The sequence below is a fragment of the Vicia villosa genome, linkage group LG5 (genome assembly GCF_029867415.1).
Source record: "Vicia villosa cultivar HV-30 ecotype Madison, WI linkage group LG5, Vvil1.0, whole genome shotgun sequence".
NCBI classification, from domain to species: Eukaryota; Viridiplantae; Streptophyta; class Magnoliopsida; order Fabales; family Fabaceae; genus Vicia; species Vicia villosa.
Window position 1 is genome coordinate 41231044 of NC_081184.1, and position 72089 is coordinate 41303132.

At 35.9% G+C, this 72089-nt stretch overlaps 4 protein-coding genes across 6 annotated transcripts; 3 read left to right on the plus strand and 1 right to left on the minus strand.

The window, feature by feature from the left end:
• Nucleotides 1-10033: 10033 nt before the first annotated feature.
• On the plus strand, nt 10034-10687 carry LOC131604562 (uncharacterized). Its single transcript, XM_058876996.1, has one exon. It carries the CDS (start codon nt 10034-10036, stop codon nt 10685-10687), a length of 654 nt encoding a protein of 217 aa, XP_058732979.1.
• Nucleotides 10688-15628: 4941 nt separating this feature from the next.
• On the plus strand, nt 15629-16144 carry LOC131604563 (agamous-like MADS-box protein AGL61). Its single transcript, XM_058876997.1, has one exon. It carries the CDS (start codon nt 15629-15631, stop codon nt 16142-16144), a length of 516 nt encoding a protein of 171 aa, XP_058732980.1.
• Nucleotides 16145-48237: 32093 nt separating this feature from the next.
• Nucleotides 48238-51796, plus strand: LOC131601609 (uncharacterized). Of its 3 annotated transcripts, none has more exons than XM_058873476.1 (4): nt 48238-48557; nt 50336-50450; nt 51203-51311; nt 51608-51796. In XM_058873476.1, exons 1-3 carry the CDS (start codon nt 48339-48341, stop codon nt 51274-51276), a joined length of 408 nt encoding a protein of 135 aa, XP_058729459.1. In that variant the 5' UTR covers nt 48238-48338; the 3' UTR covers nt 51277-51311; nt 51608-51796. The 3 variants fall into 3 exon arrangements, with proteins under 3 accessions (XP_058729459.1, XP_058729457.1, XP_058729458.1); XM_058873474.1 differs by having other exon boundaries at nt 48239-48557; nt 51203-51318; XM_058873475.1 differs by lacking the exon at nt 51608-51796 and having other exon boundaries at nt 48239-48557; nt 51203-51384.
• A 4858-nt stretch (nt 51797-56654) lies between these two features.
• Nucleotides 56655-57077, minus strand: LOC131604564 (uncharacterized). Its single transcript, XM_058876998.1, has one exon. The coding sequence runs from the start codon at nt 57075-57077 to the stop codon at nt 56655-56657; it is 423 nt and encodes a 140-aa protein (XP_058732981.1).
• Between the last annotated feature and the right edge of the window lie 15012 nt (nt 57078-72089).

A 72089-nucleotide genomic window follows, 5' to 3' on the forward strand; every position in this document is an offset into this window, starting at 1 on the left:
ACTCGAAGACGAAATTTTTCACAGGACATTAGTAGGGAAACATTGGACTGATAACCCTTTCAATGTTAGGGCTTTCAAGTCTACAATGATACAGGCATGGAGGCTTAGGAACAACGTTGACGTTCAAGATCTGGGAAAAAATATATTCCTTTTTCGTTTCTTTTCAAAACGAGACGCAGAGGCGGTTCTTGCTGGGGGACCCTGGTCTTTCGATAGGAACCTTTTGATTCTTGAAAGGGTATCGGGAGAGGAACAACCTTCGGGCTTGGAAATGAACTTTGGCACTTTCTGGGTTCGCATTTATGACCTTCCGTTAAAACTCAGATCCACTGTGGTAGAAAAACAACTGGGTAACATCATTGGCAAATTTGAAGAAATGGATTCAAAAGACGCAAACACAATGGGGAAGTTTCTTCGTCTGAAGGTTATGATAGATCTGCGTAAACCCTTGAAGAAAGGAACTATAATCAACTACCAAGATAGAAAGCCAAAGGTGTTCGTGAAATATGAGAGACTTTCAACGTTTTGCTTTGCTTGCGGGAAAATCGGCCATCAGTTAAAGGACTACGAAGACCTGATGAAAACGGCACAAAGGGGTATGACAAAATAGAGGAACAAGATCTGTATTTTGGACCGTGGTTGAGAGCTTCCCTGCTTCCAAGGAGACTAGTGCTGGAATTTGTAGTAGGAACCTCTTTGAATCGCCAAACAACAGTAGAGGGAATGCTTCCGGAATGAAGGATGACATGGGGGTGGGGAGAATCAAAGGTAAAGAGAGTCAAAAGGAAATACATAAAACTCAAAACAAAGAGGTTCTGAAGGAAAACATGGAGTTAAAGGAGGTGGAGAGTGTGGCAGAATCGTTAAGTGCGGTTATGATTTTTAATGAAGGGAGGGTGGAAGGACCAAAAGCAAAGTAGAAAGGCAGAAAAGGATCTCCAAAATGGAGAAGGCAAAAGGAAACGGCTACCAAAACTGTCACTCCTCCAGGTAAAATGGATGCATAGTTGGGGAAGAGGCAACTAGTGGATGTCATGATCACAACAGGTTCAATGAAAGATATTTGTGGCAGTGGGAAGAAGAGGAAACAAGATGGAGGTAATGGAACAAGCAACAACTATAATGAACCAGAGATGGTGTTGGTGGACCAACACCGCCTAATCTAATGAAAATTATAAGCTGGAACTGTAGGGGGTTGGGGAATCCCCGAACAGTTCGAGCCTTGTCAAGGCTTATCAAAATAGAAAATCCCAGGGTTCTTTTTCTTTCGGAGACAAAACTTAAAGATTTCGAGCTGGAGGATGTTCATTTGAGATGTGGTTTCGATTCGTGCTTGGGAGTCATTTGTGAGGGTGAGGGAAGGTGTAGGGAAGGAGGAATATCTTTAATGTGGAAGGAGGGTTTGAAGCTTAATATAATATCCTATTCGCAGAATCATATTGGGGTTTTTTTGAGGATGATATTAGTGGTTTGAGGGTGTACCTTAGTGTAATGTATGGTTTTCCGAATGAACAAAGGAAGAGGGAAACATGGAATCTCCTGAAGAACCTAAAGCCTTTGGATGGCATGTGGCTTTGTTTTGGATATTTTAATGATATGGTCAGTGTTACAGATAAGAAAGGTGGTGTTCCCAGATCTGAGGCCCAACTCAATTGGGGGAGGAATACAGTGGAAGAATGTGAGCTCGTTGACATGGGTTTCGAAGGATACCCTTTTACATGGTCGAATTGAAGAGTGGGAGAAGATAATATTCAATGGAGAATCGATAGAGCCTGGGATAATTCAGATTTTATGGACAAATTTACACCCATGAGGGCTAGACATCTTCACCGTAGACCTTCATATCATGCGGTGCTGACTTTGGAGCTTGAGGCACAAGGGCAAAGAAGTAAAAAGAAAAAGACCTTTGTGTTCAGATTTGAAGAGGTGTGGACGAAGGATAATAGGTGTGAGGAAGCCATCCGTAGAGCTTGGAATACCACTGGAGGCGTGGAACAGAAAATTAGAGGGTTGGTCAATGATTTGGACTTAGGGGCCTCATCGGCGAAGGACTTGAAGCTAATACGGTACAAACTTGACAACCTTCTGGCTTCAGAGGAAGTTGTTTGGAGGCAGCGTAGCAGGGAAATTTGGCAGAAGTGTGGAGATAGGAACACCATGTTTTTCCACGGAAAGGCTTCCTAAAGAAATTCTATCTCTAAAATTCTTGATGGGCAGGGGGTTTGGTGGAGGCAAGAGGAGGACATTGAGAGAGTCCATATGTCTTACTTTGGTGAATTCTTTACCTCGTCAGGTTCGTAAGGTTCTGAGGAAGTCTGTGAGGTGGTGAAGGATAGAATTTCTGAGGACAGTTACGTGTGGTGCAGTAGGCAGTTTGTGGTGGAGGAGGTTAGAGAGGCGCTGAAGCAGATGCATCCCACCAAGGCACCGGGACCTAACGTAAATCCAGCTCTGTTCTACCAAAGATTCTGGCACATTGTGGGGAATAAGGTTGAAACCATTGTCCTTGATATCCTGAATGAGGGTAAGAATCCGGAGTCCCTGATCAAGACTTTCTATGGCCTAATTCCAAAGTGTAAGAATCCCTAAAACCCTAAGGACTTCAGGCACATCAGCCTTTGTAATGTGGCCATGAAGTTAGTGACCAAATGTATAGCAAACAGGATGAAACCTCTCCTTCCCGGGCTCATTGATGAACAACAAAGTGCTTTCGTTCAGGGTCGCCAAATCACGGATAATGGGCTCATTGCAATGGAATGCTTCCATTGGCTTAAGAAAAAGACGAAGGGTAAACGGGGGTGTATGGCCATCAAGCTAGATATGTCGAAAGCGTACGATAGAATCGAGTGGGATTTTGTTAAGGTAATGCTTCTTTCGATGGGGTTCCCCAAAGGTTTTATCTATGTGATAATGAAGTGTGTAAGTACCGTCTCCTACCAAATTCTCATTAATGGCCAGCCGTCAAGAAGCTTCTCTCCCGGTATGGGCGTTCACCAAGGTGACCCCCTGTCACCTTATCTTTTCATCCTGTGTGCTAATGTCCTTTCAGGGTTAATCTCCAAGTAAGTCTCTCTTCACAATATCAATGGCCTGAAGGTTGCTATAAATGGCCCTATAATTTCCCTTTTTTTTGCGGATGATAGTATCTTGTTTGCAAGGGAAAATTCTAGGGAGGCAGAAGCGGTGATGAATGTCCTCAAGAGGTACCAGGAGAGTTCGAGTCAAATGGTGAAATTGGAGAAAACTGAGGTGTCCTTCAGCAAAAATATTGAGGAGAGTTGCAGGATCGGGATCTGTGACAAGCTATGGGTCCGAGAAGTTGCAAACCATTCTAAATACTTGGTTTTTCCGGTGGTTTTTGGGAGGTCTAAGAAAGAGATATTCTCTTTTTTCATAGAGCGGGTTTGGAAGAAATTGCAAGGCTGGAAGGAAAAGGTTATGTCGGGGGCAGGGAGGGAGATTCTTATTAAATCGGTGGTCTAAGAAATTCCCAGCTTCATAATAAGCTGCAACAAGTTACCGGTTGGGGTTTGTGATCAAATTGAGAAAATGATTGCTAGATTCTGGTGGGGTGCGAAGGAGGGGCAGCGGAAACTCCATTGGATAAGGTGAGACAGAATTACGGATGCTAAGTGCAGAGGAGGCATAGGATTTAGAGAGTTGTCAAATTTCAATCTTGCTCTCTTAGGGAAACAATGCTGGAGGTTACTGACGGGGGAGGAGACTTTACTTGGCAGAATTTTCAAAGCCCGTTATTTTCCAAGGAGTAGTTTCATGGATGCAAAACTTGGATTCTCACCTATCTACGCTTGGAGAAGCATAATGAGTTTTGAATATGGGTTGTAGGTGGCAGATCGGGAATGACCAAAGAGTCAAAAAATGGAAGGATACATGGTTGCTGTCAAAATCAAGTTTTTGTGCAGCTCGTGAGGGTGGCATTTTGGGGGAAGATGCTCTGGTGGATGAGATTCTAGATACTGACTTGAGGGGATGGAATGAAAGCATTATTCAAAATTGTTTCTCTGAGTTTAATGCAAAACAGATCCGTGGAGTTCTAATAGCTTCCAATCCGTTGAAGGACAGAATTGTGTGGAGTTTTGAAAAGGACGGTGAGTTCTCAATGAAATCGGCGTATCACGGTTTGAGGGAGGAGAAATCAAGACATTTGGCAGGGGCCTCCAATAACTTCGATACGAATTTTTGGAAGGGTTTATGGAAAATTAATCTTCCTAATGCAGCCAAGAATTTTCCTCTTTAAACTCGGTTGATGTTAAGTATATTAGTCGCAGCCTGAATTCTGAGGCTCACAACCTTATTGGAGCTGTTAGAATGCTTGGGTCTAGAACCTGGCATGGTGATTCTGCTGTTCCCTTGTTGTTTTCCAGTTGAATGAAAATTCTTTCCAATAAAAAGAAAAAAGTTCATAACCCTCACTATTTCGCTTTACTTTGATTCCTAAAATTGTGTCAACAAGTTCAAGATCTTTCATCTTGAAAGTGGAAGTTAAAAATCTCTCTGTCTTTAAAATTCCATTTGAATCATTGCTAATATATCAAACTTTAATAAAAATTGAATCTCTCTAAAAAAATAACTTATTTATATTTTTACCTATGGGTGCACTGGAAAATCGAACAAATGGTCACATGAATATCCGTTTATAAGCTAATAACAATAATAACAATAATAATAATAATAATAATAATAATAATAATAATAATAATAATAATAATAATAATAATAATAATAATAATCTATAACAATATATAAAGAGGATACAACCTTTTGGACTGGCTCTTTTTCTATACCTATTATACCCTCTATCACTAAGTTATCTATAACAATATATAAAGAGGATACAACCTTTTGGACTGACTCTTTTTCTATACCTATTATACCCTCTATCACTAAGTTAATTACAATAAGTAAACTTTTTTTTAATTTATTTTTTATTGAAAAATTAAAATAAATAAAAACAAGTTGTATACTCACAAAACATTTGATAACCGCAAAAAAAAAAAAAAACCGCTGCAAGTTATTGGGTTGTTTTTTTTTCATCACACTTATAACTAATTGTTAAATTCATCCACAATTCCGTAATCAAAATCACACCATCTATTGATATAATTACATTCACAAATTATAATTGCAATTTATAATTTACTGCTGTGCGCATTAAAAAATAAATATCTGGCCCAAAAAACGACTTCATAATGGGTAGTTTTTTTTCCATCACATTTATAGTTTAAATTATAATATGTAAAATTGCAACTATAATAGATTTATTAACACCATCAATTCTACTTTTTTTTTCATTTCACTTTGAATTTTGTATAAAACAGAAGAGTGCAGTTTGTGGCGGTTAATTTTATGTCGTTTGTGTTTTATTGTCCAAAGTGCAGAAGAAAAAAAAACATGCAGGTTGTGCTATTAGATAAGATTAGTATTTTCTTTTAAACAATCAATGTTTACAAAAAAATTATTCTCTCCGTTTGAAAATGAGTATCGTTTAAGATTTTTGCACAGAGATTAAGGAATATAATTATAGTATCATAAGACTTTGAACTTTTCATTATGCTAACCTTATAAATGTGTTGGAAGTAGTGTATAAAGTAATAATTAAAGTACACGATTGAAAAAATTGCAATAATGCCTTCATGCTTTTGGTCTGACTTTGACCTTGGCATGAGGAATTCGTCCGATCAGGAGGAAGGATGGATCAAGGTGGGTCTCAGCACTGGGAGGAGGAGGGTTTCGGCGGTTAGATGGGATGTCGCAGGAGGTGGTGATAGGAAGGATGTTGATGCAAAGGTAACCACGTTCTTCTTCACTGAATTTGGAATGAAGTGGAAGGCTAGAGACCTATTGATTGAATTTAAAGATCTGGGGGATATTGATGAGGTTGTTATACCTCCTAAAAGGGATAAACGTGGAAGAAGATACGGCTTTGTTCGGTTTGTTAACGTCGCAGATGAGAAACTGCTAGCCATTAAGCTGGATAGCTTAGTCTTAGATGGTCGGAAGTTGTTTGCAAACCTGCCTAGATTCCAGAGATCGAGGAGGGAATTGGATGCTCAGGGACGGAAGATGGATAAGGAGAATACTGTGCATGGGGCTGGTGCAAGAGATGGAGGGAGATATGGGCATAGTCATATGACTTGGGTAGATAAGAGATCCTTTGTGGATGTCTTACAGAACCGTAAGGGTAGTGCACTCAAGGAGGATGCTTGTGTGGGTGTTAAAGAGGTGTTTTTCTCGTCAGATAAGGAAGAGCTAGATCGTTATAACAAGGCTTTTGTTTGCGTCATCAAAGAGGCTGGGAGTTTGGTGAACTTGAAAAAGGTATTCTTTGAAGAAGGACTCTTCTCTATTAGGTTGACTGTCTTAGGACCTAACGTATGCCTCTTGGAGGATCTGGTGAGTGGAGGTGTGGAGGAGTTCTTAGAGGAACGAAGGGATTGGTGGGAATTCTGGTTTAGTTCCATTAAAACTTGGAATCCAAGAGATGTGGACTCCGAGAGATTCGTTTGGCTGCGTATTTCCGGTATCCCATGTCATGCATGGGGTGAAAACCTGTTCAAAGTTTTAGTTAAAGATTATGGAGGTTTTATTAGGAGTGATGAGATTACTCAGTCTCGTCTTTGCATGGAAGAGGCTAGAATTCTCATTAGGACAGAATACATGGAGCTGATAAATGCCAAAGTCAAAGTGGTCATTGATGGAGTACCATTCTTTTTATGTATGAGAGAAGACCCTTCTCTAAAGTCAGATGCAATGGTGAGCAAAAGTGGTGATGAAGATGGATCGGTGTCTAGTGTTTCCTCATCGGAAGACTTTTCCGATAGGGAGATCATGGAGGATGTTTCTTTAAGTCCGAAGGAAGTTGAAGAGGTGGAGGTTTCCGATCATACGTTGAAAACCGTGAAAGTAGGGCAAAGGCTAAGTGTTGCTTTTCAGGCTGATGCTGCGGCTAGCACTGCTCCTTCTCTTTTTAAGGAAGTTTGGTACGATAAGGATGGTAAGGTGCCTGCGGTTGAGCCTTGTGAAAACGTTTTGCATGAAAAAGTTAATCCAGAATCCGCTTCATTAAATGCTCCTATTATCGAGGAAAGTTTTGAAGAAGCAAGGTCTCCAATTTCTTTAGGATCGGGTACAGGTGCAGACTGCAGCATTTATGAGGGTGGGACCAAGGTGAGAGAGTCTTTTGCCGAAGGGTGGAATGAGGACGTTATGGGCCAAAGTGGGACCAATGCAACTTTTAATGATTCTGTCAACGTAATGGGGCCAGATTTTTTAATTGGAAGCCCAATTAATTCAAGTGGGCCAGAGGTGAATAAGGAGGAGCATGTTGGACCAATTTCTTTTGATACAGCCTGCAGAAACATTAAAATTAAGAAAGCAAAAACTCTGCAAAAACTGAGAAAACGTAAACCGATTTTGGATTTGGGGAAAAAGGTGGAGATAGCGCCCTCATACTATGCCTGCATTGCGCCGAGGACGGGAGGCTCGTCGGAGTTCTTTAAAGCGCCGGCAGCCATTGCGAAGGAAAAATGTGATTCCATCTCTACTGGTGAGTCGCTCTCTTCTTCTTCTATTTCGGACTCGGATATTATTCGATGCAATCATAGGTTGTTTAATAATCCGTATTCTGATGTGGGCAAGAAATTATGGAGTTCTATTTCTAGATTAGGTGTTTCTGGTGTGGTGGAGGACAGTATGAGTATTAAATTGATAAACGTTTTAGAAAACAAAGATAGGTTGTGCACTGAGGGTGTAACACCCCATATTTTCTAATTTTAATTTAATCGGAAATTAAATTATTATTTGGAATTTATTTGGTATTTTCGTTGAACTAATTGGAAGAATTATGGAGTATGGGTCTTTGGGCCAAGTGAGGTATTTAGTAATGAGGGGGTGTTAAATGTTGAGCCCATTACTAAATTATGCCATGTTTTAATAAAACAAGTAAATAAGAGAAAATTGAAAAATAGAGAAGGAAAACCTAAGAGGGAGAGAAGGAGAATTCATGGAGAAAAGGGATTTTCGTATTCATGGTGCAGCCCTCACAAAATGGGTCATAACTCTCTGCTCGTAGCTCCAAATCAGGTAATTCTTGAAGATTCGGATTCTACACGAAATTTCCTTCGATTTGATATATTAATTCGTGTCAGGGAAGTTCTCGGTGAGGGAGATAAGCGGGTTTGAAGATTGGAGATTCTTGCTGAAAGTGATGAAAAGAGGCATACGGGTTTGATGGAGAAGAAGGAGAAAAGTCCAGATTCTTGGCTAAGGTAAGGGGGGACTCTTCCGATTAATTTCTATTATGTGATTATGGGTAATAGGATGGATTAACGTATGATTCGATTCGATTGGGTATATTGGGATTTGATATTGTTAGGTATGTTATGATTTGGGATAATTGATGAATTTGTATAGATTGTTGGTTATTGATGTTTGTTTTGATGTATAATGATGTGTGATGAGAAATTTGATGTTTGTATGCTTGTATATGATGTCTGGAATTGTTTTTGGGTGAAAAGGGTATGAAATCGCAGGTCTGTCGCAGACCTGAGAATTGGTGAAATCGCAGGTCCGCTGAGCGGAGGGGGTCCGCTGAGCGGAGGTCCCAACGTAGTTTGCTTCTGTTGGGCGTCGCTAGAGGTCCGCTGAGCGGAGGTCTGAAGGATTCGTTTCTGTCGGGCTTCGCTGAGCGAACTTTGCTGTGTTGAACTTTTCTAAAACTTTAAAATAACGTATCTTTTGATCCGTGTATCCTTTCTTGGTGCCGTTTGGGACGTTGTGAAGCAAATTAAATATTTTATATGATGAATTGGTGAGATGGGCGGTGACCCGAATTATTTTCAAAAGATTATTTAATTGCTTCGTTGATATACATTGTGTGTATGTGGAATTGTGTAAACATGACAATGTTTTCGTGGGACGATGGGATGAATTGTTATTATTATTAATGTGATGATTATATGTTGTATGTGGACATGTATGATTGAATGTAACATTGTATGCATATGTTTTTGAATGTGACAATGTGTTGATGCGGTGATAGATTGTTGTGACTATTATCATGATTGTTGTGATAATATGACGGTGATGATTGAATGATATATTTGATGTAAATATATGTGAATAATTGAATGATTGTGCAGCGTGTACATACTTATTCGGTGATGAAAATGGTGAGTTATGATGAGACGATGCGGTGCATCGGATCGGTGTGTTTTAAGTATGGTATATGTGTACATTCATTCATATGCATTTGATGATGGATCCCGGTGATGTTTGGATCGTTGGTGGACATATTTCCCATTGTGTGGAAATTGTGTCGGTGGGCCGTATCTCGATGAGGCGTAGATCGGTTAGGTGGATTGATTCCACGGTTTATTGGTACCACATGCATAGTGTCAGTTGGTCACATGCATCTTTGTCATAACATGATTGAATTGAATTTCAGTGTTATGTTTGGTGTCGTACTTGTTGTAATTGTTGTATTTGCTGTGATTGATGAATGATCATTAAATATCTGAATATATGACAAATTGGGTGAATGATATATTATGATGTTTTGTTGCTTATGAATGCATAACATTGATTAATTGAGAATGAGACTCACCCTTACTTGTTGACATTTTTCAGAATGAGGAGTAGCGGCATTAGTGCTCGGTGAGGATGACTCGTAGAGTTTATCCGTTGTTTTGGGTAGTGTCGGTCATGCTCTGATCTTGTAACACTGGGGGACGATAGTTATAGAGATTTATGAGAGTTATCTATTTTATTTGGTGTTGGATTATGTTTCCATTTGGTTATGTTGATGATGTTTCTTATTCCGCTGTGATAAACATAATTGTGTTTTTGGTAAATCGTTTCCTAATAAAGCATGACTTGACCATGATTGATTTATTTATTTTAAATACTGTGGCACCCTTGTGTTTATGTTTTTACTCTGATATATTTATTTAAATTACCGCGGGGTTTAGAAGGGTGTTACAGAGGGAGTGAAGAAGGTTCCAAACCCTTATCCATGAATCTTCTCTCCTACAATATTAGAGGTGGGGGCACTCTTTCGAAGAGGAAGAGAGTGAGTTTTCTTGTACAGTCTTTCAGCATTGATATTTGCTTCATTCAAGAAACCAAATTACCTTGTTTTAATGAGACTTTTGCGAAGAATTTTTGGGGCAGCAGTGGTGTAGAGTGGACTGCTTCTAATTCGTTAGGAGCAGCGGGAGGTATGGTGATTCTTTGGAGGAAGGATTCTTTGTCTCTCAATTTCAGTTTTATTGGTAAAGGATATGTGGGCATAAATTTTTTGTGGAAAGGAGTTGTTCATAACCTTGTAAACGTGTACGCACTGTGTAGTGTGGCGGAAAGAAGGGTTTTGTGGAGGTCTTTACTGGAGAGAAAAAGAAAGAGTGGTAATGAGGAATGGTGTGTAGTGGGAGATTTTAATGAAATTGTGAGAAGGGAAGAAAGAAAAGGGGAAGGTTTTTGTTATAATGCAAGAGGGATGACGGAGTTTCGTGAGTTCATTGAGAATATGGAGTTGGAGGACATTCATTGTGTTGGAGGGAAGTTTACGTGGTTCAAAGATAACGGGAAGGCTATGAGTAGATTGGATAGGTTCCTAGTCTCGAGAAAGATGATAGATTTGTGGGGTGTGTTGGATCAAAGGATTTAAAGGAGAGATATTTCGGATCATGCTCCAATCCGGTTGTGTGTTGGTGTGATGGATTGGGGGCCTAAACCTTTTATGTTCAATAATGCTTGGTTCAAACACAACGATTTCAAGACTTTTGTTAAGGAGGAATGGGGGAAGTTATGTGTTACCGGAAGGGGAGATTTCATTTTATTTGAAAAGCTTAAACAATTGAAATTTCGTCTTCGGGAGTGGAATAGGGAAGTGTTCGGTTGGATAGACTTGAAAATTAAAGAGGAGGTGGATAATGTTAACGACTTGGATCTTTTGTTGGTGGAGTGTTTGGGTGAGAATGTGGAAGACTTGGTAGTTAGAAGGAGAGAGGCAACAAAGGAGGTTTTGAATAATTTACAATTGAAGGAGAGTATGCTTAGATTAAAGTCTAGGCAATTGTGGATGCATGAGGGAGATAGAAATTCAAGCTTCTTTCATAATTCTATCAAGGAAAGACAAAGAAGGAAAGTGATTTCGGTGTTGGAGGGGACGAATGGAACAGTTGAGGGTGTTGAAAATATTAAGAAGGAGATTTTTAGCTATTTCGAAGCTTTCTTCAAAGAAGAAAATGTCAAGAGGCCGATTCCGGAGGATTTATCTTTTGGTTGTTTGAATGAGGGTGATTCGTCGTGGCTTGAGAGACCTTTTTCGGAGGATGAGATCAAGGATGCCGTGTGGGCTTGTGATGGCAATAAGAGTCCCGGGCCGGATGGTTACTCTCTTGAGTTCTTCAAAGGTAATTGGGAAGTGGTAAAAGGAGATGTAGGTAGAGTTGTTTTGGATTTTTATGACAAGGCAAGGCTCACGAAAGGGTGTACTTCTTCTTTTATTACCTTAATTCCTAAAGTAATAAATCCTCAATCTCTTTCCGAGTTTAGACCAATTTGTTTAGTTGGAAGCATTTACAAGATTATCTCAAAACTCTTGGCGGCTAGATTGAAATGTGTTATTGGGAAACTTGTTTCGAGCAATCAATCGGCTTTTGTCCCTAATAGGAGTATCTTGGACGGTGTTCTTGTTGTGAATGAGGTGATGGATTTTGCTAAAAGAGAGAAAAGAAGTTGTGTGGTTCTAAAGGTAGACTTCGAAAAGGCCTATGACCATGTTAGTTGGAATTTCATGAGATTTGTCTTGGTGCGGATGGGGTTTGGAGAAAGATGGATGAGATGGATGGAATGTTGTATTTTCTCTAGTAGTATGTCCGTTCTCGTTAATGGGAGCACGACGAAAGATTTCAAGGTTGAGAAAGGGTTTCGTCAAGGGGACCCTTTGTCTCCCTTTCTATTCGTTTTGGCCATGGAGGTGCTTGCGGCGCTTGTGCGAAAGGCGAAAGACATTGGAGATTACCGGAGTTTTAAGGTAGGTGTGAATGAGGAGGTTGACTTACTTCAATTTGCGGATGACACTATTATGATCTCGGAGGGGGATACGGCAAATTTATGGAGTATGAAAGCCATTCTTAGAGGTTTTGAGTTAATGTCGGGTTTGAGAATTAATTTCCTTAAGAGTAACATTTATGGAATTAATGTGGGTGATTGGTTCCTTGAGGCGGCTTCTAGTTTTCTCTCGTGTAAGGTGGGAAGTCTTCCGTTTAAATACTTAGGTGTCAAAGTGGGCGGCAACCCTAGAAGTACTTCGTTGTGGATTGATCTAATCGGTGTCATTAGGAAAAGATTAACCGTTTGGAGAGGTAAGAATCTTTCTCTAGCGGGGCGTGTGGTTTTAATCAATGCCGTGATTAATGCAATTCCTACCTATTATTTATCTTTCTTCAAAGCACCGTCTAAAGTGATCAATGAGATTCGTGCGATCCAAAGTAATTTCCTTTGGAGTGGTGGTGCCATGAGAAAATCGATTAATTGGGTGTCTTGGGATACCGTGTGTAAAGCTAAAGAGGAAGGTGGTTTAGGAATAAAAAATGTTGAAATTATGAATGTGGCTCTCTTAAATAAGTGGAAGTGGAGGATCTTAAATGAGAATGAAGCGGTGTGGAGTGGCATTCTTAAAGCTAGATACGGTAATGTAAAGCTTAAGGTTCTTGTAGGTGATGTTTCGGTGGTGGGACCGAAAGACTCAATTTGGTGGAGAGATTTAATGGTGTCGGATAATTACGAGAGACTTCTTGACAATCACTTTTCTCGAGCGGTTAATTGTAATGTGGGAAACGGAGAAGATATACCTTTTTGGTATGCTTGTTGGATTGATAATCAACCTATTATGGAGGCTTTTCCGGAATTGTTCAAAGAGGTGAAGGACCATTTAATCTCTGTGGCGGAGGCGGGGCGTTTATCGGAGAACAATGGCATTTGGAACTTGCAGGCTGCCCGGGGCTGTTAGTGGCATGCTGCCAGCTAACAGTACTAACTTTTTTTCTCTTTTGCAGGAACTCCAAGAGCTGCTGCGGCAGCGGTGCATTGTGGCGGATGTGCGAGACACTTTCTCGTGGATGGAGATGCCGACGGGTACCTTTAGTGTGAAGTCTTGTTACGATAAATTCAAGCCTTCGTTATCGGGTCCTCCGCTTCAAGCTTCTTTGGTTAAAGCCGTGAATTTTCTGTGGAAGGTTAGAATTCCGTCAAAAATCCTTTTTTTTGGTTGGAAATTTTTGCACAATAGAATTGCCACAAAAGATGAATTGTTTAAGAGGGGGATTTTGGTGGAAGACATAAACTTATTATGTGGCATTTGCATGAAGGAGAATGAATCTTTAGATCATTTATTTGGTGAGTGTGAGATAGTCCAAAGTATTTGGAGGAAGGTGTATGGTTGGTTAGGTTCTTCTCTTGGATTGTCGTTTGAGCATTTTGTCTCTTTTTTTCGGTACTTTGACATCGTGAAGGGTCCGTGTAAGAGAGCAATAGTAGGGGTGGTTTGGCTAATTACTATTTGGAGTATTTGGTTGAAGAGGAATGCAATTATTTTCAAGAAGGAGACCTTTAGTTTTTCGGAATGCTTGTCTTATATTTATATGCATTCTTGGAATTGTTGCTTAGCATTCTATAAGCTAAGAGAGTTATGTAATTTTCATACTTGAAATATCTTGCCGCTCTATTGTTTCGAGTAGCGAGGGCTTTCCATTTGTGTTCTTGTTCGGGTGGAGTATCCATTATACTCCCTAGTTAATATCATTGCTTATTTAAAAAAAAAAAACTATATTGAAAAGTGAGAATGACATTCATTTTAAAACAAAATTTATTTGCTAAAGTTACACTCATTTTAAAACATAGGGAGAACATGTTTATAGTTTGTTCTGTGAGCGTAATAAAAAAGCGGACAAACGGACACGAGATTGTCCGTTTGAACCATTATGCCTGTTTATCCTGAGTTTGAAAAAAGGTGGACTGAAGAGAGAGAGAGAGAGAGAGAGAGAGAGAGAGAGAGAGAGAGAGAGAGAGAGAGAGAGAGAGAGAGAGAGAGAGAGAGAGAGAGAGAGAGATTGAAAAAAGATGGACTAGAGAGAGAGGGAGAGACCTATACGTGTTAGCCTAATAAAAAACGTTAAGACATATGTAGAGGGATGTATAGAGTAGAATGCTAAAACATATTGAAACTAAACATTTATCATCTTAATTTTAATTAAATTAATTATATTTAAATATTATTTTTAATAGGACATGTAACAAAAACTGAATAAAAGAAGTGCGCTCTCTCAATTGAACTTTATTAGTTATCATCTTGATTTTAATTCTACTAATTGTGTCTAAATAATATTAATCTTAAAGCGATGTACAATAAAAATCTCATAAAAAGATATACACACATTTATTTTTATCTACTGTGCGCATTAAAAAAAGCGGACAAACGGGCACGGGAGTGCCCGTTTGAACGCTAATAATAATAATAATAATTATTATTATTATTATTATTATTATCAATAGTTACGAGACAATTGAATTTTTTTACATATTAATTTAAAAATAAATAAATGAGAACTAAATTAAGGCTTATTCTTATCTTTTAAAAATTATTATTATATATTTTTAGGTGGACATTATTATTTACTATTATGATATAGGACAGCTTGTTTCGACTTAAAAAAAAATTTTTTTTTTTGTATTTTTAAAAATAGATTTTTCTATATTTGTCTTTTCTAAAATGAAATACTCATTTTGACATCTTCATTTACACGAAATAGAATTTTTTGTTATTGATTTTTTTCTTCATTCACACGATCACTATATCATTAACAATTTTATAAATCGGACATCTTGTGCAGACAACTGTAAAAATTAATTCTTCGAGTTGTATAAGACCATAGTGAACAGCAGAACCGAATTCATATTATGTTAAATTAAAATGATCTAATCTTAATTGAATAACTACAGACGTGTAATACTTAACTACAAATAATTTTTGACATAAAAAAGGTCTCCCATAAATCGCAAATATAAATATGCCAAAAATATATATTTTGTAATAATTTATTTCTGTATTCAATAATCTATCCAATACAAATTAAATGTGATAAATGGATGACAATTGAATTACGAGTAAATTTTTAAAATTGATTAATTTAAATGATTTTAGTAATTACAATTAATACCATTTATCAAAACATTTTTATTATTATAGTTCATACAATAGTTAAGTAAAATAAAAATATATATTTTGAGAAACAATGCTGCAATAATCTAAACTAATAATAACTATTAAAAACGTGCAAAAATGAATAGAGACTAAACCATTTATTATGAAACAGAGCCCATGTCAAATTTCAAATTCACCTCGAATTAAAACCATTTTGATACAAAATAGAATATAAAAATTTGGTCAATACATAAAATTAAATGCCAATTTAATTCATAATCTTAGATTGAGAGGAATTGTAGGAACTTATTTTATGACACTTTAAAACCAATACTTTTATTTTCTTACAAATACAAGTTTCACATTTTGTAATACGTACTAAAATTCCATTCTCATTTCACCATGAACACAATTAACCAAAGAAAGAAAACCATGGGACGCAAGAAAATCGAAATCAAGAAAGTCGAAAAAGAAGCCAACAAACAAGTCACATTCTCGAAACGAAGATCTGGTTTGTTCAAAAAAGCTTGTGAACTTTGCATCTTATGTGATGTTCATCTCGACATCATTGTGTTTTCGCCTGCCGATAAAATATTTCGGTGCGGTTGCAGTCAACCGAGCACTGACGCGGTCCTCAAAAGTTACATCCGTGGAACCACGGAGTTTGAAGATCAGCAGTTGATGGGAGATTCTTTGATCTATGAAGAGTATAATAAGGAGTATGAAGAGGCATTAAAGGTCTTGCAAATGGAAAAGAAGAAACTTGCGGATATTGAAAATTTGGCTAGGGTTTCGAAGAGAGGTGCATGGTGGAATGACTCTATTGATGATATGAATGGTGAAGAACTTGAATATTTTATGATGTCGATTTTTGAGTTAAAGAAGAACTTGCTGAAAAAGAACATGAACATCTCATGATGTTTTCTACGTAATAGAATTGTTTTCCATTAATAAATTTTTTTTTTTTGTTTGCTACTGGTGTGTGTACTTTGTTTATCTTTTGTTTATTGGAAATTTAATTTGGATATTTTTCTCATACTACGTGTTTATTTAAATTTTTTTGTTTATATTAGAAATTACAAGGAATAATTAAATAAAAATAAGATTATTTCCTTTTCCAATTCCAACCTTTTTAATTTTAACTTTCAAAATCTCCACATTATTTGAACAAAATAAAAATGTATAGAGAAATTTTTTGGAGACTTATCAAGTGGATTCACCCTTCTATATATCAACAAAAAATAGCGGCTCCACCATTGTTCTATTTAGTGAAGTAGGTTAGTTTCTATATATTTTATATTTTTATGTAATATTGTCATGAAGATGTTATAAATAGTTTATCCTTATAAGGCTTTTCATACTGTTAAATTATATGCTCACAGATTAATAATTTAGTATAACGTGTAACTTTTAAGTTTATTAAAATAGATTAGTTTGTTTGAAATTATTTTTACAAATTTTAATATATCTATTGTTTTAATTTTTATAAACAGTAAATAAAATGCAGAATTTTTGTCTGTAGAAAATAATGCAAGAAGATTGGAAATTAAAGTTATAAATGATTTTTGATAGTGCTGAAGATGCTTGGAAGTTTTTGGTTAATTATAATGAAAAATTTGAATTTGGGGTGAGGAAATAATATTATCACAAGAATAAAAGTGGTATAATTACTTCTTACAAATTTATTTATTGTAAAAAAGATTTACGAAAATCAATAAATGAGATTATAAAACAATCAATCCAAAATCGGAGACTAGAATAAATTGCCAAATAAGATTAAGAATTAAGAATATAATCCCAATTTACATTTAATAAAACAAGAATAGACTCTTAAATTTAATCCCGCTTAAGATAAGGTTATTATTATTATTAATAAAACAAACCATTTAATCTCGCTTAGATGTTTCACCTTTCAGGACTTTCAGTTGGCTCCGACTTTGGAAGAGATGGATGCTATGTTAGGATTCTCAAAAATTAAAAAGGAATTTTACACAGGTGTGGGTAAAGAAGTTGACTTTCCGGATTTGGCAAAAGCTTTGGGAATATCTGCTACGGAATTGAAATCCAATTATAAAACTGATGGAGATGTGCATGGGATTAAAAGATCTTACTTAGAAAATCAAGCTTTGATGTATGCTCAAAAGAAACAATGGGACATTTGTGGACATATGTTAGCTCTCTTGGTTTTTGGTGTTGTTTTGTTGCCAAAAAATATTGATTATATTGATCCTGCCGCCATTCATGCTTTCACCTCTTTTAGGATTTATGGAAAAGATCCGACTCCGACTATCCTCGCTAATATTTATTATGCTATCCATACGAAGTATGAAAAGAAGAGAGGAATGCTATTTTGTTGTGTCCACTTGCTATATTCTTGGTTGACTTCTCATCTCTACAAAGCTAGTTGTTTTATCAAAGAATTGACTAGAAATGATTGGGCTCAAAAGCTAAGGGCTCTTAAAGCGGATTCTATTCTATGGTATGCAAAGAAATTAAATTCTGATAGGATTATTTACAAATGCGGAGAATTCGACAATGTGCCATTAATGGGGACTCTTGGTTGTATTAATTATAACCCCGTTTTAGCATTGCGTCAATTAGGTCATTCTATGGATAGTGAACCTTCCGAACAACAAATAGAAGAATTAATCTTGCATGACAATGGGAAAGGTGAACCAAGAACATTGAAGAAAGTAATTCAAGCTTGGAGTCATGTTCAAAGAAAATACTTTGGGCCAAAGAATGTAATTGCTAAAGCACCTTACACCGCATGGGTTCAAGAGAGAGTTGGAAAGATCTTGCTTCCTTTTATTGTGGATCCCGCATACAAGCCTGATTCTCCTAATCTTGTTCTTCTATCCATCGAACAGATAGAAGGGATCAAGGCTGCCCTAGAGGCGTCCCAAAAGGAAAAAGAGAAATTAGAACTTGATTTGCATCAACTTACCAACGAAAGGAGCCAATTACGCTTTGACCTTAAGGAAAAGAATCAAGAACTTCAAGCAATGAAGGAGGAGAATGATAGACAAAGGAGTAAAAGGAAACGTGCAACCGAAGGAGTTCTAAGTGCTAATTTTAATCTAGAAGCACATAATGAGAGGTTAGAACAAGCGGATATAGAAATTGCAAGGTGGAGAAGGCGCTATGAAAAGGCTTCCCATGACAAAGCGGAATCCGAGAAAAATCTAGAAGCTGTGGTTTTTGAATTAACGGATAGGACTAAAGATCAAGAGGTAGAAATAAGAAACCTCAAATTTGATCTTCAAGAAGCCCGCAATTCTGGACAAGAGGAACGCACAAGGAGATTGGCTGCGGAGGAAACACTCTTACAACGCACCGATGAGCGCCACAGAGCACTTCAGGCTATGGCCTTGCTTAGGCAATTGCTTATAAGGCAAAGGGAGATGTGTGGGGCTGCAAGGGATGAAGGGGATTATTGGAAGAGACAATACACAATTGTTTCTACAGCTTATGAGCATGTGAGCATGGTTCCCAAGATGCTTGAAGACTACGAAAAATGCCGTGATAATTATGATAAGCTAGTCTTCTTGTGTAATGATTTAATACAAGACATCCCAAAGAGTTTGGCAAAGACGGAATCATCTCTTGTTATCCTTCCTAAAGAAGTCAAGGAGTTCATGGAGCTTTGTAGAGACATGGTGGACAAGTTCAAAGAAGACATCCAAAGGCGTTCTTAGTTTTATTCTATTTTCATTGTTGCTTTTTATTTTGTTTCAAGTATTTTAATTTTCAATTTCAATTTCTATTTGTGAACCAACAATGGAGTAGTATTTTCTTTTTTAATAAAGTGTGTTTCTTTTCCGTTACTCATTGTTCCTATAATATTCACCAAAAGATTATTTCTCTAAAAAAAAAACATATATATATATATATATATATATATATATATATATATATATATATATATATATATATATATATATATATATATATATATATATATATATATATATATATATATATATATATATATATATATATATATATGTGTGTGTGTGTGTGTGTGTATGAAAAAAAAGGAAAAAATAGTACATATGAAAAAAAAAGAAAAAATATTACATATGTATAAAAAAAAAGAAAAATGTACATATATAAAAAAAAGAGGAAGAGAAAAGGAGAATAAAAATAGTATATAAATATATATATGTATATTATAATAATGTGGATAAGACGTGAACATTGCATAATCATAACATTCATAGCATGCATATCATATTTACTTGTTTTCAAACATAAAGAAAAACTATCTTCATCTCCAGTCACGCCATTGCAACTCGACCGCTAATCCAGACAAGATCCCAAAAGAAAAAGGCAATGGAACAATTGGAACAGAACCAATCCGCCCTTCGCGAGGAAATGACCCAGTTGAAAGGCACTGTTGAGGACCTCAAGGGAGGAATGACCCAAATGGTGAGCTTCATGAAAGACCTCAAGGATAAGCAAGACAAGGCTAAGGAGGTCCAGGATCAGTATGAGGAGATACCTAACGATGGCAACCCACTGTTAGGATATGTTAGAGGATGTGACCCTCATAAGGCAAACGCTCGCTCCTTTAAAAAGGTTACCACTACTCAGGAAGAGGGAGAAGCCTCTCAAGAAGGATTTGTTCCTGTTGCTCCGAAGGAAGGGGCGTCCCGCACAGTTCGCATTCCTGTCAACAATCCTCTTAGGGATGAAGACTACTTGGATTTGCAATATGGGGACAATGATGATACAAATCAAGTCCCTCAACCCAAGCTAACTCTCCCTAACTCTGGGGATGATTCTAAAGATAGCGGACAAATCAAGGCGCTGGAAGAAAGGTTAAAGGCTGTAGAGGGATATGATACCTTCGATGTGGATACCTTCGAGATGAGTTTAGTCCCAGATCTGACTATTCCACACAAGTTCAAAGTTCCTAACTTTGAGAAATACAAGGGACTCACATGTCCAAGGAATCACTTGCGCATGTATGTGCGAAAGATGGCTGCTTATGCTCATGATCAAAAGCTGGTGATTCATTTCTTCCAAGACAGCTTAAGCGGAGCATCTGTTGACTGGTATATGCAACTGGAGAAGTCATACATCCGAAGCTGGAATGACCTTGCTAATACATTCCTGAAACAATACAAGTACAATTTGGACATGGCACCCAATCGGATGCAACTCCAAAATGTGTCACAGAAGAAAGAGGAATCGTTCAAGGAGTATGCCCAGAGGTGGAGGGAAATGGCTTCCCGAGTCCAACCTCCCTTGTTGGAGAAAGAGCTGGTAGACATGTTTATGGCTACGTTGCAAGGACCATACTACGATAAGATGGTCGGAAGCGTGTCTTCAGGGTTTTCAGACTTAGTAGTTATTGGTGAAAGGATCGAGAACGGAATTAAAAATGGGAAGATACAAGGGGCATCGTCTGGATCTTATCAGTCGAAGAGGCCTACTCCCAACTTCCCAAAGAAAAAGGAAGGAGAAACTAATGCAGTGGTGCATCAGGAAGCTAGACCTCCTATGTCATTCCCACCGCAACAAAATAGGTTTCAAGGACCCCAAAGGAGATTCGATCCGCTACCTACTTCCAAAAAGGAGATACTGAGATACTTGATAAGCGAGTCCTTAGTAGAAGTCAAACCATTGGCGCCTCCTCCTCCAGGCAAAATCACACCCAATTACAAACCCAATGAGAGGTGTGAATATCATGCCAATTCTCCCGGGCATACGTTGGAGAAATGTTGGGCTTTCAAGCACATAGTTCAAGATCTGATTGAGTCAGGGGCAATCGCCTTTGACAAACCCAATGTGAAAACAAACCCGATGCCACACCATGATGGCGCAGTCAATGCAATAGAAGTCGTTAATGAGCAAGAGTTGGTTCAACAAAGGAACTCCCCCATAGATGCACTTAAGAGGTATCTTCTTATAAAGGGGTTTATCCTAGAACATAACGAGGCTTTCAAAGACTCTTTGCAGAGGCTCATGGATCAAGGGTTGATCCGGCTGAAGGAATACCCTGAAGAAGAGTATGTAGCTATGGTGGAAAGAAACGAACCTTTAATGATACCCATACAAGGGGCAAGAAAGCCATTAATCATCCCATGCTCTAGACCACCATTGATGATACCTACGCAAGAGCGCACTAAAATCATCCCAATCAGAGGACCATATCCTTTGGACAAGATGAAAGCAGTACCATGGGAGTACGAGGCTGATATCAATACTGCGGTGTCGAGCATTATTGGACCTGGGGGCATAACCCGTAGTGGGTGCATATTCAAAACTGCGCAAGCACAAACGTCGTCTAATGAAAACTTGACACGATCTGGTGAACAAGCTGTTATGAGACCGAGTAATGAGGCTGAGCCTAAGGATAAAGAAACTGTTAACAAGGATGCTGAGGAGTTTCTTGCTTTGATTAAGAAGAGTGACTATAGGGTGGTAGATCAGTTGCAACAGACACCATCTAAAATATCACTCTTATCGCTACTGATACACTCCGAGAGGCATCGAGATGCCTTGATGAAGATTCTCAATGCCGCCCATGTAACTAAGGACATCACGGTCAATCAATTCGATGGGATGGTGGCTAATCTGACTGTTGGGGCATGCCTGGGTTTCAGTGATAGTGAGCTGCCTCCACAAGGAAAGACACACAACAAAGCCTTACATATCTCCATACAATGTGGAAAGGCTCATCTGGCTAGAGTTTTGATTGACACAGGTTCATCGTTAAATGTGATGCCAAAGGCTACACTTGACAAAATAGCCTTGGAAGGACTTGTGGTTAGGCCAAGTCGTCTGGTGGTTAAGGCTTTCGATGGATCGCAGAGTCCGGTGTTTGGAGAAGTGGACCTTCCTGTTATAATTGGTCCCCACACCTTCTGCATCAATTTCCAAGTGATGGAAATTGAACCAGCTTATACCTGCCTATTAGGGCGTCCTTGGATTCACGCAGCTGGGGCAGTCACCTCCACCCTCCATCAGAAATTAAAATTTGTGAATGGGAACTCCATAGTGACCGTCAATGGAGAAGAGGATATATTTGTCAGCAACCTGAATTCATACAGGTATATTGAGGCTGGAGAAGGAGCATTGGGTACTGCGTTCCAAGCACTGGAGATTGCAACCGCTGTTACACTACCTGTGGAGAAGGTGAGAAGGCGGTAACATCATGGAAAGATCTACAAGACGCAGATATAAAGGGTTGGGGCAAGCTACCAGAGGTCTTGGAGAAGAAAGATCGCCTAGGGTTAGGATACCAACCAGCAAGGATCACAAGCACTAAGAAGGAGGAACAACAATTCCCCCCAATAACGCAGACTTTTGTGACCGGCGGGTATGAACATGTGGCTATGGTGTCCAACAAGGATTCTCATGAGGGAACGTCCAACTTCATCGAGAGATCAGACCAGGAGAACAGCTTCAGAATTGGACAAGCCTGGAGATACCGGAGATAGTTTTTATTTCAAAGTAATTTGCTTCTGTGTGTTTTATTTCCCTTTCAAATAAAGAAAAACAATAACGCTCATGCCTCGCCCGAAGCATAGAGTTGGTTTGTAAGGGCCCCATTTATTTTCAAGTTTAAAAGTTTATCAATAAAATTGTCTCTGCATTTGGTATTGAAAGCATTGTCTCTTCCCGCATTTATTTCTTTTCCTTTCAAAATGACAAATAAATTTCTCGCACAAAAAGCACGTTCATATCTGCATACTAAAAACAAAACATAAAACGTGTGCAGATCACCCTCTAACACTACCGATAATAATACTGCTGAAACTCTGTACAAACTCGAGGCTCTCGCTAATCAGTCCGAAGAAGGGGATGAGGAAGACGATGAACTTCCGGAGGAGTTGTCAAGGTTAATGGATAAGGAATCCAAAAGCATGCTCCCTCCTCAGGAGGCCATTGAAATCATAAATTTGGGTACAGATGAAGAACCCAAGAACATTAAGATTGGGGCAACGCTGAACGAGGACGTGAAAGCAACGCTAATCAAGCTCCTCCACGAGTATGCAGAGATATTTGCTTGGTCATACCGTGACATGCCGGGGTTGGATACGGATATCGTGGTACACAGGTTACCTCTCAAAGAAGGATGTGCACCTGTCAGGCAAAAGCGCAGAAGAGTTCGACCGGATATGGATAGTAAAATCAGGGAAGAAGTGCTCAAACAGTTCGACGCCGGGTTTCTTGCTGTTGTCGACTATCCACCATGGATTGCCAACATAGTGCCAGTTCCTAAGAAAGACGGAAAGGTACGCATGTGTGTGGATTACAGGGATCTAAACAAAGCAAGTCCAAAAGACGATTTTCCACTACCACACATAGATATCTTGGTGGATAATACAGCGCAGGCTTCGGTGTTTTCCTTCATGGATGGGTTCTCCGGGTATAACCAGATCAAGATGGCTCCCGAGGATATGGAAAAGACAACCTTCATGACATCCTGGGGCACCTTCTGCTATAAAGTAATGCCTTTTGGGTTGCGAAACGCATGGGAAACATATCAAAGAGCCATGGTCACACTATTCCATGATATGATTCACAAGGAGGTCGAAGTATATGTAGACGATATGATTGCCAAGTCTTGCACAGAAGAAGATCATATCACACACCTACATAAGTTGTTCGAGCGCTTAAAGAAGTTCAATCTGAGGTTAAACCCGAACAAGTGTACATTTGGTGTAAGGTCGGGAAAGCTATTGGGATTCATTGTGAGCCAACGAGGCATAGAGGTTGATCCCGATAAAGTAAAGGCTATACAAGCAATGCCTGTTCCAAAGACAGAAAAGGAGGTGCGGGGTTTCTTGGGTCGGTTGAATTACATATCAAGGTTTATTTCACATCTGACGGCTACATGTGAGCCCATATTCAAGCTGCTCAGGAAAGATCAACCTATCAAGTGGAATGAAGATTGTCGAGTAGCCTTCGAAACTATAAAGAACTATTTACAAGAACCACCGATACTCTTACCTCCCGTGCCAGGAAGACCGCTGATCATGTACCTTACAGTTCTCGAAAGATCTATGGGGTGTGTACTGGGGCAACAAGATGAAACAGGCAGGAAAGAACACGCTATTTACTACCTTAGCAAGAAATTCACGAATTGCGAATCTCAGTATTCACCATTGGAAAAGACATGTTGTGCCCTAGCATGGGCCTCCAAGCGTCTAAGGCAGTATATGCTGAACCATTCCACATGGCTGATATCGAGAATGGATCCTTTGAAATACGTGTTCGAAAAACAGGCTCTCACGGGTAGAATCGCAAGATGGCAAATGTTACTGTCAGAATACGACATACAATACGTAACTCAAAAGGCGATAAAAGGGAGTGTACTGGCAGAACTTCTTGCTCACCAACCCCTCGAAGAGTACCAATCTATGAAGTTCGATTTCCCCGATGAAGACATTATGCTAGTAAGAGACTACGAAATACCAGGACCCGACGAGGGACCCGAACCGGGTTTGGTATGGAAACTCATGTTCGACGGTGCCTCAAACGCACTAGGACATGGCATAGGGGCAGTATTGACATCTCCCGATGACCGGCACTTACCCTTCACTGCGAGACTATGCTTTGACTGCACCAACAACATTGCAGAATACGAAGCATGCATATTGGGGTTAGAAGCTGCAATCGATCTAAGGATTAAACTACTTAAGGTGTATGGGGATTCAGCGCTGGTAATCCACCAAGTCAATAAAGAATGGGATACTCGAGATGTAAAGCTAATTCCATATCGAGACCTTATACTGGAGTTAATGGCTGAGTTTGATACAATTACTTTTACTCATATCCCGAGGGAAGAAAATCAAATAGCCGACGCGTTAGCGACACTTTCCTCCATGTTCAAGGTGACTTGGCCAAACCACGAACCACGAATAACGGTCAGACACTTCGATGAGCCTGCCTATTGTCTCACGATTGAGGAGCAATCTGACAACAAACCATGGTACCACGATATCAAAAGGTACTTGGAGAAGCAAGAATACCCAGAGAACGCCTCTACAATTGATAAGAAAATATTGAGGAGGTTAGCATCTAAGTTCTTCCTGAGTGGAAGCATCCTATACAAAAGGAACTACGACTCAGTGTTATTAAGGTGTGTGGATAAAAACGAAGCTAAAGAGATTATCAGAGAAGTGCATGAAGGAACCTTCGGAACTCATGCGAATGGACACTCAATGGCAAGAAAAATACTACGAGCAGGGTATTACTGGTTAACAATGGAGGCCGACTGTTTCCAATATGCAAGAACATGTCACAAGTGCCATATTTACGCTGACAAAGTACACGTACTGCCAAATCCGTTGAACGTTCTGAGTTCACCATGGCCGTTTGCAATGTGGGGAATTGACATGATAGGGATGATCGAACCGAAAGCTTCCAACGGGCACCGATTCATATTGGTTGCCATAGATTACTTTACCAAATGGGTTGAAGCTGCCTCTTACACCAACGTGACAAGACAAGTAGTCACCCGGTTCATCAAGCATAATATCATATGTCGGTATGGGGTTCCAAACAGGATTATCACCAATAATGGGTCGAATCTGAACAACAACATGATGAGGGAGCTGTGCGAGGAGTTCAAGATTGAACACCACAATTCTTCACCATACAGGCCTAAAATGAACGGCGCTGTCGAAGCTGCAAATAGAAATATCAAAAAGATAATACAAAAGATGGTGAAAACATACAAGGATTGGCATGAAATGCTTCCCTTCGCCCTACACGGTTACAGAACCTCGGTGCGCACATCCACAGGGGAAACCCCATTCTCCCTGGTTTATGGTATGGAAGCAGTCCTCCCCATTGAAGTAGAGATCCCTTCATTAAGAGTCATAGCTGACACAAAGTTAGAAGAATCGGAATGGGTAAAAACTCGTTTTGATCAGCTTAATCTCGTTGAAGAAAAGCGACTGACAGCTTTGTGTCATGGACAACTCTATCAGAAAAGGATGAAAAAGGCGTTCGATAAAAAGGTCTGTCCTCGAACTTACAAAGAAGGTGATATTGTTCTCAAGAAAATACTATTACCTCGACTTGACGCCCGTGGAAAATGGACACCCAACTACGAAGGTCCATATATATTGTAAAAACGGTGTTCTTAGGAGGGGCATTAGTTCTCACTATAATAGATGGAGATGAGCTACCGCACCCAATCAACTCTGATGCGGTCAAGAAGTATTATGCCTAGCAAAGGCAGGATTACTGGACATAAGCCGAAGACAAACTACGAAGGATAGGGGTTCGTGCAATCATTTACTTCTAAGGTCGAAGGATTACTGGGACCCTCGATAACAAAAAGAGCAACGGCAATATTAATATCATTTCTATTTGTCATTTTCTTTTCTCGCATTTCTGTACACTCGCCAATTCAAGGCAATATCAATAAAAGTTCCCCTTTTTGCATACTACGCTTTCTTTCTCATTTCAATACCATTTGCAAAGGATAAATTATTTTCATAAGCTTTAACTTGGATTTAATATGAGAAACTTGCAAACTTTCAATACAAAAGCAATAGGATAAAACTACGAAATCTCCGGAAGGCTACATACGCCCTACGCTGCGATCACTCTGATTTGATATAGCTCTTTCACAAAAGATAATGTCAATAGGTCATTCAAATACAATCCGAGCTAGGATTCCCCAACACTTCAAAAGGGGCTAAACAAAGATAATGGGTGATAAGGGGATAAGACGTTGGAATTATCATACATGTTCATTTGCATACATGCAACATTTACGTGTGTAAACATTCATACATATACATTATACAAACAACAGGGGCATGCGCACAATGCATAAGCATGATGCATACGCATTTACAAAACAAACTTCTACGCAGGTAAACTTGCCCGAACCAGGGTAAGCAACCTAATGGTGCAGGTGAATTTATCCGAACAAGGATAAAAGATCCTAAATGGTGCAGGTGAATTTATCCGAACAAGGATAAATTGCCCTAATGGCGCAGGTGAATTTTTCCGAACAAGGACAAAGGATCCTAATGGTGCAGGTAAATTTGCGATAACCCTCGCAAAGGACCCTATTGGTGCAGGTAAATTTGCTATGAGCATAGCAAATGATCCCTCGGTGCAGGAGAATTTGTCCAAACAAGAACAAAAGATCCTAATGGTGCAGGTGAAACTTGTCCGAACCAGGACAGATGATCCGAATGGTGCAGGCGAGGTTGTCAGAGCTATGACAAGTAATCATTTTGGTACAGGTGAACTTGCTAGAACTATGGCAAGCGATCCTTTGGGGTTCATGAGCTACGGAAACTTACTAAAACTATAGTAAGTGGGGTCCACAAACTACGAAAGGTTGCTATCAATGATAGCAAGCTGATCATACAACTAACTGCAAGTCCTCGCTATGTAAGACTCAGGCGTTAGCAGGACGGTTCTTTCTCACACTCAAGCACGGGATAAATTTAGGGGTCTTCCATTATTTAATAACTCTTCGATCCGAACAACGTGAGATCTACGTATTCTCACGCCATTCGATCCAAAGAAATTAAATAGGGACAGCTGTCATACCCCAAAATTTACCTCCCACACTTCATCCACAAGGGTTGCATTAAGGAGTTCTCTTATACAAGGTCCCTGTAAGACTAGGGTTTGGGTACTCTCCTAAGGTAATGGGATAAGTGAAGCCCAATGAAGTCTCCCCATGGTTCATCATGCTCTAAGGTACTCACATAACAAAGTTCAAGATTCAACTCCAAAGCCTTGCTCACTCAATGATCTAGATAACCCACAGTCAACTGGTTTGACCTAAAAGTCAACCACAGTCAAAGCACAATCTAAAGCTCTCAACTTTGGGTCAACATCAAGTGAATTAAAGTTATCCATCATTTGATCAAAGATTGATCATGATTCCATTAATAGAAACTCAGAAATGAACAAGTGCAAAAAGGTTCAAATTAGGGTTTCTTTAGGAGAAAGTCAACCCAACTTTGACTGGGCATAACTTTCACATGGAACATCAAAAATTCCCCACTCAAAGCCTATTTTGAAGGAAATTGGATTCTCTACAACTTTGTGTCTCACAAGCCAAGGCTAGAAATGCTTCATTTGAGAGGTACAAAGCAAAAGATTACAGGTCATTTTCAGGCATCCTTCAAAAGCAGTTTTTGTCAAAGAAGATATGATCAAGATAAAAGCTCCAAATGAAAAATATTTTCCAAAGTGGCTTATAGAGGACCTCTTGAGGTTTCCAAAAAGTCTTAGAACTCCCTCATAGCTAAAAAATTGAGTGAGATATGCTTGATCAAAGTGGAGCAATTTTTGGAGGCAAAATGTGAAATAAGAAGGTTCAAACTAGAAATTTTTGCAAATGGGCCTATGGTATTATGATGAAATCTTGATCCACAAGTCACTAGCATGCCCAAAATCATATGCCACGAAATTTTGACTTATTATTTGATTTAATATGATTTTTATCTCATTTTTAATGATTTAATTAAGTAGAAAATCAAATATTTTTTTAAATAAGTACATATAGATTGATTGCAATCAATATTTATGACAAATACAAGATGATTTTCGTGCATATTGAGTGGAGAAAAGATCAACACAAAGCTTTGGCCAAAATAGAAAGATTATATTCAAAAATAAAATCAATTTTCACAAACTTGGAAAGATTGGATTTAAGGACCTTGGGCTTTGTTTTTTAACCTAATCTTGTCCTTCTATAAGTACTGAACACAAGGCACAGGGATAAGGGTTGGGAATTCTGCTGAGAAGTGCACGCATAAGAACAAAAATTTGCCAAGAATTGGAAGATCGGTTTCTGAGAATTAAGAGGATTCAACGAGTTTGGAGAGGTGCAAAAGCTTCCTCAAGACATTCTGAAGGTGTTTGGATCCCCACGCTTCATCAAAACTCCCAGAACGACCTCCAATAGGCTAAAGTAAGTGCTTCTGAATTCTTGATCGATTAGCATAATACGCGCATATCCATGACATGTTGATTGTATGTTTGACTTTGTTTCATTACTGTGAATGTTTCTGGACTGGTTAATTGAGTTTTTAGGCATTATAGCGTGATCCGCCATTGGTGGCCGAGCGAAGGTTTTAGGGTTTAAATTGGGGGTTCTTTGTAGAGGCAAAATTAGGGCAAGATAATAGCATGGTCAGATTCGTGTGGTGAAAACAAATAGATCTAGGGGGTCGCGCCATATTTATTTACGTGTATGTGCTATTCGCTATTTCTGGTAGTTTGGTTTGCTACGGAAAATTCGCAGCTAGATCGTAGCAAATTTTTGCAGGTTTTTGTGTCTTCTTGGGGAAGACGAGGATGTGGCATCATGCTATTGGGTTATTTGAAAAAACGCGCGCGTTTTCCATTGTCCGTTCATGTTTTACATATATTATAATAAGCGTGTGTAGTAAACGATTGAATGATTTGGCTGGATTGGTTAAGGGGTGCGTATGGGAGTGGAGGGTCACAGGTTCGAGCCCTCCCTCCAACATTATTTTTTATGAGAAGCTTATTCTTGATCCAATGCACGCGTGTCTGAACAGAGCACCATGGTCCCTCAGATCTGAACCCTTAGATCTCCTCCCAGCTTAGATCTAACGCCCCTGATCTCAGGTATATATTGTGAACCCTAATAACAACCCTACTGATCATGAACCCTAATAAACTAAAAAAATCTTAATTATTTGTTTATTTTAATTAAAATACTTTTCTAATATAATTAATTATAATAATTATTTTTTTATATAAATAAAAATAAGTATGTAATATTTATATTAAAAAAAATCATAATTTGTTGTTCGTGCCGATTAAATCAATTAATCGCTATGGTCAATAATAAATTTTAATTAAAATGTTTATTTAATTAAAATATAATTAATTATTATTTGGTTAAATGGTTTCAACCATCCTCATTGGTTGCGATGATTAACTTGCTAATTTCCTCACTTCAAATTCCTTATTCTTTTTAATCGAATTAATCGATTGCGAGGGGTAATGATATAAACTAAACTATAAAATTATTAAAAATACCTTAATTCATTATTAGTGATAATCGAATCAATCGATTAAAATTGGTAGTGATGCAATTTCAAATCTTTTAACTATGGTGATCAAATCTATTGATCATTGCGGTTAATAGTACAAAATCAGGGTTGTACGCCCAAACCCTAAAATATTTCACAAATTCTTTCAAAACCACAATCAAATTACAAATTATCAAACTGCGGTAGGCCATTCAAAAAGCCTCTAAAAACCATCTCAAATCAAAATTCAACTCTAAGGGCTTACAACCCTCCCCGAACTACGTAGACTCTGATCCTCCCTAAGGAGGTACGTAGGCACTTGGCAACAAGGCGAGTCCCCTTCCTTCAAATTCTAATCATATCAATATAATTTAACTCTGTCGATTACCCTTCTTTATGAACCTTGCCATGAAACCCTTATCTTTGAAATGTTAGCCTTTAGGAAAGGGTTGAGGGTGCCTAATACCTTCCCTCAACCTGATTATAATAACTTACCCCAGATCTTTAAAACTACGTAGGGTTTCCTATTCGCCCTTCAGAATAGGTGGCGACTCTAAACCTTCATTTTTAGGGCAGGTTGCTACAGCATGATGCGCTGCCTTCAATGTCTCTAAACCTGCCTCCATTTTCAGATTTAATAATTCAAAACGTACACCAACAGAGAATTCCCGGCGGGATTTGAGTCTGGTGACGGCATAATCTGGGTTCAGAAAGAAGTAGGGTTGAGGTTCTCTATCAAGAGAGAGATGAGATTCTACTTCTTCTGACTCAGTGTCTAACACCACAAGCTCAGGTTCAGGACGGGGTTTGGGAGTGAAATTGCATTCACGAAACAATTGAGCCATAGAACCAGTACTTTTAGAGTCTGATTCTGGTGAATTGTTGGTGACAGGGTTAGCAATGGGGGAATAGTTTGCATGAGGTGGAGGTTGAGAAGTGGAGATATTTGAGTGAGGAGGATAGAGAGTTTGAAGGGGTTGAATGTCTAGAACGAGTGTATCAATGGGATGGTCAGAAGCAGGGTTGGTTATGGGTGAAGGAGGAGAGGTGAGAACTTTGGTAGGTTGAGGGGATTCAACAGGGGCTGTTTGTGGTTGATTTTCTGGTTGAGAAGGTTGGGGAACTTCTGTTGGTACAGATTCTGAATTTAAAACAGAAACAGAGTCAGGCTCAGAAATATGTATACCTTTGGACTTCTTCTGAGACCCTTCAGAATCAGCTTCAAATCCTTTTCTCTTCTTCTTCTTCTCATAAACAGACCTTACCTTGCCTAGAGCTATTTCTCTCTTTCTGGCAGTTTCCTTCTGTTGTTCTTCCTTATTCACTTCTTCTTGTTGCTGATTCACAGCTTCTTGAATCACTTCTTCTTGAGCAACAACTTCCTTTTTCTTTTTATTTTTCTTCCTCTTCTTCTTTTCTACTTCCTTCGCATCCTCTGCTTTCTTTTCTTTCTCCGACTTCCTCTTCTTCTTCTTTTTCTCAGCAACATATTGTTCTAGATTCTCATTTTCAACTAAAGCTTCTTGATTTTCTTCAACTACAGCTTCTTCCACAACAACATTCTCATCAACAACTGCAGCAGCTTCTTCTTGATTATTTTTCTCCTCATTGACAGAAGGACGATCAAACTTACGCTTTGTCCTTCTTTCTTTCTTAGAGGCAACTTCAGGAGCAGCTTCTGAAACATCTTCTAAAGCAGCAGGCTTAGAAGTTGAGGCTTTCTGACTGCCTTTCTTGACAGTGTTCAGATACTTAACTTTAATATCTGGTTGTTCATTTAAGAAGAACGCTTCAAACTCAGCTAGCACGGGTCCTCTTCTGATTCTAACGCTTGGAATAGGTTGAGGAACATTTTCAATAGCTTCAATGAGACTCATCTTTCTCAAGGTATTGGCATTCAATACACTGCCAGTGATAGTAACAAGATCCTTGACAACTCCAGCATTTTCGAGTCTTTCAACCATCTTGGTTTGAACCAGAAGATTGGTGATGATTCTTCCAAAAGGAATAATATTTCCTTTCTTTGTTCTATTCTCATCACGAGTATCTCTTACAACATTCCACATATGATTAAAAATGATGTATACAACATCAACCTTCTTCTGAGTACCAATGCAATACATAATGTATTGTTGATCTCTGTTGACAAAGTTTGGAGAATGGGTTGCTTTCTTGTGATAGAAACAACCAAGAAGAATCTTTGTCCAGACTTTGTAGATGTCCTTCAGATCCCTGACATCTTTAGTCTTCGTCACATCTGGATATAGTTCAGCAAGAACATGATTCCAATTTTCCCTTTTTGAGAGTTCAAAAGCACCAACAGGCTCTCACAAATTAAACAACATTCGCAATGTGTCTTTAGTGATTGAGAAGAACCTTCCGTGAACAAATGATACAATCGCCTTAGGAATGACGAAAGAATTAACCATAATTCCTTGACCAAATCAGGATAGACTGGTCCACAAAATTCACGAAATAAAGGAGACCATCCTTGAAAGGCTATATTCTCCCTGAGATCAAACTGATGTTCTGCCAGATTATCAAAATCAACCATCAACTCGCAGATAACCTCTAAATCTTCTCGAGGAGTAGTGCATGTGAGTGGAGGATAGAACAGTTCTTCTTCTTCTTGAAGGTGTTGTTGAGAAGGAGATGGAGAACCAGCAACGTTTGATGAAGAAGCAGCCATAGTTGCACAACTGAGATTTCTAGGTTTCTTTCTTTTAGGGTAGTAAAAAAGGGCAAAGAGATTGCAGAAGTGCATAAACAAGAGAGAGAAGATGAATGCGTAAAAGAATAAACGTTATGATGTGAGATGAATATATAGAGGCGGATTTGAAAAAGAATGCAATGAAATTATGAGAATGAACAGTTACAGAATCAAATGAAATCAAACGCATTTAATGATGAATGACGTTAGGTGGGATAACGTGAAATTTGAAATGATTTGCACAGTTACCTAGGGCAGCGTCTCATTAGTTGCACGCATGTCTGTCCAAAAAGAGTGAACACGTGTTCAACTTCTGGAGCCGTTGGTGACAGCTGTTTTACTTTAACTTTTGATTTTGACAGAGTTATAACTTCTCATCTTCTCATTCTGATCAAGAATCCATGTTGCTATTCTTCAAAAAAACTCTTGTTCTGATAGGATCATCCTTCTTTCCAAGAATGACATCTTCTGAGTGACCAGATGTGAGTCTAGAAGATCTTCTGACTGTTGGCTCTTCATAAATTCTGAGATTCTCTAAAGATGCAACAACTTGATCTTCTGATCCTTCGCTTCTGAGATCTTCAGCTTCTGAAATTGAGATATCTATATCTGCAAAATTCTCAAACTGCTTTGGCTTTTTAAGACCAAGCTTATCATCAAATTTGATATTGATTAATTCTTCTACAACCAATGTTTCAGTATTGTATACTCTGTAGCCTTTAGAGCGTTCAGAATATCCAAGAAGGAAAAACTTCCGTGCCTTAGAATCAAACTTACCAAGATGATCTTTAGTATTCAGAATGAAACAAACACATCCAAAAGGATGAAAATATGAAATGTTGGGCTTTCTGTTCTTCCACAATTCATAGAGAGTCTTATTAAGAATAGGTCTTATAGAGATTCTATTCTGAATATAGCATGCAATGTTTATTGCTTCTGCCCAGAAATGCTTAGCCATATTGGTTTCATTGATCATGGTTCTGGCCATTTCTTGTAGAGTCCTATTCTTTCGCTCTACAACTTCATTTTGCTGTGGAGTTCTAGGGCAAGAGAAATCACGGGCAATACCATTTTCTTTGAAGAACTCCTCAAAGAATCTGTTCTCAAATTCGCCACCATGATCACTTTTGACCTTTATGATTTTGCACTCCTTCTCAGATTGAATCTGAGTGCAGAATTCAAAGAACACTGAATGAGACTCATCCTTGTGTTTTAAGAACTTTACCCATGTCCAACGACTATAATCATCTACAATGACTAATCCATATTTCTTCCCTCTGACAGATGTTGTTTTGACTGGGCCAAACAGATCAATGTGCAGAAGTTCTAGCGGCCTAGAGGAAGAAACAACATTCTTAGACTTGAATGCAGGTTTGGAAAACTTTCCCTTCTGACATGCTTTGCAAAGAGCATTTGATTTATATTTCGGATTTGGGAGACCTCTGACCAGATTTAGTTTGTTAATCTGAGAAATCTTTCTCAAACTAGCATGGCCTAATCTTCTGTGCCAGACCTATTGCTCTTCACTAACAGACATAAGACAAGTTACCTCCTGATTCTTAAGATCTTGAAGATCAATCTTGTAAATGTTGTTCTTTCTCTTGCCTGTAAATAGGATTGAGCCATCCTTCTGACTTACAGCCTTGCAAGACTTTTGATTGAAGATTATGTCATAACCATTGTCACTTAATTGACTTATGGACAACAAGTTATGATCTAATCCATCTACCAGAAGAACATTAGTTATAGAAGGAGAGTTACCAGTACTTATGGTTCCTGAGCCAATTATCTTGCCCTTCTGATCTCCTCGAAACTTAACTTCTCCAGCAGATTTAAGCACCAGGTCTTGGAACATAGACCTTCTTCCCGTCATGTGTCGAGAGCACCCAGAGTCCAGGTACCATGATATGCTTTCCTTTGTCTTCTTTGCAGCCAAGGATATCTGCAACGGGAATAATCTTTTCCTTAGGTACCCACATTTTCTTAGGTCCTTTCTTATTAGTTCTTCTCAAGTTTTGATTGGACTTGGGTTTAGCATTATAAACAACAGGAGGTACAGTATGATATTCCTTATTCTGAGTTACATGATATTTTCTAGGTTGTGTCACATGCTTCTTAGTGTGTGTAATGTGAAAGCTTTTGGCATGTGATGTGAGCCTAATATCATGGGAGTTGCCATACTTGAACTGATCATACAATGGCTTGTATGTGATTTTCATATCATCTACAGGTTCAAGTTTGTATGGGGTATCACCCTCATAACCAATGCCAACTCTCTTGTTTCCAGAAACAGCATATATCATAGAAGCAAGATGACTTCTGCCAATACTTCTGGATAAGAACTTTCTAAAGCTCAAGTCATATTCTTTCAGAATATGGTTCAGACTAGGAATGGACTTTTCTGAGTCAGAAGGAGATCCAATATCTTTGGATAATCTTAAAACTTTTTCCTTCAGTTCAGAATTTTCCACTTCCAGCTTCTTAGTTTCAGAAACAAATAGCTTTTTCAGCTTTTTGTATTTGATACTAAGATGAGCCTTGAGTTCTAGAAGTTATGTTAAACTGGAAACTAACTCTTCTCTAGATAGTTCAGAAAATACCTCTTCAGAATCTGATTCTGATGTAGATTCTGATCCATCATCAACTGTGGCCATCAGTGCAATGTTTGCCTGCTCGCCTTCAGAGTCTGATTCTTGTTCTGATGAATCTGAATCATCCCACGTTGCCATAAGACCTTTCTTCTTATGAAACTTCTTCTTGGGCTTCTCCTTCTAAAGTTTTGGACACTCACTCTTGTAGTGACCTGGCTCATTGCACTCAAAGCAAGTGACCTTCTTCTTGTCATATCTTCTGCTTCCAGAAGATTCTCCTTTTTCAAGCTTCTTAGAACTTTTGAAGTTCTTGAACTTCCTATGCTTGCTCTTCCAGAGTTGGTTTACCCTTCTGGAGATCATGGACAGTTCATCTTCTTCTTCTGATTCTGATTCTTCAGAATCTTCTTCTTCAGCCTGAAAAGCGTTAGTGCATTTTTTATAATTAGATTTTAATGCAATAGACTTACCTTTCTTCTGAGGTTCATTTGCATCCAGCTCTATTTCATGGCTTCTTAAAGCGCTGATCAGCTCTTCCAAAGAGACTTCATTCAGATCCTTTGCTATCTTGAATGCAGTCACCATTGGGCCCCATCTTCTGGGCAACCTTCTGATGATCTTCTTGACATGATCTGCTTTAGTATATCCCTTGTCAAGAACTCTTAATCCAGCAGTTAGCGTTTGAAATCTTGAGAACATTTTCTCAATGTTTTCATCATCCTCCATCTTGAAGGCTTCATATTTCTGGATCAAGGCAAGAGATTTGGTCTCCTTGACTTGGGCATTTCCTTCATGAGTCATTTACAAAGATTCATATATGTCATAGGCAGTTTCCCTGTTACATATCTTCTCATATTCAGCATGAGAGATAGCATTCAGCAAAACAGTCCTACACTTGTGATGATTTTTGAATTCTTTCTTTTGATCATCACTCATTTCTTGTCTTGTCAGCTTTACTCCTCTAGCTTTCACTGGATGTTTGTAACCATCCACCAGAAGATCCCATAAGTCACCATCTAAACCAAGAAAGTAACTTTCAAATTTATCTTTCCAATATTCAAAGTTTTCACCATCGAATACTGGTGGTCTAGTGTAACCATTGTTACCATTTCCATTGTGTTGCTCAGCAGAGCCAGATGTAGATGTAGGTGTTGGAGTCTCACCAGCCATCTTGACTTAGCGTTTTTCTCTTCCTGAATCTTTTCTAAACACGGTTATGTGCTTGCACCTTAGAACTGGCGCTCTGATGCCAATTGAAGGATAGAAAAACACTTAGAAAAGGGGGTTTGAATAAGTGTGACTTTAAAAACTCTTAAGATAAAAACGATTGCACAATGATTTTTATCATTATTCGTTGTTAACGAAACTACTCCAGTCCACCCCCTTAGAGTGATTTACCTCACCTGAGGATTTAATCCACTAATCAACCTTGATTACAATGGTTTTCCACTTAGATACCTTCTAAGTCTTCTAGAGTATTCTGATCACACCTTGATCACTCTAGGAACCTTTTACAAATTAATGTAAACAAATTCTTACAAGAGTATTACAATGCTTCTTAATAAGCTATAATCACAACTGTGATATTTCTCTTAAGTTTAAGCTTAATCTCACTAAGATATTACAACAGTAATGAAGTGAGGTTGAAGATGAAGTTTTCAGAGCTTTTCACTTTGACAGCGTTTCTGTATGTTTGCGTAGAGTATTGTATTCAGCTTCTCATCAGAACTTCTATTTATAGGCGTTTTGAGAAGATGACCGTTGGGAGCATTTAATGCGTTGCGTGATTCATACAACATTGCATTTAATGTTTCACTCTTTTGTCAACTACCTCGAGCCTTGCTTTTCCTACTTTAACTGACTTTGCCTTTAATAGCTTCTAACGTTCCTTTTGTCAATCGGTGTAGCCTGCCATCTTGTACTTGCTTTTGATCTGATGTTTGTAGATACAACGTTTGAATATATCAGAGTCAAACAGCTTGGTGCAGAGCATCTTCTTGTCTTCTGACTTTGAAGTGCTTCAAGCGTGATACCATGAGAACTTCAGTGATTCTGCTTCTGATCTCAAGTTCTTCTGATGCTTCAATAGACCATGTTCTGATTCTGCTTGACCATCTTCTGATGTCTTGCGAGAGCATGTTCTGATGTTGCATGCTGAACCTTCTGAGTCAGTGCTTCTTGCGCTGATTTTGTGCATACTCTTTATATATTTCCTGAAATGGAAATTGCATAGGATTAGATTACCACATTGTCTTAAGCAAAATTCATATACATTGTTATCATCAAAACTAAGAATATTGATCAGAACAATTCTTGTTCTAACAATTTGGATATGATTTATGAGATGACACTTGAAAATGTTAGATTGGGTATGCTGAAGGTGAATAATGACGTTTTGGATGTGATTAAGAAGGATCAGAGAGTTGATGTGAAATTATTGGATTTGATGCCTACAGGAGAAGACAATCCTGATAGCGATTTTAAAGTGGATAATATTGGTGTGTTGAGATTCCGGGACATAATTTATGTGCCGGATAATGATGAATTGAAGAAAGCAATTTTGGAAGAAAGTCACCGGAATAGCATAAGTATTCATCTGGGAGCGACGAAAATGTATCAAGACTTGAAGAAGTTGTTTTGGTGGTTTGGTATGAAGAGAGATATAACTCAGTTTGTGTATGCTTGTTTGACATGTCAGAAGTCGAAAGTAGAACATCAGAAACCGTCGGGGTTAATGCAACCGTTGGAGATTCCGGAATGGAAATGGGATAGCATTGCCATAGACTTTGTTACTAGTTTGCCGAATACGACGGGAGAATTTGATGCAATCTGGGTAGTTGTGGACCGGCTTACGAAATCCACACATTTTATACAGATCAATATGAGTTTTCCATTGTTGAAAGTAGCTTGGGGAGGAGCTCCTGGAGGGAGTGTAACCTGAGAGTTGGAAAGCAAGATGCAAGGGTCGTATCCATAATTGTTTCCATCAGGTACATTTTTTAGGACGAAAATAAATTAAGTGGGGGAGAGTTGTAACACCCATTTTATTTTATTTAATCATTGAGTATATTTTGGTTTGATTTAAAATGCGTTTAGGGTACTTGCATGATAGAACCTTAGTTAAAAGCATTGGAGAATATGTTATGGTGTGTTATTAGTAGTGAAATTGATAATAATAGCATAAGGTTATTATTATTATTATTTTACTATTAGTATTATTATTATTAATAGTATTATTATGATTACCAATATTATTATATTATTAGTAGTATTATAAATATTGTTATAATTAGTATTATTTCCTAATAATTAAAATTAGATTTTTAAGGAGTAATGGGCTTAGTGGAGAATTATAAGGAGAAGAATAGGTTAAGTGGACTTGGTAGATATAAAAAGAGGAGAGTTTCACGTAATAACATTTTAGGGTGAACAAGGACTAAAGGTGAACGGCTGCTAGGGATATTCGGGAGAGAACCAATTCGCAGGAAGTTCCAAACGATTCCAAGGTAAGTGGGGAGAATCTATTTCAATATGAGTGTATTATCATGTGAAGGTAGTGACGGTACCTTTCCCTCATATAGAATTCGTAAATTAATTTCTGTTTGTGTGTGAATCAGTGATCGTATGATTAATTGGTGATGAAAACTTGGGTAATTAAATTTCTTTAATATGATTCGTAGAAATATAGTAGTGATGTTGCCGTCATAATTTTCTGTTGAAATTATAATGGGTTAATTGATGAATAGTGATCGAACATGGTTATGTATTAATATAGTTGGTCTGTTAATCGATAGAAATATAGCATTACAGGTAATTGGCAATTGGTGTGTCGAAGGAAAAGTCTGGGAAGGTTAAGGTATTACAGAAAATTGTTCCGGAGAAAATGTGGGACGACCGACTGGGGGAAGCATGTGACGGTCGTCACATGGGCAAGGGTGCCGATCGGCACACATGGGGTGGGGGAGAAAAACATGACGTTCGTCATGTTATGAGTGTGTTGGCTTACTGTGAGGGGAATTGGAACGTTTAGGTGTAGAATGATAATACTTTAGTCACATATAACAATTCCTACATGACTCCATTTTAATAAATTAAATAGTTAGTAAAATAATGGGATTAAGTGGGTTAATTATATCATGGTAAAGTCTTTAGATAATATACATATTTCCTCAGGATATATTAGAGTTTGACGGGATTAAGTAGTTCAACCGAATTATAGCGAACATATACATTAAATTGGTGGAATCAAATAACAATAGTAAGTTGGTGGAATTATTGGCGAATTAATTGTGTAGTTAATAATTTAGAATTAGTGATGCACTTAGTGATTTGTATGTATGTGTGTTGTCTGTATGGACAGGTGTGGTAATACTAGTGAGTATTACGGTAAGTATAAGACTTACAGATGATCAGGAGGATCATATTGGTGTGAACATGTTTTGCACGTGTGAATTATATACATATTGCTGTCATACATTCATGGTGTTATTGGTGAAAATATGTCATTGCTCAGGAGGAGTGTACGTGACCAGTGATGTAGATAAATCATTTCCTAGGAGAGGTGTATGTGATTTATCTGGTTCGATTGAATGAACCTTGGTGATTGGTACCACATGCATTGTGTCATTGTTGAGTCACATTGCATCGTTATTATTATTTGATTGGATTGGTGTGCTTGTGTGATTACTACTCTTAACATGATTATTTCACCGTTAAATTATTGAATGTAGTTCTCACCCCTTTGTTGTTGTTGTCGTGTCTGTGCTTCCTTGGAAGTACAGATAATCCAGGTACTTGAGTGTGCATGGAGAGTGCGTTGCCTGATCGAGTCTTAGGAGTCGCTCTGATACGTAACACGGGATTTTGGGGCGTTTATCTATTCGTTATTTCTTTTGTCAATTAGTTACGTATCATTTGTTAATTGGAGATTTGTGGAACCACGAATTAATGTGGATATTTTGGTGTTTAGGCATACCGCCAAGTTGAGATAAAACAATTAATTTTCCGCTGTTTTGTTTTATTAATACAAGGAGTTATTTTAGTTTGTTTTAATGTGACATTCCACTTTACGGTGAAAACTCTGATTATTTTCTTAGTATTGCGTATTTTATTTAAAAGGGAAAAGTGGGGTGTTACAGGTAGGGATGTCAATGGGGCGGGGCGGGGCCGGGGGATACATTCCCATCATAATCCCCGCCATCGAATCTATTCCCCATCCCCGCTTCGGGTCCCCGCTACGGGGGGATCTTGTCCCTCATCCTCGTCCCCGCAGATCCCCGCGGGTCCCTACCGATCCCCATGCGGAGATCCATAGACATGATTATTATTTTTTTAAACCAAATTAACAGTAAAAGCTTCAAAAAGTAACCACGAGAAATTTATAAATTATTCCTTTATGATAAATATATTGTTTTAAAAATATTTAATCTATAATATTGAGTGTCATGACCACCAAAATTTCAAACTTAAAATAAACTTGAAATAATCATTTAGATCTCACTCTTTTACTAACAATGCATATATATTTTAAATTTGTGTATAAGATTAATTATATGAAATGACAAATAGACTTACATAATAATATAAAATTATATATATATATATATATATATATATATATATATATATATATATATATATATATATATATATATATATATATATATATATATATAATACATTAAGGACATTTGGCTATTTTATGCGGGGCGGGGACTCCACGGGGCGGGGGATATTTACGCAACCCCCGTCCCCGAAGTCCTTCGAGGAGACTTTGTTCCCCATCCCCGTCCCTGCAGGGGGAAATTCCCCATCTTTGGGGCCCCAAACAGGGAATCCCCACGGGGATCCCCGCTAACGGAGGCAAGTTGACATCCCTAGTTACAGGAGAGGTAATGATGTTACCTCAGCCCCTTTGCATATTACTCCAGGGGTTGCTTTCTCATCCTTCATTGTTCAAATTGATTTGTTGGATCTTCTCCTTTTGGATAGAAATGTTACATAGTTTTAACTTTTTGGTGGGCCGGTTTATAGACTTGATCGTATTCTGATCTTTGATGGTTGGGGGAGTATTATAGACTTGAGAAAGCTTTGATCCCTTAAGGACGCTCTTAAAAGTTGTAATGAATATGTCTTTTGAGAACTGGATTCTCAAATTGACTCTCTCAAGGAAGTAGTGGGTGTAACACCCTTTAAACTTCACGGAAAATATATGGCATAATCAGAGTAAATTAGCATGCATATCAAAAGAGGACGCCACATGTATTTCAAAACCAACACAAATACACCTGGTCATGCTGATAACACACATTTAAATTCATGTTCCATACACTAACATATATGCATATCACAGCGGAATAATTATCTTTTCAAACGACACCAATAATTGAATCTCATAATAGAAAGTTAGGTATTAATGCATTAGGCACCAAAGACCAACTATCACATAATCTCAATACATCATAACATAAAAATTAGTATGACAAACATCTCTCAAAATAAACAAGAGTTCAACAAAGAACTAGCTCCTCCGACTAATCCTTGCGAGCAAAACACCACTATTCCTCAGTACCCGAGCAATGTCGTACAAAACATTATTTTAAAAGAAGGGTGATAATTCATATCATTATAGAAATACATAATAATAAGTAATGCATAACATACATACATTAATATAATTCATCACACTTCATACAATCATGTATTCAACACTTTTTAACATAATTCACATGTTTACATATACAACATAGCTCAACAATTCAAGATACCAAAGTAATCAATCACAAATACCACCAATGTGCCATTCACACAAACAGTACATAAAGCACACCAAACATACATTTCACATTGACACATGTGACTCCAATTCAACTCTATGCAATATGCATGTGGTACCAATTGTTATCCTTAACGGTTTCATCGAGTCCATCTCCAAGACAAATAGCCTCCAAAAGTAAATCCGTCCCCTAAGCTTCAAACCCATCTCCAAGGTTTGGGACAAGTCACTAGTTTCCACGAAACTAACAAACATTGCCTCTTGACAACAAATGATGCATGTGCAAATACCAACAATTATATACAATTAAGACCATATTTAAATCTTAATTATACAAGCATATATCACACAATTCATCACATATGAATTATCTCACCTTTTGCACAAACATACATATATCATGTCATCATTCACATATGAAACACCTTCATAGCATTCACCAATTCAACACATCACAATTAACATATATCAAACAATGCTCAACAATGTTATTCTCGACCAATTGCAATTCACAACATACATATACACAAAATCAAGTGTTATGTTCATACAAAGAATTGCCTCAAAAACCATACAAATGTATTCTTAAAATTCCATAAAATTCATGATAATTCATGATAAATCAATAGAATACAAGATCCAATTTAGTTCATGAAAATATAGAACTTTTCATTCCAGACCCCGCTAAGCGCCCTCGCGAAAAACTAGAAAAATCTTGTTTCGGAATAGTCTCGGGTTCCCACGATTTTGATCCATAAAACTCATCCAAACATCCATATTTCATGAATTAAAAGCATTATAACATATACCCATCATGTAGTGTCAATTACCAACATAAAAACATGATTCAAACATCAATTTCATGGATTCTAAAGGGAGAATGTTGGTAAATGTGTGGTAGTTGTCAACGAGATGAGTGATTTGGCTAAGAAATTCAAGAAGGAGTGTCTCATTTTTAAAGTTGATTTTGAAAAACCTTGTAATTTTGTAAGCCGGAGCTTCCTGGATTATATACTCACCAAATTCACCTTTAATGATAAATGGATATCGTGGATAATGTTGGAAACAAAAGATGCACTTTTTCTTAACCCTGAAAAAGGTTGTCAATCTTTTGACCGAAGACATTCTTGTTACTCCTTCTAGATCAATCAAACAAACTAGCAGAAAGAAATATGTGGATTCATATGGAACTGGTAATTCTGCTGAATTGAATGTGCTACATAAATTTAAGCGAGAGATTTATAACTCAAGAAAGAAACTGCCACATGACAAGAGAATGGTTATTTTTGCAAAAATCACATTTGAATGTTCTTGGTGATGATGTTTATGACTATTATTGTTATAGTAAAACCATAAAACAGATTTGAGAAGCTCTAAAAAAGAAATATGATACTGAAGAAGCTGGAACAAAGAAGTGAGATGTTAACCGCTACATAAAGTATCAGATGGTAGATGAAAGTGTGGAACCTTGTTTTGTAGGTAATAAGTTTTTTTTTTTAATAATGACAACTGTGAAGAACTCTAAAGATAACCTCAACATGACAACTGTGAAGAACTGTAAATACCACATCAACATGTTGTCAACCATGAATAACAAAATAAGATATTCAACATGATAAAGATGTAAGATGATTTCAAGATAAACACTCAACATAATAAAGATGCAGCCATTGTGAAAGTCAACCAATGCACTTAAGAAGTTAAAGATGCAAGCCATATGTTTGATAAAGGATTAACAAAAGTTCAAATAAAGCTTCAGACATTAACAAAGATTGTTCAGACAAAGGAAAACAAACTGACTACATCAAAAGTCTCTGTAAATCTCAAGAAAAGGGCCAACACAATTAATATATCAGACACAAACTTAGGGAAGTTATTCCAATTTAGTAAGTGAGTGAAACTTTTGTAAACGCAAAATTTTTTCTTTATAGAAGTAGCTAGCTATAAGCGCACACGCGGGCAAACACACACTAAAAATCCTTTTCAAATGTATTTGGAAAAGAAATGAATTGAGAAAGATATGTAGAAGTTGCATAGAAAGAAATGGAAACATTAAAAAAGCCAAAAAAAATTGATTGGATCTAATTAATTATGCCAATCGATTAGATTGTCGCGTTTTTGAAGATTAAGTATGTTTGAATGTACCTAAATGATTAACCACGACTGTATATCAATTCTTACCTATTTTGGAACTCATAGTCATTACCTTTAAATGACTTAATTGAATGGTCCAATCGATTAGTAACGACCAATAAATTTGATTTAATGAGGTTTCCTCTTTTGGAGGATTTGAAGCCTATAAATATATGCCTCATTTCTCATTCCATTTCATTAAGAAATCTATTTGTGTATTGACACACACTTTCTCTATTTTTTATTCTTCACTTTCTCTCACTAATTCTTGTAGCAAAATGCTTTTGTAAGGAAATATTTTTCTAACTGTGTCCTTGTAATTCTGAATGGATAGCAATGTATAAGTTTTTCAAGAATGTTATTTGTACATCTTGAATGAACACTATCCATTTAGGGATAAAAGTATGTGGTTGGAAGCTAAACTCGTTAAAAGATTTGGTCGTGGATTGTGTGATTGGTTTCTGATATTCAGTTAGGTTGAAAAACATTAATATGGTTGAAATTCCCTTATGGCTATTATAAATCCTTGTTCATTAAAAAAATAAAGTTCTTCAATATTGATGATCTTATTATTAGGTTCATGGTTATCCTGTATAAAACTATAGGTTAGATGACCAGCCTTTTAAAATCGCAAGAGGTTATTGGTTATCCTGTTAAATCAAATTGAGCTCAGATATTTTGTGGAGAAAAGTCTTACCACTTCAATCTACCATTAGGAAGGAATCTTGGCCACTTTAGTATCAATATTTCAATGGAGAAGATGCAAATGATCATATCATTCATCTTGTATCCTCATGGTTGTAGGACAACCGCTATTTCCTAGTATAAGGGGGTTCATGAGCTTCACCTAGTAAAAGCTCTCAAGTACTTAATGGAAATTCTCAAGATAAATTCTTGGGGAGAGGAGTAGGTCCTTTAGATTTGACCAAATTGAGCTCAGATATTTTGTGGAGAAAAGTCTTACCACTTCAATCTACCATTAGGAAGGAATCTTGGCCACTTTAGTATCAATATTTCAATGGAGAAGATGCAAATGATCATATCATTCGTCTTGTATCCTCATGGTTGTAGGACAACCACTATTTCCTAGTATAAGGGGGTTCATGAGCTTCACCTAGTAAAAGCTCTCAAGTACTTAATGGAAATTCTCAAGATAAATTCTTGGGGAGAGGAGTAGGTCCTTTAGATTTGACCAAACCTCTATAATTCTCGGTGTGGTTGTAAGTGAGTCATTTACAATCTTGGTATATTATTTGTGGTAGTAAACTGGATAGCACGCTACATACAACTACAGTTGTATTAAAAATTCGTTGTTGTATGTCTTTTAATAAAATAAAATAAAATGTAATAGTAGAACAACAACAATAACAACAAGAACAACAACAAGAACAACAAAAATAAGAACAAGAACAAGAACAAGAACAACGATGACAACACCAAGAAGAAGAAGAAGAATAACAATAACAACAACAACAACAACAAAAACAACAAGAAAAACAAGAACAACAATAACAAAAAAAGAATAACAAGAACAAGAACAACAACAACAACTAACAAGAACAACAATAACAAAAAAAGAACAACAAGAACAACACCAACAACTGACATCGCTAAATTGAATCCATACTTTCATTGTCTCATTCAAGTTGAAGAATAGAGGACGGGATTATGAAATTTGTTAATGAAAGAAATGATATTTTCGAGTTTTGTTTATAGAAGAAATAATATTTTCGAGATTGGTTTAGTGGAGAAATAGAGTTTCGTAAATGAAAGGTGACGTTTAGAGGTAGAAGATGAAGTTCGTCAAAGTTGGAAGTTCGTCTAAGTTTTAGGTTTCACACGGATCACTAATGATAGTGCCTTGAGCGTTGATAATCACTAAATGGATGACAAATATTTGTTTAAGGACAATGAAGAAACTCAATAAACACGCTTATCCCATGACCCTGAGTGACTTTTCACCACGGTTGGAAGTTCCAACCGTTGTGAAAAGTAACTTAAAAATAAATAAAAAATAAAACTGTAGGTGTTAGGATTTGAACCCATGACTAGGGATGGAAAAAAAACCATACTCGTGGGTACCCGTGGGTAAAATCCGTACGTGTTTAATATAAAACTATTATTATATATTATTAGAATTATTTAGTTGAATATGTAATTATTATTATTTCATTAAATTTATTTATTTGATAAAAGAAGAAATAAAATGAATGTGATTCATTTGTTATTATTATGGGTTTTAAATTTGAAGATATTTTTGGTCTTAAATAGGGATAAACAAGTTAATTAACTATATTATTTTTAAAATAATGTATTTTTCATGGATATCCGTTTAATACCCGTGGATATCTCAAAATCCACGGATATCCGTTTGGCGGATACCCACACGAGTATGGACGGGTACAAATATCATATTTACTAAATGAGGCGGGTAGCGAGAGACTAATACTCGTGCGCTGAGTGACTTTTCACTACGGTTGGTACCTTCAACCGTAATAGTAAAGTGGATAGCGTGCTACATACAAGAACAATTGTATTAAATAATCGTTGTTTTATGTTTTTTTAATAAAATATAAAAAATGCAGCACTAGAACAACAACAACAACATCAATATTCAAACTTATGATCATGCTTCACCTTTTACCACGGTTGGAACTTCCAATCGTGGTGAAAAGTGGTTTAAAAATGAAAATAAAAAGAAAGCGCCTAATTGAATAGATTCTACTACGGTGGATCTTTTGGTCGTGGTAACATGGACGTTGTTGTATATCCTTTTTGTAGTAGTGACATATTCCTACCTTGCATTTGTGTATTTCAATAGTGAGAAGCCGCCATCCAAACTAAATACTCTATTGTGCTATTCAGAAAATCAAAGAGTTGTCAAGCTTGAGTATCATTCACCCTCGTTTGACAACAAATATAAGATACAATTCACCAACTTCGAATTGAAGATGAATGAAGATTTAGAGGTTATATGGAGTACTTTTTGCCGTTATGCAACAAAGGGTCCGATTGAAGTGGATGCGAAGATTGCAAGATCCGTCAAAGATATTATCAATATGTTGCAAAGTTTTGAATTACACATTTATAACGATATGTAATGTTAAATTTATATTAACAATTATCTATGTTATGTTGAGTGTTTTAATTTAATGTTAAGTTGTTGTGGTTTCTAGATCTTGTGGAGTACTCTTCGTCGTTATGCAACTCCAGACTAAAATTAAGTATAATGAAGTGGTTTACTCGTTTATGTTCAATTTTATGTAAAATGAGTGCGTCTGAAGATGTATCTCCGAACTCTAAGATTGAATTTTCACCCAGAGTTTGTGAGAAGACATACAGGTGGGAAAAGAAATTCTCAGCACAAAAAATGACAATTTTTATATTTTCTCTTCATATTAAAAAATGAGCCATAATTTACATTTCAACTACGTTTTGATATTCAATAATTTATATGTATGATATAAGATGTCAAAATTAATTTTTTAATATAAAAACGAATAAAAAACTTTTAATATTTTAAAAAACAATTTTATAAAATCTATTTTTTTAAAGTTAAAACAAACATCTCCTAAATTTTGTCTTTTAACTAAAAATAGAATTGAAATGTGTATAAATATATGACTTTTTAAATATTCATATAAAATTGTTTTAAAATATTTATATAAACATTTTTAAAAAATTGTTTTTTATTTGAAGTATCAAGATGTTTTGAATTTAATTTTGAAAAATAAAAAATCTCTAAAGTGTCTTTCTCGAAAATGTTTAAAAGTAATTATAAATAGTGGAGTGGAAAAGGGATAAGCCTTATCTCTCTTCTCTGTTCACAACGAATTCATTCCGAACCCTGAAGCGATAAAACAAACTGTCACCGTAAGAAACCGAGCGAGCTATAATGGCGAAGAAGGGAAAGAAGCAACTCATGTCTTCGGCGCCATGGAGAGGCGAAGACGACACCGAACAGTTCCCTGATGCTAACCTCAAAGTCACCCGTCAACAGGATGATACTTCAACTATGCACCTTCCTCGCTCCAAATCCAGTAATCATAATCATGATGAGGATTTGATTGAAATTGATCCCGAACTTCGTTACAGTTTCCAACGCAATTTTCAGGTCTTGTTTTGTTCTGTGTATTCAAAGTGTTTATTGTTGTTTTTAACGTGTTTGTTATGTTGTTGTGTGAAGGGAATTCAAATTAGGGTTTGATATGATATTTGCTTGAAACTTGAAACCCTAATTTTTGGTGTTGTTTTTTAGTGTCAAAAGTTTATAGAAATGAAATAATGCAGAAAATGATTAACGGACTATGAAACACGGACACCAAGTCAGAAACATTATACAGGACATTGACACGTCAGCACTGATAATAATTTGAAAAAAAGAATAAATTAAACCTGATACTGACACAGACACAGACAGATTTTTTTAAGAGGTGTCGGTGCTAAAAAGTTAACGGACTAGTATAGTTGTTCGCATCATAACCACGAATAAAGTTGAAACTTGCAACCCTTGTACGCTGGGAAACTTTAAATTAGCGGTTGTAATGTCTGCGGAGATGCTTAAAACTTCTATGTTGCGGTTGGAGACGGTGGTTAAAAACTATGTTGCCAATAATTCAAATTGAATGCAGGTGGGTGTCTGACCTATGTGTGCGTCCGATACTGAAGTGTGATTATATTGAATCACTCTCATTTTCTTTAAATTATTACTGTGTTTGTGTGTCAATGTTGTTTCTGTGTTTGTGTCCTTGCTGACTAGTGGGATGATGGGTTGATAGATTTCATTTGAATTTGAATAATACTATGTAGCTGATTAGTATCGTTAAGTAGTATCGACTAATCAATGAAATTTGGATCTGATTTATAACATTTTCAGTTCTGCTTCTTTCCAGGTTGTTATGTTATTTAGGTTCTGTGGCTATTTTTTTTGTCACAAGGGAATTTTAGTTAACTATAATTTGTAACTTGTAAGATTGATTTGGTTATGATTGATTTAAAAGCAGGGTAGTGAACACAAAAGATTTGGTCAAAATTAATGTTATTATGTTTTCACTTTAGAAATGTTTGATGCCAACACATATCATAAATTACCGATGATTGGTAGAGTGGTAAACAAAAAAGTTAATTTTATCTGTTATAGTGAAACCAAGATTTGGAAACAAAATCCACTTTGATTCAAACTAATTAATCATCTAGGTTTATATAATCAAAATGACATTTGACAGGGGGAAGTTATAATTGACATAGTGTTATCACTTATCAATCCTAGATAATAAGGCGTAGTGGCCAACCCCAAGAATGCTGTAGGGGTGTACCTGATTGCGGAACAACTTTTACCTTGAAACTTTTACAGTTTTTATAGTTTTATATGCATAAAAATACCATTAGCTGTGACACACATGTGACATGGTGAAAAATAACAGCATGGATGAGACAGAGTGAGCAAGAAGAAGAAGCTCAAACACTGCTCTGGTGTTTCATAATTACAAAATTCTAATATAGTCGAATGAAAATTCCCTTGAAGCCCTTTTTGGAATTTTTAAATCTCATTATGATAAATGATGCTGCAACCTGCTATTTTGGCCCCTATAGTGGCTGCGACAGAAACTATTCTAGCCTACGACTGCTACACTAAACTGTTCCACTACTGCTTGTCCTCTAGGGGGTGCTATATTGCAGTATTGGTAACACTGGTTTGTTGTTTGACTTCATACCTGTTTGCACCATAAATTTATATTACACATGCCCATTTTTTGTCTTTCCCTTCTGATGTTTCTGGATTAAAGTCTCTGTTATCATTTTCTTCTTAGTTCTTGTACAATTGATATGGCATCCGGTATTCTTCTCCATGTTTTGAATGTAATATGATTTCTTTTTTTTTTGTATTTGCAGTTTATTCAGCGTGTTTTTAGCATTGACACTGTGGTGAAACCTCTCCCACCCGTCATGGCTTACAATGTCTCTCGCAACTTGAACTTCTTCACACGCATTTTCACTCAATTCTTTGGTATGTTGGATTCGGTGCACCTTGTTACACAGCTGATGATTGTATATAATATAATATAAGATAATATAATATATAGAACCAAAATGTTGTTTTATGGATTACTATTAAGTTCTTCTTTCAAAAATCAAAAACAGAGGTCCAAATACCTAGGACTTGGAACATGTTACTCTTCTTCTCACAATCCCTCTAATTTTTGTATTACATAATCAAATACACAACTCATTTATCATGGCTTGAAGCAGTCTGCATAAAGCATCACCTCTCTTTGGTCCAATGAAAGTTTCTCAAACGGAGTTTTCTTTGAGAAATTAACGGGCTTGAAGCAAAACACAAGATTTAGAATGGGATAAAGTAGATTTCAGTTTCACCGGCTCACATTCTATTCTGTCATATTTTAAATAAATTTAGACAATGGCAATTAAAATCAATTTTATTGTATTCCTCTTTCAAGTGTTCTCTCCAGTAGTTTCTTAGCAGAACTGTGTAGTTCTTCAAGTCATCTATGTGCCAATCTTGATGCATGGATTGTTGTGTCATAAACATTCAACACTTTCTCTTTCATTAATGTGGTCAAAAGTACTGGTGTTTTGTGCCTTCTCATAGGATTAGCATTTTTTTTGTTATTTTGGCAAAACCAAGTTTTGTTATTTCTCTGATGTTCCGTTTGTGTTTTAAATAGGACAAATATTCAACAAATTTTTATATTTTCCATGTTATTGTTAATATTGTGTTTGTTACCTGCCGCACTGCAGATCCTGAAGGCATTGCAGCTGCCCAGAAATCCATGGGCATGGGACAGGAAGACAGAGATCGAAGAGTTCGTTGAAGATAATTGTGGAAGGCATCATAAAATAAATAAAAGTAATATGTAAGAACTTTGAAGATGATATTGAATAATCACTTATGAGTAAATTTTTTCCTGATGTTTTATTAATCGCAGAATTATTAAGTTATACTGCATTATTACAACTCTCCATTACTTTGTTTTTTTTTTCTTCCGGGTTTAGACTTACTTTCTAATTTGATTGTATAAATTTTGTTGGATAATTGGATAGTACTATTTGGTATAGGCTTCTCTGTATAGGAATTGTATTGTATTTTGAGTGTCACATTATGCTAATTTGTTCAACTCTCATTTTTTGCCTTCTCGATAATAGGTGATTTTGCATGGGTAGTAGAATGTGTGGTTGATATCTCTAGCAGACAATGAGCATGAAAGATTGTCTGTTTATGGGCATGAGGAAGTTGAGGCGTCCATCTATCAACAGTCATGTTTGATTGGATCACTTCTTAGTTATAGATTGTTATATTATGAAGGAGAGACAAATGTGTTTCTTAATTATTTTCTTTATATATATATATATATATATATATATATATATATATATATATATATATATATATATATATATATATATATATATATATATATATATATATTGGTTCAATCAAGCTTGTCAGTTGTCAACGACAAAATTGTTATAATTAAAAAACTTTTAAGAAAACTGAATACAGAGAGATAGAAGAGGCTGAGAATATATTGTTTTATCTTTGAAAATGATTTATGTGACATTACATATATCACGGAGTGGTATTTATAGTGCTAGGATTTAACTACTATTGAATGTAATGATACATGCTACTATGCAAAGTTTGAAATTTTATGTATATAGTAGATATATGACTAGTTATTGATCGTAATCATCTACACTCTTTGCTTGTTTCATGAAGGGCAATTACTTCAGCATGATTTGAAAATGATTTATGTGACATTACATATATCACTGAGTGGTATTTATAGTGCTAGGATTTAACTACTATTGAATGTAATGATACATGCTACTATGCAAAGTTTGAAATTTTATGTATATAGTAGATATATGACTAGTTATTGATCATAATCATCTACACTCTTTGCTTGTTTCATGAAGGGCAATTACTTCAGCATGATTTGAAGAAGTTGCTACAAGTGTTTGCTTTTGTAATCTCCATGATATTGCAGTGTTACCATGTGTAAATATATATTCAGTTTGTGATTTAGCATTATGTGGATCTGACAAATATCCTGCATCTGCATAACCAAGCAAAAATGGTTTTCTATTGTTAGAATAAAATAAACCAAGATCAGATGTACCAGATATCGAAATACATGTTTTATTCCTTTCCAATGTCTTTTTGTAGGGCATGAACTGAATCTTGCTAGTAAATTCACTACAAAGGATATACCGGGTCTTGTATAGTTAGCAAGGTATATGAGTGTAGGGGTGTTCAAAACCAAACCAACCCAATAGAAAACTACAAACCAAACCAAACCGAAACCGCAAAAAACCGCATTTGGTTTAGATTAGTTTGGGTCATCTTTTAACAAAACCGCACGGTTCGGTTCATTTTGCGGTTTGTATTTTGTAAATCGAACCAAACCGAATCAAACCGCATTATGTTACAACCTAACTTTTACTTAACTCACATCCAACCCAAACTTAAATCTATTACACTTTAACCTTATAATTACGAACAATTTTCTCATTCTTACACATATGATTTTAGTCCCGATCTTCTCAAATCTCTAATAGCATTATCGCGCCTTCTTTGCCACATACATCTTCCCTCATTTTCTATAATCTCTACTCTCTTATATTCTTTCTTTTTCACCTTCTCATTTTTATGCAAATGTTCCTTATTTCAGTTTCGTTTTTATCGCATATCTTCTTCTCTAATCTCTCAACTCTATTGTTTTTTCTTTTTCACTTCACTAATCTCTCGTCTTTTCTATTTTTTTTGTTTCATTCTAATAATTTTTATATTGTTTTATACTATTATTTTTATGTTTATTATTCCACTTTTGTCTAATTTAATAGTTACATATTAAATAGAAAGTTGTTGTCAAAATATGACGAGTTTTGTTGTTATTTGATAGTGTATGAATGTCTAAATACAAAGTTATGTTGTCATCAATATGTATATGTATGGTTCAATAAAATATTTGTAAAAAAACGAACCAAACCACATTAGTTTGATTTGGTTTGGTTCGGATTTTTTTAAAAGCCAACCGAACCAAACCAAACCGCACGATTTTTTTTCTTGCGGTTCGGATGATTTTTTTCGTCAAAACCGCCCAAACCGCATCGCGAACACCCCTACATGAGTGTCCTAATAACACTAAGGTATGACATTTCTGAGTTAAGATCCTCTTCGTTACTTTCCTTAGGCCTAAAAGGATCCTTTTCAATATTAAGTGTTCTACCCATCATTGGACTACTCAAAGGATTTTCCTTGTTGATGTTGAATCTTTTCAATACCCTTTATGTATAATTTGATTGATGTACTAATATACAATTTTTAGTATACTCAATTTGTAAACCAAGGCAAAATCTGGTTTTTCCCAGATCTTTCATTTCAAATTCTTTCTTTAAATAATTCATTGCTTCTTTGATTTCTTTATTAGTCCCAAAGATATTTAAATCATCAACATAAACAACAATTATTACAAATCCGGATATTATTTTTCTTATAAAGAAACAAGGACAAATAGGATTATTCTCATAGCCTTCTTTAAGTAAATATTCACTTAGTCTATTGTACCACATGCGTCCGGGTTGTTTTAACCCATACAATGATCTCTGCAACTTAATTGCATACATTTCTCTAGGTTTTGATGTCTCAGGCATTTTAAATGTTTATGGAATTTTCATGTATATATCAGTATCAAGTGATCCATACAAATAAATAGTAATAACATCCATAAGATAAATATCAAGATTGTTAAATACTGATAAACCTATTAAATAACGAAAAGTAATGGCATCCATAACAGGAGAATATGTTACCTCATAATCAATTCCTGATCTTTGGTAAAAACCTTGTGCAACGAGACGAGCTTTGTATTTGACAATCTCATTTTTCTCATTTCGTTTTCTTATAAAAACCCATTTATACTTGACCGGTTTCACATCTTTCGGTATAGCCTAAATAGGGCCAAATACTTTTCAATTTTTAAGGGAATTTAACTCAACATCTATTGCATTCTTCCAATATTTTCAATCATGTGTACTTTGACATTCACTCATAGTTCTTGGCTCTGGATCATCATTTTCATTAATAATTTCACATGCAATGGAGAATGAAAATATTTCATCTATATTCATACCTTTTCGGTTTCATAAAATTCCTGTATCAACATAGTTAATTAAAATCTCGAGATCATTCTTATTTTCAGTTTCATTACCAATGATCTCATTTTCATCATTTTGTGCTTCTTCGAGAGCACGCTTTTCAATTGTAGATTTATCATTATCTAGTGTCTTTTCAAGATCACTTTAAATCAAATTCACCTTTTCTATTCCCTTTCTTTTTCGGGGATTTTTGTCTTTTGATCCCATAGGTCGGTCATGCTTCAAGTGTGCATTGGATGTACTTGCTACATTATTTTGACTTGAAATCTCAATCATAGCTGGGACATTTATAGCTGGTACATGTGACTTTGTTACTCTTTTCAAATCAGTAAATGAATATGGCAATTGATTTGCTAAATCTTGTAAGTGGACTATTTTCTTTATATTTTCTTCCCACGATCTATTATATGGGTCCAAATGTAATAAATGAGGTATATATCATGTTATGTCACTTTCTACTTTTTTATTCTCTCCCCCTAGAGTTGGAAATATTGTTTCATCAAAATGACAATCAGGAAATCTTGCCTGAAAAACATCACCTGTTAAAGGTTCAAGATATCTAATAATAGATGGTGATTCATACCCCACATATGTACCTAACCTCCTTTGAGGTCCAATCTTTGTTCTTTGTGGTGGTGATATTGGGACATATACTACACAGTCAAATATCTTTAAATGAGAAATATTTGGTTCCTTACCAATTGCAAGTTGATGAGGGGTATGTTTATGACCAGCACTTGGCCTTAGACGGATGAGTGATGCAGCATGTAAAATTGCATGACCCCAAATAGTAACTGGTAGTTTAGTTTTCATTATCAATGATCTAGCAATATATTGAAGACGTTTAATTAATGACTCAGCTAAACCATTTTGTGTATGTACATGAGGAACAGGAATACCAATTGACATGCAATAATTATTAAATGATTCAGATGTAAATTCACCGGCACTGTCAAGTCTAATTTTCTTTATAGTATAATCACGAAATTGAGCTCTAAGTTTAATTATTTGTGCAAGAAATTTTGCAAATGTCATATCACGACTTGACAGTAAGCACACATATGACCATCTACTAGATGCATCAATCAATACCATAAAATACCTGAATGGTCCTAACAGTGGATGGATAAGTCCACATATGTCTCCTTGAATTCTTTCAAGAAATGCAGGTGATTCTGTCAAAATCTTGCCCGGTGAATGCTTTGTTATTAGTTTGCCAATAGAGCAAGCTTCACATGGTCTATCTTCTTTTGTAAGTTTTAAACTTTTCAATAGATGACCATCTGTACTTTCAACTATTTTACGCATCATTGTTGATTCAGGGTGACCTAAACGGTCATGCCATAAAGTCACAATTTTGGGATCTTCTTTTACTACTAAGTTGCATTCAACTTCATGTATATATATGTGTAATGTAATCCAGAAGGCAATTTTGGTAGTTTTTCTAAAATTTTCTTCTTTCCCAAAACATTAGAAGTAATATTAATGTATTTCATATTACCTACAGTTGCAGTTTCAGTATCATATCCTTGACGATATATGTCATAAAACTTAACAAATTTCTCTTTGATTTTGGAGAGTATAAAGCAATATTAATGACAAATTTTGTCCCATTTGATAATATGAACATATCATTACTTGTTCCTTCAATCAAATCTGCAGGAGCTGAGATTGTATTTATTATACCTTTAGTGAGATTTAATTCAGGAAAATATTTCTTACTTTTGAGGACTGTGTGTGTAGTTCCACAGTCCGGAATGCAAATGTCTTTGACATGTTCCATGTCTAACCTTCTTTAAAATAAAAATAAGATTAAATAGAATAAATTAACAACATATTTAACAATATTTGTTCATGCAAACATAAGATACACCTAACAACATACAATTTCTTAAGTTGATACATATTTCAAATATAAAACAAGCACACCAAACATTATTCAAATACATATTTTTTAAATAGTTACTTAATATGTTTCACCTCCAACAAAATCAGCAGTGTCAAAATAGATACTATCATTTATGGGTTCAATCTAATTAAAATTCACCTCTTTTCCCTTTTCTTCAACATATGCCATTTGTCTTTTACACAAATATTCTGGTGTTCTACACACCTTAGACCAATGGCCTTTCTTTCCGCATCTGTAGCATATATCCTCATAATTCCTTGAGGGACCTTCTTGTATATACTTACCCTTCTCTTTGCAATTCCAATTATTTTGGTCATATCTGGGGGATCTATAATTGTTCACATGACCTGATCCACGTCCTCTACCACGAAAATGATTTCGACTGTGGAAAAGGTTTCGACCATGATATCCTCCTTTATTGTGATCTTTAAGACGAGCATGACCATTATTACCATCAAAACGAACATGACCACCACGTCTCTTAAGACGATTAAAGCCACCACGCCCACAATAAAAGGTTGTGGCATTAGTTTCAAGATATGGCATTGTTCATGTGGGTCGTGTCTAGTGGTTTTTTATAAGGAGCTCATTGTTTTGTTCTGCCACTAGAAGGGCTGCAACTAAATCAAAATACTCAGTGTATTCCCTCATTCCATATTGTTATTGCAATAATACCTGGGATGCATGGAAAATCGAAAATGTTTTTCCAACTTTTCTTTTTCAGTTATAATTTTGCCATAAAATTCTAGCTGTGATATAATCTGGTGCATAGCGGAATTATATGCAATGAAAGTTTTATAATCTTGGAACCTTAACTTGTTCCACTGATCCATTAATGAGGGTAACAAGACTTTCTTCTGATTTCCAAATCTTGCTTTAATTTTGTCCCATAAAATCTTGGGATCTTTAGCATTTGAATATTCTGTTTGCAATCCATCATCAAGATGATGCTTGATTATTCTGTTTACTTTTAACTTTCTCTTTTCGATTTCATCTGGGTCGTATGTCGTTTTTCCAGAATTGTCTCCTTCAAGGATTTTGTTAAGTCCCTACATGTAAGGTACTCTATTAAATTGTTGTTCCAGGTTATGAAGTTGTCCCCAGTTATGCTTAGAATTTTGAATTGATGTTTAAGATTTGACATGATTATATCTATAATTCAGATGAACATACTCAATATTTAAAAACTAAAAGAAATATTAATTTATTCAATTACAAAATTCATGACTACATATTATTCAAAAACCTTTACTAACAAACCAGTTAAGATTAGTAATGTAAAACAATAACTATCATTAAAACTACAAAATCATTACCTAATTCTTCACGCTTGATAATACCGACAACAAACAACATAATTACAAGTAGAGTGATGAACAAAATGAGAAATTTAGCCATATGAAAAAGAATATGTAGATATTTTGAGAATGGTGTGAAAGTTATGAAAGAAGAAGAAGTATTTATAGAGGTAATTTTGAAAAAAATGGCCGTTATATTATCGTTGGGGAAAGAAAAAAGAAAAAGAAAAAAGTTAAGTGTGATAAAAATATCTAGCCAAATTTTAAGAGTGTTAAATATCATCTAGTAGTTAAAAGTGTTAGAGATAATTATAATCTATAACATATAAGGTAAAATGAACACATATGATAAAAATTAGTATATGCGTATGGGGTTTTAGACCTCCATTGAATATAAAAGAATATTTGCATTAGGAGTCTCAGACTTTCATTAAATATAAAAGTTAGTAACTGCAAATGAGGTTATAAACCTCCACTAAAATATAAAAGTTAGTGACAACATATGATGGTTTTTAAACCTCCACTAAATATAAAAGTTATTAACATCATTTGGTGGTTTTTAAACCTCCACTAAATATAAAAGTTAGTAACAACATATGGTGGTTTTTAAACCTCCACTAAATATAAAAGTTAGTACGTAACAGCATATGGTGGTTTTTAAACCTCCACTAAATATAAAAGTTAGTAACAACATATGGTGGTTTTTAAACCTCCACTAAATATAAAAGTTAGTAACAACATATGGTAATTTTTAAACCTACACTAAATATAAAAGTTAGTAATAGCATAAATATAAGTGTTAGTAATTGCATATGGGGTTTTATACCTCCACACAATATTTATAAAATTAAAAAAAATCAGACTTATTATAGAGTACTTTACAAGTTGGCAGTTTTCTATAACAAGAAGTAAAATAATAACGATAATAGTCACTCTAGTTATAAATCACTTAACTGGTTGCCAGTTTTCTACAACCGCGGCAAATAAAAAAATGCAATAAGATTAAAGAGATAAGTATAGAATATATATATATATATATATATATATATATATATATATATATATATATATATATATATATATATATATATATATATATATATACCTAGTGTAGTAATTACTTATAATAGAAACGATCGTTCTGATAACGTGTTAAGAAAACTGAGTACAGGGAGATAGAAGAGACTGAGAATATATTGTTTTATCCAGGGTTGGTCCTTTGAATTTGGGTGCCCTGGGCGAATCAAAAGAGTGGTGCCCCAAATTTTTTTTTAACAATAAATACATAAAGATAAAAGAAATAATTAGATAAAAACACATTTTAATTTGACATTTGCAAAAAGAATACAAGTATGGATCTTTGAATCGATGTTTATACTACATCAAAACATAAATCACTATAAAGAGACTTGTTCTTCTTCTTCTTCTTCTTCTTCTTGATCCAGTATTTTTTTCTATAAAAAAAATTGACTAAACATTTAAAATTATTTAAATATCATCCTCTTAGCATTTTTTTGTTGCAAAATTATTAATAATTTGTTCATAATCAAGATTCTTCAAAAACTTATTTTCGATTGAAATCAACACAAGTCTATTCAATCTATCATGTGACATAGTAGATCTCAAATAAGATTTTAATAATTTTAATTTATAAAAACTTTTTTCAGCAGATGTAACGCTAATAAGAGTAGTCAATATTATTCTACAAACTATGCGTGCATTAGGAAAACAATTAAAAGTATTTAAAGAACTCAGTATCATATAGCTTGATTTTGATTTAACAGTTAAGACTTCTCTAATAACTTTCAATTCTTCAAACAAAGTTTCACCATCAAAATCAAGAGAATTGTCAAGTTTTAAACAAATTTCAAGATGTTTACAATATGCTTTCAAGTCCCTTTCAGATAATGATCTAAGTCTTTCAAAACTAAACAAGAATCCAAAAATATTTTCATATGTGCTATACTGCTCAAATCTTCTATCAAGTGAGCCAATTGTTTGATCTACAATATATAAGAAATAGTGATTTTTGAAAGACTCTTCAGCAGACTCAAAATTCAGTTGTGTGGGTTGAGATGAATTTTCATCATAGTGTTATTTTCTACGAATTTTAAATTTTTGAATATAAACACATTCAATCTCCATTTCATTCCCAATATTTTTGGCAAGCTTTAGCATTTACAAATCCAAATTCTCTATATTTTTTCAAATACTTGATCAAACCTTTTACTAGTTTTATAGCCACATCAATATGCATGTCTTTTTTTTTTTTGCAAACTTTTGAATTTCATTAACAGCCATTAACAATTCAAACTAAATAATCATAGATACTAAATATTCAAAGTTTTCAATTCCATGAGTTGCTAAAGATTCGGCTTCACTTTTAATTTTTGGATCATTATCTTGTTCGGCTAGTTGAAGTAGTGCTTCTCTTACATATGAAGTTTGAGATTTAATTGCATATACACTATTCATATGACTTTCCCGACGTGTTTGTGACAATGGTTTAATTGTCAAACCTTTCACATTGTCTCTAAGAATTTTTCAACGTTTTGTCGAATGGGAAAATACAGTATAAATACGTTGTAACACTCCAAAAAATATAGTATAAATATGTTAGCAGTTTGAATTAATACGTTGCATATACTACTTATCTCACTTAATTGCCCTAAAAAAGTAATTAATAAAAGCTTTCCAAAATTTATTAATACAACTTGAATCCAAAATTGGCATAGTTAGAAGATTTCTAACCTATCAAATAACATTATCAATAATATAAAATATTCTCTATATCATTCTTTTAATTTTAGTGTCTCAATTAAATTCTTTAGTTGCTAAAATTATAGATATAATATTAATTGATTTTATTTTAGAAGAATTAATTGATTTTATTCTATTCTATATTTTATTTATGGGAAATTACATTCTTTTATTAATTTTGACTTTGTAGTGCCACTATAATTTTGTTAGTCAGTATTTTTCAAAAATAAAATTCTAACAAGTATTTTTATATTAGAAATTTTTTTTTAATATATATAAGGGTAAAAAAAAGTTTTTTGGTGCCCCTAAAATTATATGGCCCTGGGCTCCCACCCCGCGAGCCCGTGCTCAGGGCCACCTCTAATTTTATCTTTGAAAATGATTAGTGGTACATTACATATACCAAGGATGGTATTTATAGTGTTAGGATTTAACTACTATTGAATGTAATGATACATGCTACTATCCAAAGTTTGAAATTTTATGTATATAGTAGATATATACTATTCATGAGTATTACAAAATAGTAATAATAATAATTGCTTATTATTATAACAAAAACTTCTTATTTATTCTTATCCATTTGTCTCAATAATGAATTATAAGAAATCTTAAAAATGTGTTATCCAAATAAAACTATATATCAAACTAGTAAGAAACTCGTGCTCCCGCACGGATAATTTATTTATGATATTGTGTAAATAACTAAAAAAAATTATAGTATTTGATATTCTTGATTTTCACTCTTTCTTTTTATAAAGCTCCTAAGAAGGTTATAGAGGAGTTACATAAATTGCAAAGTAATTTTCTTTGGGGAGGTTCGGAGGTGAAAAGAAAAACGCATTGGGTTAGTTGGAAGGATTTGTGTCTTCCGGTGGAGAAGGGTGGGTTGGGTTTTAGAAACTTAGAAGATTTCAACAAGGCCCTTCTTTTGAAGTGGAATTGGAGGATTTTTGGGGAGTCTAGTTCTATTTGGTTCCGTATATTGAAGGCGAGATATGTGGATGTGAAGTTGCGAGCTACCTTTTGTTCCATGATTAATTATGCGGAGCGGTCTTCTTCGGTGTGGTGGAGGGATATTACATCATTGGAGAACAAAACAACGGCGGAGTTTTTTACTAACAATTGTTTTTTTCATGTAGGTAACGGGAGTTCTATTTCTTTTTGGTATGCTCAATGGTTGAAAGAAGGTATTCTAAAAGATCTTTATCCGGAGTTGTTTAACATTTCTCTCTTGAAAGAGGTCTCTATTGGTGCTATGGGGGGATGGATGGAGGGGTGTTGGAATTGGAGCGACATTGGAATCTCGTTTTTCTCTCAGCTGGGAATGGAGACTGCTGCTGCCACCTTAGATTCTGTTGTACCTCCTTCTTTGTTTTCTAATGATGCTGCGGTGGCTGATAGTTCAAATAGAATAGTGATGGAGCCTACTTCCTTGTTTCTTAATGAAGCAGCCGTAACTACAAGTGCAAATAGCATAGCGGTGCAGCTGGGTCATTCAGGCAGCAGGGAAAGGCAATCGGATTCTCCTCTTAAAAGGCAGGCTGCTGTTTTGAAAAGGTTGCTGTTATCATTAAAGCTTTTTGCGGACCGGCAGGATACAGCTAATTGGTTTCATGAGAAAAATGGAGTTTTTACGGTCTCTTCCTGCTTCAAATTGCTTAACAGTAGGCGCTCTCCCTTCGGGCCGGCAAATCGTTTCGATTCTGTTTTTAAAGAGGTGTGGAAGGCGGAGGTTCCGCTTAAAGTCAAAGCGTTCGGATGGCGTTGCTTTCTAAACAAAATTCCAACCAAAGATTTACTTCTGAAAAGAGGTATTATTTTAGCTTCGGAAGTTAAATGTGTTTTTTGTGAGGAAATAAATGAAACTTTGATCCATTCTTTTTCGAAATGCCGTTATGTCGAAACTGTTTGGAAGGAAATGGCCGATTGGATAGGTATGTCTTACAATTGTTTTGAAGATTTTAAGGAGGGTTTTTGGAGTTGGAGCAATTTTTGTAGAGCGAAGAAGGTTAAAAAAGGGAAGGAGGGAATCATTTGGCTCGCTATCCTTTGGAGCATTTGGTTACGGAGGAATGATATAATTTTCAACAACTCGTCTTGGAATTCAAGAGATGTAGTTTGGAGTTGTAAAGCTCTTATGTGGAGGTGGTCGTATATCGGGAAAATTACGCGTGCAAATTGTAATTTTTATGAGTTTAGCAATAACCCGTTGTTATACTTAAGTTAGATTGCAATAGGAGTGTAATTTTCTTTGGGTGGTGTTCCCTTCTTCTTTGTTGTTTCTTTGGTTTCTATTAATATATCTTGCTTTTAAAAAAAAAAACCATATAATAATACAATAACAGTAAAAATTTTGATATGGTATAAAATATATTAAGAAACAACAATTATCATAAAATTCAATTGTATTAAATAATTATATAAAATATATTAATAAACACATATAAGTTTGAAATGAGATATTGTTGGTAAATTGTATAAAATAAGTTGATTATGGACAAATGCTTTTTTCCTTCATGAAGGAGACAACACACAAGTGCAACAAATTTGATTTAATATTCATGTTCAAGCAAATACAAATCAGTAGAGAATATATATAGTTGTAGTAAAAAATCTATAACCAACACTTTGTTATTCAAACAAATACGAAATTCTCCAACCTCCCTTTTGAAATAATACCTACTTAATACACCAAAACATAATTCTAAGACCTGTAATTTCATCGTTGGAAATTATTTAATCTCAGCATCATAAGTAAAAGATACCATATACTTAGATAATATTCAATGTTCAAGTTCTATTAAGCACCTCAAATTGTCAAATAAACCTCAGATATTGTTATCAGCAAAGTGCTTCATCTACATGACCCATCTAAAACTTCAACCAAAATAATGGAGAGGATAATGACTGAAAATGAACAGAGGTCTACATTAAAAATAGAAGCATCATGATTAAAGAGAAAATGTGATAATATTCTTGGAGGATGTTTCAAGAAAGGTAGTTCAACGCATCACCTAAATCGGAATATTTTGGACATAATAAATGAAAATGTTAGAAGCCAATATAACAACAAAGGGTATGGTCCATGATTGTAGAATTAGGTATGTACCTTGATTGTTACAATGGGGTTGGTTAGCAGTAGAAAATGGTGGGAAGTTGTCATCATTTTTCGAGCTTAAATCATCATCTGATGTTGCGCTGTTGTTTAACAAAAAATAACCTCATATGTTGTGAATATTTAACTAAGAACAGTAAATCATGTGATTTGACTAAAACATTGAAACAATGTCAATACAGCCAAACTCAGTTACCTTTTCCGGACTAATTCCTACCACACTCGCAGCAGATCAAGCAGCACCATGACTTTGATATCCCGAAAAAAATCCTAGAAATGCTGACAGTAATGTTACAAAAGATAAGAACACACGAAAAGAATTATAAGAACTCATTTGAAAGCAGTAATAGATGAACAAGCCAATGCAAAATATAGTTCTCACATATTTGTAAGTCGTGTTTTTTAAGATCAAAGTGAAAAAAAATTAAGATTGAGATTTTCCTTTTCAGCAGAAAGTAGGTGTGGTGTCATTTTCTTTTACCTCCCCGTTTCACTTGGGAGGACGGCACGCTAGACCCTTCACGCGAAATTTGGAAGGAGAATGCGCCCGTGGTGGGATGAATTTTATTTCAGTTCTTCCTACGATATCACACGAACTTTCTTATTTGTCCTACGAGTAGGAAAGGGGAAAAAAGATCTCAACTAAACCCTAGGAGTTTGCTAAGTGTGGGGATTTCACTTAGACTAGAAATTCTGGAGTCCGGGGGGTCGGTTATACATAGGGAAGTGTTTAAACACCCTACATATCTGTAGTACTCTACAGGAACCTTCTCTGTGTCATTTGATTGTGTTTGCTGCTAATGATTGGGAAAGTTTCTCCTTTGTGTTAGGAGAAGGAATTGATTTGATTTGAAAAGACAGACAGACGGACAGACTGACTATTTTTGGTATTTTATTAGCTCGCTGAGATTCCTTGTGAACCTCATGCCTACATATCCCTAGTGGAAGTCAGAGCTTAATGTAGTTCGGGGAACTAACTAGGGAAATTAATTATTTTTGGTGCCTTGCTTGAAGCTCAAGGTTGAAGCTTGGAATTAAATCTCTGTTTACAGTAAAGTGACATGAAATCATCTTTACAGAGAGGTATTTGTACTATTCTACCACAAACATTTAAAGGAGTGACAGAATAACTGGATTCATTTCATTCAAGAGGGGGACCTTACTTGTGTGTGCAAGTATGCCAGTCAGATGCCTCTTAAATGAAAGAAAGATGCTCATCCAAATTAGGGAAAGTTACCACATGTCTGGGTTTTACTGCCAGCTCATGCCTTTCAAAATCCTAAATGGGAGACTTGATTAAAATTGAAATGAAATGTTTGTTTGTTTGAATGTGGTAGAGTAGTAAAAATATCTCTCTATAGAGATAAGCTATGTCTATCTACTGTATAAAAGATTTGACTTTAGCTGGCTTGTATGAGGCCCAAGCTTGAGACTTTTTGATTGATTAATTAATATTATTGACTCTGGGAGATGGCTCCACTGGGGATTAATTACAGGGTATTTTTGTGTTCTGTACAAAGCCCAGAATTGAGGCTGACTCTACTTAGGGAGACTCTATTTATGTGCCTTGTACAAAGCCCAAGGTTGTGGCTAACTGCTAAGGATGATTGAATTTTTAAGACTATGAATGACTCTATTTTATGTGCCTTGTACAAAGCCCAAGGTTGTGGCTGACTCTAGCTAGGGAAAACATTATTTTCTGCCTTGTACGAAGCCCAAGGTTGTGGCGGATTCTTAAATGAATTAAGTATGGATGACTATATGGGGAAAGATCCTAAGTGTTAGGAATCTTTGACACATGAAAGATATGGTTTATCTGCCTTGTACAAAGCCCAAGGTTGTGGCTACTGAATGATGAAGAACTCACTGGGGAGACTCTATTATCTGCCTTGTACAATGCCCAAGGTTGAGGCTGACTCTTGACAGGGGAGTTTTATTGTTTGGGTGCCTTGTATGAAGCCCAAGGTTGAGGCTAACTGTTTTTGTTGGTTTTGACTCTACTGAGGAGGTTTTATTTATTAAAAGACTATTTTTCTTTGGAAGCTAACCCTTTCCAGGGATTTTGACTCAGCTGGTGAATTTGTCTGTTAAAAGACTGACTTTATCATGTTTTTTTTTTGGAGGCTGACCCTTTCCAGGGGCTTTGACTCTTTTGGGGAAATTATCTCCTAAGAGAAATGAATCTTTATTCTATTGACTTTTTATTAATTGACTTTGGAGGCTAACCCTTTCCAGGGGTTTTGACATGAAGGAATGTGTGGAAGCTAACCCTTTCCAGGGATTTTGTTGAAATGAATGATTTGGGTAGCACTCCATTAATTATTAAAGGATGAAAAGATTGGCAGAAAGATTATCTAGTGGAGACTTCTTGTTTAAAGCCCAAGATGAAGGCTGACTCAATGCTGAGGATGACCAAAACATAGATCCTTGACTCTACTAAGGAAGATTGATGAAGATAAGGGTGACAGAGACTGTCCATGTCTCTCATTCCAAAAAGATGTACTCAATGTAAAATTGAGACAAACTTAGCTTGTTTAAAGTCTGGTTTAAATTGGAAGAAACTCACCAGGGTAGGCTAAAAGGTGACTAAAGACCTGTTCCTATGTTTATAAGAAACCTGATGGGTCCTTGTATACAAGCTCAAGAGGAAGCTGGAAATGCTTTTAAGAAGCCTGTGGGTCCTTGTACAAAGCCCAAGAGGAGGCTAATCGAGGGTCCTTGTTATAGCACAAGAGAAAGCTTATGTAGTTTTGAACTTATTTTGGCTCTAAGCAAATGGGTAAGAGGTTTCACCGGGAATAATTCCTCTTTGGGTGGATGTGTCCTATATTTTTGGATTCTAAGGTTTTTGCCAAGATGTTTCACCGGGAATAATTCATCTTGGGGGTTTGAACTACAGATCTCTAATTAGGAAAGAGCCTTCACCGGGAAGACATTCTCAATCCTAGGCCATATTCCTATAATATATATATAGTTTAACTGTCCTAAGGTTTATACTCAGACGTAGTTCTAAACTAATATATGCACAGTTTATATTTGACAGTAATTTAAATAAAGACTGTAAATTGAAAGCTTGTAAAGCCTAACCTGGATGGAGTGGAGGCCATTGAAGAAGTATGTACAGAGCCTCAACAGTAATTTTTGTTGTTTTTGTTGATAACAGTTGAATGTATATGATAAACAGTTAATGGTTTTTGAAAACAGAAGAAGTGAAGATGGACAAAGGTCACATAGGTATCTGAAGAGTTTCACCGGGAATAATGCCCTTCAAATACCAGAAGAATGTTTTGAAAACAGAAAGAAGATTTTGAAAATACAGTTTTGAAAACAAGCTAAGAAGAGAAGGTTTTTGGGACTTACACTCTATTAGAGGCCCAGTACTTTACAGTACTGGTGTAAAAACAATTTGAAAAAAATGACTTGGAATGATACAAGGTTTTGTTGTTTGAAAACCTTAATCATTTGATTTTATCAGAGATTGAAAACAGTTTTGAGATTTGACAAAAGTCAACTTAATTAAAGTAAAAATAAAGATTTTTACTTAATTAAGACCTAAACAATTAGGGTTTTATCATAAAATTATTTATAAAATGATTAGGTTAAATCAAAGTGAATATATATATTTAAAGTATTTAAGAAAACACTTAAAAACATACTATTTTAAACCTAATTAAAATTCAAGAAATACATAATATTTTTATGATTTTTTTTGACTATTCACAAAATAGGTATATTAAATAATAGGTGTATGAAAAATGAAGTGAAAATGATTTATTTTGATAGGTTAAATAAATATGTGAAGTTGTGAAGAGAAATGAAAGAAATTAGTGTTAAAAAATAAGTTTTGGCCCTTGGAGGGTTTGAACCCACGCCCTTGAGGTCACCAGTCCAAAACAACACCACTGAGCCAACGCGCGCTCAGTGTTAGTGACTTGCCTCCATTTGGTCATGTTTCAAAACAAGTTGTAAATCCTTAAAAAATAAAAGAATCAAAAAGTCTGGGGCGAGGGGGATTCGAACCCCAGACTTGTGGCATGATGATACTAAGGGCGCATGTGTGGCCACTAGGGCAAGTTGTTTAGTCATTAATAAAACGCATACCACTCAAAATAAAATAAACTCTCCCCTGAGAATTCAAATTTGCGCGCCACCACCATCTTCGTCTTCAACCTCAAGCTCCATGAATTTGAATTTCTGAACTCACTCATTTCTCAATCATTTGCCATGATGTAAACACGAAACTTGCTCTAATTTCACTCACGATTCTAAATATGTAACTAACATGAACTAATATTAACTACATCTAACTAATTTACCAGAAATCGTGAAGAACCCTAAAATTTCAAAATCAAATTAAATGACTATACTGAAAGATAAATGGATGATGATAGAGGGTTTTCAATCCTCTGATGATGCTGAACAAGATAGAATCGAGCTATTTCACAAAGAGTACTTAAATTAGAGAGGTGAAGTTCAGAAACTTACCTCTGAAAATGGAGGTCGTGAGGATGATTGAGAGCACCTGGGTTTGAATGAATGATCTCAATAGCTTCCCTGAGACTCAATGATGCTAACTGGATGCTTATTGTAGCCTGAGTCCTTCTGAATTGTTCTATGGACCTCCCTCGATTTGAGCTTCAAGTGGACATGGAGGTTGTTGAATCCTGAGTTACAGATGAGCTGCAGCCATCTGGTTAGCTTCACTATGACCTGAGGAGTGTGTCTGGATGATTGGCTTGCCTTGAAACCTTCTGAATCACTCCATGGACCTCCAACTGCAAATGCTCCAAAGTGAGAGCAACAATGGTGTTTCTCCACCTACAGAAGTGATCCAGGTGCTTGGATCACCTCAAATGACCTCCCTTGAGATGTTAGAATGCTCACTTCCCAAAGATAAGCTTTGGTTTGAAGAAATCGATTCTTCTTGCCAAAGAACTTTGAAAAACAATGAACAAGAGGAGAGAAAGAGAAAGCAAGGAATATGGTTGCTTTGGTGTGTTTTTGAATGAGGAATGCATCTGTATTTATAGGCAAATGGATCAGTATAGCTGCAGAGGAGTGAGCTTCCTTAGTGAAGTTGATTTGCTTTCTTAGCCATGAAGGAATTCAAAGAATATTCCAAGTGCAATGATGAGCTCTTTGATACCACTCCCTAGCCATCGGTTTTGCTTGATCTTAGGGGACCAAATGGCTGCAGAAATGAGCTCCAATTGGTTGGGAGAAGATTCCTTTGATGAATCACCAATTTGCCATAAATTCAAAAATGCAATCATTACATAATCACATGCCTTTGTTTTTGGGAATCTTCTCTAATCCTTATGCAATGATGAATTTGAATGTATGGCATGTCTTCAGATGTATTAGAGGTCGTGTAGCATCATTTAGTGAAGCAAAATGCACAAAATTGCAAAGTTCCAAAATGATGCATGACCTATAATTTCACTTCATGAGGCCAACTTTGAACAAGCATAACTCTTAGCTCAAATTGAATTTGGAGAAGGTTGAACACAATTTGGAAAGCCCTAAACATCTACTTCAAATCATTAGTTTGGAGTTTCTTCAGAATCCTTTGGGAAATTTGTGAAAAATGAGCCCAAAGTTGGATGAAAACTAGGTTAAAACACTTAGAAAAATTTCTAAGTGTTTATGACCTAAACTTCAAAATTTCCAAAACTTCATAAATGATTGATCTTTTGAAAAAAGTTCCTTTGTAAGATGTTGTTTTATTTTGCAAGATCTACAACTTTCATATTGGAAGTTTTTTGAGTTGTGTAGGTGAAATTTTGAGATCTCACCATGCCTTCAAAAACCCTAATTCCCGACTTTTCGCTCCTTGATGAATTTCTTTGAATTTCTTTGGTCAAATGACTTTGACATCCATATATTGATGATATTGATCTTTGAAAGTCATTTTTTTGACCAAAAACCTTAAAAGTCAATGATGATCCTTCACAGTTGACTTTTTCCTGACAAAGTGAATTTTTGGGCTTTTGTGTAGAAACAAGATCTTTTCCTCAAATGAATGATGTAAATGGATTATATGGAGGTAGTAGAGATCCTTGAATCATGTCTTGAGTTTTGGATTTATGCCCTGATCAGAAGTCAACTATCTTGGTGAATTAGGTCAAAACCCTAATTTGTCGACCATGTGAAAGTAATGACTGTAGACTTTGAATTGAAGTGTGATGTCCAGTAGACCTTGTAATATGAGTTATTTGAAGATGATTGATGTCTTTGAATGACCCTCTGAGGTTTTTTAGGGTTTCCCAAATGTGATCCCTGATTTTAGTCCTTGATAGGCTCAAAAACCCTAGTCTGGTGACCTGAGTAAACCTGTACTCCTACCACAGGATGTCTAATCAATCATAGATGAGAAAAGTGAAGTTTTTGAGCCCCATGATTGTATTAGAGATTAGTCTTTGTATTGATTGATCCTTTGCCTGAGCTTTCTTGTCTTTGAGCATCCTTGATTAGGTACCAGATGGAGAAATGACTGCTCTGGGTACTTGTCTTGACCTGATGAAAAATCCTGAAGATATGTCATCTCAGGGGGGTCAAAAATTAGGGTATGACAGTAGGGAGCACAGTTAATTTTATTACCGTGTTTCTTGCCGTACCAGTAAGTACTAAAACCAATATATTACGAATTTTGGAAGAAAGACTATTGGCATTATCATCCACTCCTTGTCTGTCTTTCCCAACTGAAGAAACCTGGAAAAAAACAAAAAAACATACAAAAGTAACATAATCATTTAAAGCCACACTCATAATCATGTATAGTATTATAAATTTATCATAAATTTCAATTCAAATACAAAAATGAATTTAAGAGAGCATAAAACTTCCACCACGAACAACAACACAAATCCATCACCTTTGTTTTCCAGTGTCACAAACTAAATTCAACCTTAACATTCCATCCTCCATTGAAGTAAACAATAACCAAACCTTTAGATAACACCCGACATAAATAGAGCCCTAAACAAACCTTTAGATGATGCCCAACAACCTGAACCGCACATTGCCGCTAGCCTCGCTCGTCTACTTATTTGCAAAACCATAATGCAGCAGAAGCATCCAACAACCTCTTATAATTATTCTTTCTAAAGACTACATGGATCATTTACCAAAAGCCAACAGCATTAACCAAAGCTCCAAAATGAACATAAATTGTGTTCAAACAGAAATTCCTTCTAGCCTACATTAGTATTTTCAAAGTAACTCCAACCAGTAAGATACAATCAATTCAATTCTGAAGAAAATATTGTATACTGCAGATATCAAAATACTGATTGGTTAATCAAATAAAATCGTACCAAGACAACAGATTCATCTTCAATGGTATTCTTTACTACCCTCAAACCATCATAGACAGCGTTTTTAATCCGAGCTATCTTGAGGTCATTAGAACCTGAATCATTATGAAAGCATAAGCATTGCAGATTAATGATAGGAAGTTGTTCCTATCAAAACTAGGGTTTATAGAATAGGAAAGGAAAACACTAAAAGACTAGAGAAGACAAATAAAAACTAATTAAAAAGATAAAATTCATTTCATTTCTTTTTGATCCCCTAATGTCTCAATGAGACTACAATATATAATGTTAATAGTGGATAACATACTAAAAAGCCCAAATATTAATAAAGGCCCAAATAAATAACAATACAAATAAAACTACTACTTATAAAAATTCTTAATAAACTTAAATACTAAATTCTACTCTCTATCATTGCCGCCGGGTCCACTTGAACCTTGTCCTCAAGGTTCTAAAATAACTCTTAGTGTGCCTCATTAAAGAGAAAATCCTAAAATAACATGGAATCATGGACGTGGTATCAAATCATGGATGACAACATTGTGCTTTTTGTCCTTTAGCACAATAATTAAAATTAAATGACGGATGAAAATAGATAGGAGGTGAGAAGAAATATGCATCAAGCATTATGACGCCAAGTGTTGGCGTGTGATTCGAAGGTGCAACTTCACATGGATTGTGCTTTTTTATGCACAGTTGAGATTTCACATGACATGATCCAATGGTTGGTAAGAGTTTCTCTATTGCTCTTGAAGAAACACAACAAGAAAGAACCTCCAATATTCCCTTTTCCAATGTTTTTTTTTTTTAAAAAAAGAACTTTATCTTCTTTGACTAAGTACTCCATTTCTTAATGAATTCAACAATGAAGTAGAGCTTTAATCTTTCTCTATTTTCCTCTGTATTCCATAGAAATGAAAATGGAGCTGATAAACAAGGTGAGATGGCGGATTGAGTAGAAATTTTTTTTTTTTAGTAAAAATAATAAGGTGTCTGTAAATTTCCCATTTGGAGAGGGCTGCATAGGCGGATTTAAAGATTTGGAAAGGGTTGCAAGAGATAACAA

What these genes read in the sequence shown, in the direction of transcription:
- LOC131604564 (XM_058876998.1), bottom strand. Translation starts at nt 57,077, where the DNA reads ATGCCATATCTTGAAACTAATGCCACAACCTTTTATTGTGGGCGTGGT.
- LOC131604562 (XM_058876996.1), top strand. Translation starts at nt 10,034, where the DNA reads ATGAATCTTCTCTCCTACAATATTAGAGGTGGGGGCACTCTTTCGAAG.
- LOC131601609 (XM_058873476.1), top strand. Translation starts at nt 48,339, where the DNA reads ATGGCGAAGAAGGGAAAGAAGCAACTCATGTCTTCGGCGCCATGGAGA. An exon ending in GTTTCCAACGCAATTTTCAG is followed by an intron (nt 48,558 to 50,335) that starts GTCTTGTTTTGT and finishes TTGTATTTGCAG; the next exon opens with TTTATTCAGCGTGTTTTTAG. An exon ending in CATTTTCACTCAATTCTTTG is followed by an intron (nt 50,451 to 51,202) that starts GTATGTTGGATT and finishes GCCGCACTGCAG; the next exon opens with ATCCTGAAGGCATTGCAGCT.
- LOC131604563 (XM_058876997.1), top strand. Translation starts at nt 15,629, where the DNA reads ATGAACACAATTAACCAAAGAAAGAAAACCATGGGACGCAAGAAAATC.